The 53,276-nt window shown below is 42.7% G+C and overlaps 1 long non-coding RNA gene across 3 annotated transcripts; it reads left to right on the forward strand.

The window, feature by feature from the left end:
* Positions 1-7,484: 7,484 nt before the first annotated feature.
* LOC148145156 (uncharacterized) lies at positions 7,485-24,635 on the forward strand. Of its 3 annotated transcripts, XR_015751009.1 has the most exons (5): positions 7,485-7,594; positions 8,429-8,616; positions 9,321-9,378; positions 19,568-19,744; positions 23,534-24,635. It is a non-coding gene; the product is annotated as an uncharacterized LOC148145156 (long non-coding RNA). The 3 variants fall into 3 exon arrangements; XR_015751007.1 differs by lacking the exon at positions 9,321-9,378; XR_015751008.1 differs by lacking the exons at positions 7,485-7,594; positions 9,321-9,378 and adding an exon at positions 7,974-8,091.
* The last annotated feature ends 28,641 nt before the right edge of the window (positions 24,636-53,276 follow it).

The raw sequence follows: 53,276 nt of genomic DNA on the forward strand, positions 1-53,276 counted from the left end.
ATGATCCAAAAATATGCATCTTTCTCCCATACACCAGTTCCTCAGCCACGCATTCATCGGCTCTGTCCTCCTATTCCCACCCTCACTAGCACGTAGTAATCCAGATATTACTACTCTCGAGGGTCTCCTTTTTAAATTCCTGCATAACTCTCTTACCTTTCCTGGAGTTAACCCATCTCTGTGACTGTATCTACAACATTTCTCCCTTCCTATAACTGCCATCCATCACATCCCCATGCTCTTGTAAATTCCTCATTGCATCTAACTTTCTGTCCAACCAATCCATTCAATATGATAGGATTCGCAACCAATGGCATTTATTGCAGATATAATCCTCAGTAACACACATACTCTTCCTGAACTCCCACATCTGACAAGAAGAGCATATCACTATATTAAAGGCCATTTTTGCTTCTTTCAATCTACAGACCCAGAAAATAGCACTGTCTTATTCCTCTACAAAACACTGCTCCAGGCTAATTTATGGCTTATATTTTTAAGTTTAATCAAGAGACGTATCTCAAGAAAACATATAATCAAGAAAGATCCCACTCTACTCACTACTGCAGACTTACTGTAAGGCTACACTTAAAAATATTCACTTATCTATTTCTGTTCTGTGACTTCTCCCAAACAGGTTTCTCCAAGATCAGTTGTGAATTTCACTGTTTGTTAACTTTCCCAGGCGCACTCAGATGTCCAGCGATACATGAATTCAAACAGCAAAGGCAGTAACTGTTCAGGTTTACTGCTGTGTCAGTTAGCAGTGTAGGTTTCTTTCTCTTTCTCTCTCTCTCTCTCTCTCCTGCACTTACTTAACCATGTGCTGCCTTTGTCTATACCTCTCCCTTTTAAAAGTGTTGTTGTTTTGATGATTTTTCTCTCCAAAGTTCCAAAACAATGCAAAGGCATATAAAACGGTAATTGCTGCTCCTGGAATTTGAGGAAATCACCTCCAACACCTAAAATACCTCAAAAAGAAGCAGCCTGTTACAGCCAAAAAGTTTTCCCGTCCTCCATCTTGGATTACCCAGAATCCTCAGTAGCTGAATGTAAAATCATAGAATCCCTACAGTGTGGAAGCAGGCCATTTGGCTCATTGAGTCCACACTGACCCTTTAAAGTGCATCCCACCCAGACCAACCCCCTACCCTATTCCTGTAACCCTGCATTTCTCATGGCTAGTCCACCTAACCTATATATCCCTGGATGCTATGGGGCAATTTAGCATGGCCTATCCACCTAAACTGCATATCTTTGGACTGTGGGAGGAAACGAGGAGAATGTGCAAACTCCACACAGGCAATTGTCCAAGGCTGGAATCCCTAGTGCTGTGAGGTTGCAGTGCTAGCCACTGTGCTGCCCATACATCAATACCTTTGGAGTGAAGGGGGACTGGGAAACATTTGAACAGTGGAAAAGTACCCAAGTTTATGTTAATGTCTTTACAGTGGGGGAGGTTAGGAGGGTGGAGACATTTGAAGGAATAACCTGACACTGTTTCTCCCTGACATATTTAGCCCCCCAGTCACATTTCATGCCTGAGTGAATTTGAGATTAAAATGACTGGAGCAGGGATCAATCAGGCATGCCAAGACTGCTTCAGCAGCTTCTCACCAGTAACCTGACCTTGGATACCTCTTACTTAGATTAATCTCATTTCTTTGGCCTATCCCTGGTATCTACATTATGCTTCGATAGCTTTGTGTACCTGCTGCAAGGTAAGACCAGGAACTGTGAACTCACCCTCACAGGCTGTTTAGCAGCCTGTATCAAAAAGGCTGACGTTAGCACAGACTTACCTACAGTATCCACTTCAAAGAAACCAGACAAATTAAAGGAAAATACAATCCAAATAATGTTTGCTTTTATTTCAGAGAAGATGTAAAGGTGACAGAGACAGTCCTTAGGCAGTTCATTTCAATTGTACAAGGGACGAGAGATGAGCCTTTCATTTGAAAGAGAAACTCTGATAAGGGAGGGTGATTTATAATGACAGGGAAGAATTGCATTTGTCTAGTGTTAAAAAGAGACAGAAGATAATTAAGATGCCAGTGCTTTGAGCTTTGATATTCTTTCTTCAAAGGGTCTGAACAACAAATAGTTCATTAACCCATGTCAACTGTTGCCAAACACTTCACATTCATTGAGTCGGATTCTCACCATCAAGCAGATCGCTTGAGTCAGGTCATTTGTTGTTTCAGTATACCTGCCTCGGAGAAAAGTTTGGTGCAGTTCCCCTTCCCAGGGGCTGCTACAGGGCCTACTGCATCTTGGTGGAGTAAGAGGGGCTGCTGAGTGACAAGGTGGGCTAAGAGACAAAGTTACTAAGTCCACCTCAGCTCTCTGGGATTTTACAACCTCCTCACCATTGTCTCATGAATAACTGGTCTTTTATCACTCACCTCACACACCCTTTCAAATCTCCACCCAATCTCCAAGCCTCATCCATGCTAGTTCAAGCAAAACCATGTTACTCACCCACCATAACAGCTCATGCTCTTCATGCCAGCCTATGACCCACCAATGCAGCATTGCCCTCTTACTCTCAATGCCAACCCCTTCCCCAACCACTCCCAATGGCTGTACATACTCTCTGTGCAAACCCATTCCTTCACCCACTACCAAAGCTCTTTATAAAGCCATGTTGACTATCCCTAATCAGTCTTTGCCTTTCCAAATACATGTACATCCTGTCCCTCAGGATTCCCTCCAACAACTTGCTCACCACCGACGTCAGGCTCACTGGTCTATAGTTCCCTGGCTTGTCCTTACCACCATTCTTAAATAGTGGCACCACATTAGCCAACCTCCAGACTTCCAGCACCTCACCTGTGACTATCAATTATACAAATAGCTTAGCAAGAGGCCCAGCAATCACTTCCATAGCTTCCCACAGAGTGCCAGGCTACACCTGGGGATTTATCCATCTTTATGTGTTTCAAGACATCTAGCAATTCCTCCTCTGTAATATGGACATTTTTCAAGATGTCACCATCTATTTCCCTACATTCTGTATCTTTCATATCCTTTTCTACAGTAAATACTGATGCAAAATATTCATTTAGTATCTCCCCCATTTTCTGCGGCTCCACACAAAGGCCACCTTGCTGATCTTTGAGGGGCCCTATTCTCCCCCTAATTACCCTTTTGTCCTTAATGTATTTGTAAAAACCCTTTGGATTCTCCTTAACTCTATTTGCCAAAGTTATCTCATGTCCCCTTTTTGCCTGTATTTGGAAAGGCAAGTAATGATTAGGGATAGTCAACATGGCTTTGTGTGTGGGAAATCATGTCTCACAAACTTGATTAAGTTTTTGAAGAAGTAACAAAGAGGATGGATGAGGGCAGCGTGGTAGATATGATCTATATGGGCTCCAGTAAGACGTTTGACAAGGTTCCCCATGGGAGACTGGTTAGCAAGGTTAGATCTCATGGAATACAAGGAGAACTAGCCATTTGGATACAGAACTGGCTCAAAAGGTAGATGACAGAGGGTGGTGGTGGAGGGTTGTTTTTCAGACTGGAGGCCTGTGACCAGTGGAGTGCCACAAGGATCGGTGCTGGGTCCACTACTTTTCATCATTTATATCAATGATTTGGACGTGAGCATAAGAGATATAGTTAGTAAGTTTGCAGATGACACCAAATTGAAATGGGATGACCGGAAATGGGGCTGGGATTTCTCGATCTCAGTCCCATCTTCTACATTTGAAGATTTGTGGAGTTCCCACAACCCCATTTATAGCTGGTTCTCACACTGTGCCTGGTTCAACTCAACTAAACAGGTAACACTTATTCTCTGGATCATTCCAAGAGCAATGCCTTGAACAATCGGCGTTTAAAATTAAACCAAGCTTTCACTCTGTCAACCACACTTCACTGTTATCCAGTTTGGCTGTTCTTGATACTGTCACAAAGTCATAGAGATGTACAGCACATAAACAAACCCTTTGGTCCAATTCAGGTCCATTCGAATCTGACCTAGTCCCATTTTCCAGCACTTAGCCCATATCCCTCAAAATCCTTTCTATTTATACACCCATCCAGATCCATTTAAATGTTGTAATTGTACAAGCTTCCACCACTTTCTCTGGCAGCTGGTTCCATACATACACCAGCCTCTGTGTGAAAAGGTTATTCCACAGGTCCCTTTTAAATCTCTCCCTTGTCACCTTAAATCTGTGCGGTCTAGTCTTAGACTCTTCCAACACAGGGAAAAAAGACCTTGGCTATTTACCCTATCTATGCCCCTTATGATTTTATAAACTTCTAAACCCCTCAGCCTTCGATGCTCCAGGGAAAATAATGCCAGCCTATTCCTGCATTTTGTGTTTTGATTTCAGATTTCCAACATTCAGGGAATTGTGCTTTTACATGAGATGCTTTATATACTGCTCGCTAAAAATGCAGGAGAGGCTCAACAGGTCTGATGGCATCTGTGGAAAAAGAAACCAAGTTAAAGGTTGAAGTCTGGTTTGACTGTTGTTAGGAACTGAATGCAATGAGAAAACAGTGTTTTTTATGCTGTTGACAGAGGGGAGGAGGGGCGAGAGGAACAAATGGTGAGGGAGCCCAAAGCAAAAGGCAAAGGGAGTAACAGTGGCAATATAGGAAAGATTCAGATCCAGAAATGGTGTTAAAAAAAATGTGAAAAGGAGAAAATGAGTCCAAAGAGAGCAAGTGCATCAAATCACAAGGAAGACATGGCCGACTGGGGATGGACTGGGTATAATCAAAATGGAGAACGGGGGGACAGGTGTTTGGTGGCGGTATCCTTCTGGGGGATGGCCAACCACACCTTTCCTTTCCTCCTGTTCTCCATTTTGGTGCAGTGGTAATGGCCACACCCAGCGGGATCCAATCACCAAACACATCCTAGAGGGATGGGGTACATCTTGCAGTATGGCACACCAAGACATCAGTTGAACCCTCACAACACATGCTTTTCGCTAGGAGTCTCATTTGTTTTGATTTCAGATTTCCAACATCCAGGGTATTGTGTTTTATTTGAGTCGCATGTATATACTGCTTGCTAAGTGACCTGGCAGAAGCATGCAAATGACTCAAGGCCCAGAGCTTCAAAGTGAGAGCCTGAAGGAGTGTGGGAATTGGTCAGAGAGCAGGCATACAACGCAGTGCTGACCTGTTGCCGATGGAGGGTACAATGTACCATGCACGGTCATTGTTCTGAGGACAGAGAGCGGTGATGGCCAGGAAAAGCTGTCATTGAGCTGCAGCAGTAGGCACCTGCTCAGTTGTAGACATTGGGAACTGACACTGTCTGGTTCTCAAGAATGTGAGGAGAATTGATGAAAAATATCATAGAAATAAAGCAAGTTAGGTTGATAACGAGATGCAAATATATGAAAATAAGGTAGTGAGTAGCGAGATCCCCGAGTTAATGGAATAAATTGGAAAACTCAAGATTCTGACTTTTTAAATGCTTGTAGTATGGTCCCGCCTTTTCGATATTGCCTATGGGGAAGGGAGATTATCACCTGATTTCTAGGGTGGCACAATGGTTCAGTGGTCAGCCTTGCTGCCTCACAGCACCAGGGATCCGGGTTCGATTCCAGCCTCGGGCGAAGGTCTGTGTGGAGTTTGCACATTCTCCCCATGTCTGTGTGGGTTTCCTCCAGGTTCTCTTGATTCCTCCCACAATCCAAAGGTGTGCAGGTTAGGTGAATTGGCAATGCTAAATCGCCCATAGTGTTCAGGGCTGTGAAGATTAGGTGCATTAGTCGGGATAAATATAGTATAATAGGATCAGGGAATGGTTCTGGGTGGGTTACTCTTCGGAGGGTTGGTGTGGACATGTTGGGCTGAATGGCATGTTTCCATCCTGTAGGGATTCTATGATTCTATATCAGTGTAACTGGGAACTAGTTGCCAACATGCAACTAACTGCTTCTTGTTCGGTGCAGGAGTTAGACCAGGAAGTGACTTTCCTCAATCACGCCAGGTGCCAACCCTGAAAGAGGATCGTGGCAGCAAACCCATCACATAGTGAGGCATAGCACGTAAGGCATTGTTCACACCCCAGGACCTCCTGAACTGCTTTCCAATAAAGGTAGTCCATTCGGAATGGCATTGAATTGTAATATAGGGAATGCAACAAGCTCCAACAAAGGCTATGATGGGAAAACAGGTCCTTGGTTCAATATTTCATCTGAAAGGCACCATCTCTGCCAGCTCAGTACTCCATCGGTAATTGTTCTGGAGTCAGCCTGGATGTGTTCCAGTCAGAGCCAGACCTGAACCCACAATCTTCTGACTCTGCTGTAATCACAGTTGATACTGAAAGATTTTATGTCCGTTTTCTCTGCAGGATGAAAGAGTATCTCCAGGTTATTTTAGCACACGGAATTCTCCAGTAGCTAAAACACCCACAGCATAGCTGAGGGCTAAGCTGGACAACTCAGATTGACCTGTGGGAGCAGTGTTAGATTTTACTCCTGCAAAGCCACTGTCATGAATGAGCAGCGAGGAAGATCATTGAGATGGCAAAGACATCGTGGGTCAGTGAGCTGGCCGGCAGTGAGAACATTCCGATCTTCTGCTCCAAGTGAGCAGATAATTGACTCATTACAGGCTCCCAGCAATACCTCAGCATGGCCCCTTCCTTTCCACTTTTCAACTGAATACACACAGAGAGATCTCACAGTGTTCAAAGGATGAAGGACTGTCATTATGTAGAGAAAGCAGCCTCAGTAAAAGCTGTGAGGTTTACCACGAGTATGTTACAGAAGGCTACTTTCCTTTTAAAAACTCTTTGGTGCTTTTATTAAAGTCTCACCCCTCCCCTCACTGTGGAACAGAGGTCATTCCTTCTCACAACATTCTGGGTTCCAGTCTTTGTGGAGTCCAGTGAGTGAGACTGTTATTTTTAAACTAATTACTTTCACCACTGCACACATCTCAAATGTACATTTTGGTTTGAATTTTTTGGAACATTTTTGTGGTCGATTTATTAAAATACTGCGATAAAAAGCTGATTGAGGCAAGAAGAATATGTCCAGCCAGAGTAGGCAACCCCTGATTTCCCCCATTTGCAACCCAGGAATGGTAAAGGGCAGCTGTCACATCCTGTGCTGTCTAACTGAAGTGCAGTCTGATCTTCTGACCTTGTGTGAAAGTTTGTGGGGACATAGTCAGCTGACAGGTTTTAATCTTGTGTAGGAATGGAATATGTTAATTCTCAGATTGAAAAGGATATTTTATTTCCCCTCTTCTCAATTGATGAATACTGCTTAATGTGGTAGGTACAAATCTCTCTTTTGCCATAACGTGCTATTTGGATTGTTAGACCAACGTTATTTTTGTGGTTCAAGTATTGGTGCCTGCTCAATTTTTGTGTGTTATTTTGAGTACCAAGACTTAAATAGGAGTATTCAGGCAAATCTAAAGACTGCCAATTGTGGGCCCTTAAACTGATGCAGTGTAAACACTAATCAAATGAAGTCATGCAGGCAGTTTACAGTTAAAAGAAAGGTCACTTAACTGCATGGCTTAGAGATAAAGCTGATTATATGACTGAACAACAGAGATAATGGTGAACAACTCATTAACAGGAAAAGTAACCACATTAAAGGTAGGCATGCTTTGAATATGCGTCTGTGGCTCACAAATTAACTTGTTCTTACTTTTTTGCCAATTTTTCCGCTGACTCTTTATATATTGTATATGCAGTACTCACCTTTAGATACCATATCCAAGTTTAGTCATTAACATCAATTTGACAACATTTAGACAGCACGTTTAAACACAACTGAGTCTCAATCTTATTATGAACGGATTAAAAACAAGTAATACCTATTTAGCGTCTGTTTTAAAATCACATTAAACAAACCCAACAAAGATGGCAGCTATAATCACATGACTGGATTTAGCAGTATCCTTCCAGAAGCTTCTCAAAACTCAACATCAGCCAGATAATCAATGTACTCGTGTGTCTCCTGATGGAACTATTATGTTAAAACTGTTGCAGAAGTGATAGTATCCGAGAGAAAAAAAACCCCAAGCAACAGAAATGAAAGTTATCCCTATTCTATAAGAAGATGTGTTAATGACTTCCTATTCAGCCTCAGGGTTGGTCCATGGACAATTATTTATTTGTAGTGCAAGACTTTGTCATGATGGAAACTACTTCACACCTCCCTCACCACCACCACCTCCCCCGGCTTTCCCTGCATCCTCTCTTCCTGTCACCCTCGCCAAGGAAGCTTGGTCACATGATCAGTGCCATTTAACTAAGCAATTTTGAAATAGCTGTTGGTTCAGGGGTAATACAGCAATTACTGGCAATGTCAAAATCCCTAACTCCAAGCTACAAAAGGAAAATAAATCTCTGGACTGTAAAAAGCAGCCAATAATCTGAGACTGTGCTCTCTGTAAATAATCTTTTCATTCTTTTTCCAAATTTTAGCAATATTCCTCAAATCACCTTTGAAGAGAAATATATAGAGAAGAAACTGTCCACGAGTTCTCAACTAGAGGCTGCTTAATCAACTGCCACCACAAAGGAATTACAGATGATAACTCCTGCTTTGGACTTTTGGACTCCATCTTAAAAGCAAATGCATTGATGAACTGATGGTATCCCTCATTTACTTTGTAAGTTGAATAATTTCTATATGTTTTGTCATTTGATCTCTCCCTTGGTATATTTATGAACATCCTGTGTTACAAACTAACTCCCTGCATCTGAGATAAACATTCCAACAGTTTTGTTGTGGTCCTTACAAAGTCAGCTTTTCAAACGTAAGGACTCACTAGTCAATTGGGAGAAGAGCCTTGGCTGACATTTCCTGTCCATGACCAGGACCCTGTTCTATATACACACACACCCCGAAAGCCACTGGATCAGCTACCTCAACCTCTAGGAATCAAATCTGGTGTCTTCCAAAATAATAATAAAAATAACAAACACAAAATCCTGGAAATACTCAGCAGGTATTGTATCTGTCTGGCTCACTAAGTATTTCCAAAGTTTTGTACATCTTTATTTCAGATATCCAAATACCTGTAGTATTTTGCTTTTGTCTGAAATCTTCCAAATTTGCAAACTCTGGTTTTCTCTTTGCATGAATTCAAGTCCACAGTACGGGGGTTAGTTGAAGAGTCCAAACCAAATGACAAAATGGAAATAAAATGCTAATTATTTTTTGATTTGGGGAAACAGATGTTAGAACGGTTGCGGTTCAGAAACCTGTCCTCAGGGAGAAACAGGCAAGTTTTCAGAACTTGATCCAGACCACACCACACTCGCAATTCGGGCCATCTAAGTAATGCTGCTGGGTACCTTCTCGTGTTTGCAGGTCCAGTCGGAGGCCTTCCTACATTAGACAGTGAAGTGTACGTACAGGATGCTTCAAGGTATATATGTCTTAATTCTCAGCAAGTTTTAAAAATGAATTACTTAAAAAAGAGAAGACTTAACCTGATCATCGTTGGGGGATTGTTGATGGTGAGGCAGCTTGAGGGAGATGTCCCTCACCCAGCAGCCTTTGGCCTCATCTCCACTGGGATAAGGTCAGACTGAAGGCCTGCCCCTGAGGTCTGGGCCACACCAGCGCTCATTGCTGCTGGCTCAAGGCAGGGAAGTTACAGTATATACTCGAGTAATAGTCAATCTCATGTAACAGTTGACCTCTTATTTTTGGCCAAATAACCTTGAATTTTCCATTTATCTCGTGTAAAAGTTGACCTAAGTTCTTCATAGATATAAGAACAATGTTCGTGGGTCAGTGTTCCAGCCGTCACATCCCACTCCAACTTTTCAGTCTGCCGGTTGTTTCGCTCCACTCCCGGTCTTCCAGTCCGCTAGCTGTTGGGTTCTGCTCCGGGTTTTCAGAATTAATGTAATTACTGGTTTAGAGACCAATTGGGCTTATGCTAATGATACGGCATGAATGTCAGCCCCTTAAAAGTAGTATCTATGTAATAGTCAACCCCATAAATTTAACCTTAAAAAGTAGTCAAAAACATTCGACCATTACTCAAATATATATGGTACTTTCCATCACATCAGGAAATTAGACACTGACAGGTAGGACCCAGTCAGCTTCCTTACCTTAGGCAAAAGTGAGGACTGCAGATGCTGGAAACCAGAGTTTAGATCAGAGTGGTGCTGGAAAAGCACAGCAGGTCAGGCAGCATCCGAGGAGCAGGAAAATCGACGTTTCGGGCAAAAGCCCTTCATCAGGAATGAAGGCAGGGAACCTCCAGGGTGGAGAGATAAGTTGGTGGCAGGGGAGAAGGTAACAAAGAGTACAATAGGTGAATGGGGGTGGGGATGGAGATGATAGGTCAGAGAGGTGGGTGGAGGAAGGTAGAAAAGAGTACAATAGGTGAATGGGGGTGGGGATAGAGGTGATATGTCAGAGAGGAGGGTGGAGCAGATAGGTGGGAAGAGAGATTGGCAGGTAGGACAGGTCATGAGGACAGTGCTGAGTTTCTTTACCTTGCCTTTCACACTGGGACATTCTGTCAGCACCAAAACAGCCGACACCAGGAACTGGGTTGAGAAACTGGAGTGCTAGTTAGTTCAGATCTGCTTCCATTCCCAACTTTGACAACGCCTGAAAATCCTGCCCATAGGAAAAAACTGCAATTATTTCATGCCATACACAATTTGACAATATCCCAAAGTGTTTGCAGTCAAGGAACACTTAACTATAGTGACTCATTCAGTGATACTGGGGAAAGGCCACAAAAGCCAACCATGTGACTACCACGGTGCTGATGGTCCCCTTTAAATCTTTCTCCTCTCGCCTTAAAAATATGTTCCCTAGCTTTGAACTAGGAAAAAGATCCTGGCTATTCACTTTATCCATGCCCCTCATAATTTTTTATAAGGCCAGCCCTCACCTGCTGTGCTCCAATGAAAATGGTCCCAGCTTATTCAGCCTATTTTTATAACTCAAACCCTCCAGCCTCGGCAACATCCTGATAAATCTTCTCTACACCCTCTTCAATTGAATAATATTCCTCCTATAGCAGGATGAACAGAACATACACATTAGTCTCAGTTTAACCCTTTAGGGTTTATAAGGTGGTCAGAAATACTAATATTTGAGTTTTGCAGCCTTCAGGATTATTTTTGGATAAACACCAGATCTGTGCAACTTTTTCACACAGAGGGTGGTTTGTGTGTGGAATGAACTGTCAAAGGAAGTGGTGGATGCAGGTAGTTACAATATTTAAAAGACATTTGGACAGGTACATGAATGGGAAAGGTTTAGAGGGATATGGGCCAAACACTGGCAAGTGGGACTAGATTAGTATGGGAAACTGGATCAGTGGTGCTGGAAGAGCACAGCAGTTCAGGCAGCATCCTATGGGAAACTGGTCAGAATGGACAAGTTGGACCAAAGAGTCCGTTTCTGTGCTGTATGACTCTATGTTGTCATTATAGGAAACTCAACAGTCAATTTTTGTTCAGTAAGGTCCTCCAAACAGCTTAGAATATTAGCCTGACAGGCTGCTTTTGTGACGTTAATGGAGTGCGGGATAAGTTGATGGAGTGGATTTGGGCCTGTGGCAGAGGACTGGAGGATTGCAAATGTTACATCCCTGTTTTAACATGAAAGTGAGTCATACCTAGAGCTGTAGACCAGTTAGTATAACATCAGTACTGAGGAAACCATAAGGAACAACATTAATTGGTAAAGGAAAAATACTGGCTAATAAATAAATAAATAAATAACCGGCACCCTCCACCAATTCTCAATTTTTTTTCATAAAAGAATCCTTACAGTGTGGAAACAGGCCATTTTGCCCAACAAGTCCACACTGACCCTCTGAAGAGTAACCCACCCAGACCCATTTCCCGACCCTATTACTTTACATTTACCCCTGACTAATGTACCTACCTACACACCCTTAACACTATGGGCAATTTAGCATGGCCAATTCACCTAACCTGCGCATCTTTGGATTGTGGTAGGAAATCCATGCAGAATATGCAAACCCATGGGAGAATGTGCAAACTCCACACAGACAGTTGCCCGAGGCTGGAATTGAAACTGGGTCCCTGGCGCTGTGAGACAGCAGTACTAACCACTGAGCCACTGTTCTGCAACGTTCTTAATGCCCTCCATACCACACCAGGCCTCCACCACTCCTGTGACCTGCTTTAGCCGCTATGCTAACTTCATGTCCACTCATGCTAACTTATGAACATGCCATCTATCTCCATAACATCCTAAACTCCCCTGCCAACATCCAATCATAGAAGTTTGGAGCACAGAAAAAGGTATCCGAGCTCTTCAGGCCTGCACCAAGTCAAAAGCAAGCAGCTAATTATTCTAATCCCATTTTTCAGCAAATTGCCCAAAATGCCAACTGATGCCCTGGCACCCTTTGCTCTTTCCTCTGCTCATTCCTGAAGAAGGGCCTGTGCCCGAAACGTCGAATCTCCTGTTCCCTGGATGCTGCCTGACCTGCTGTGCTGTTCCAGCAATAAAGTTTCAACTTTGCTCTCCAGCATCTGCAGACCTCACTTTCTCCACCCTTTGCTCTTACACCATCCATGCCAACTCACCCAATACCCACATGGGCAGACATCAGAAATGAAGCTGAAATGTTCTAAAATCATGGGATGTATTTTGTAAGGGTCTGAGAAATGTGGGAAATGGTGAAACATGGGGCAGAATCAGACAAGATGCTGGCATTAATGCTGGTGGAGTGGATCTTCTTCCTCAACTGCTAGGCTTTCTTCCATATTGCGGAGACTCCACTGACCCAGGTGGTAACCTTAGACCAGGCTGGTATTTTCTACTGTCATGGTCTCCCCTGTTGGTCCTGGGGTAAAGAGAAATCCCACATCTGCACCACCTGCTTCAGCAGATATCCAGGAGTGTGATGATTTCCTCAGTTTTCCATGTCAGGATCTATTCAGGGCAGCTCCGGTCTGACCCAGCTTGAAGAGCTGCACAATGAGCTTCTAAAGATGGGATAGCAAGGGATGCCATTGAATTCTGGGATTAGATTACTTAGATTACTTACAGGCTCGTCAGCCTAACAAGTCCACACCAACCCTCCAAAGAGCAACCTACCCAGACCCATTCCCCTATGTTTACCCCTTCACCTAACACTACGGGCAATTTAGCATGGCCAATTCACCTAACCTGCACATCTTTGGACTGTGGGAGGAAACCAGAGCACCCGGAGGAAACCCATGCAGACACGGGGAGAATGTGCAAACTCCACACAGACAGTTGCCTGAGGCGGGAATTGAACCCAGGTCTCTGGCGCTGTGAGGCAGCAGTGCTAACCCCTGAGCCACCGTGCCGTCCCATGGCAAATGGTGAGTTGTTCAGGGAATGATCCATGGTAAAACTGAGGTTCGAATCAAACGTGAGAGACATCATAGGGTTGGGGTAAGCAGTTAATGAAGTGAGTTTGGTAAAGTATAGCAAGAAAATCTGGTAAACCTCATGGTATGTGTAGCTATTGTAACAAAGTCAGCCAGGTGCATTTCATAGAATAAGAGTTCCCTGATCGGACTAGGTTAACAGCCCCAATCAGGGAGCCCTGGCTGACAGATATAAACAGGAGTGTCAGAGGTTCTGTTCACTCTGAGGGCTGGCTCTGAGGGAGCTCAATCAGTGTCAAGAACTCTCCACGTGTATGTAAAGGGTGATGTGGAGACAGGATACTGGCCTCTGTGGAGTTATTTCAGTGTGAATCCCACAATTGGATTTAGCCAAAACAAAGTAAGATGCAGCCCAATGTTTTAAACATTCATTACAGACTTCATTATGTTTAAAAAAATTCTCTAATACACGAAAGCCCATTCAATATATTTAAATCCCCTCAAGTACATAATGCTTTATAAAAACCAATGTCTCTATTTGTAATCCCACATTGACTACTGCTAATCCATAAATAACTTATTTCAGCTGTCAAGTAAGTTATGAATTAACAGCCTTCTGCTGTGATGATAGGTTGTGGAACACAATCAAGCATTAATAATGCTGTTATGGTAGTACTTGGAGTTATATCAACAAGAACAGGTCAGAATGCACAGGGATGATAGGTACACTGCACTTTTGCAAACTAGGACACAAGCACCAGCGTTTTGGACATTGACGGAAAGCAGAACTAGAGAAATCAACCTGGACTACATTAAAATAATCAGCAGGATGTAACAAAGAATGGTGAGGGTTTTTGCAATAGGAGAACTGAGACAGGGTGGAAATGGATGACATTATGAAGATGAAAATAGGCGATCTTAGCGATGATCTTGCTAAGTGGATGAAAGTACATCTCAGGGTAATGACAGTATGACATTATGAACCACCTGGCTCAACCTCAGACAGAGAGAAGGATAGAGTCGATGAATACAACGCTTTCAGTCTTCTCAATATTTCATTGGAATTATTGGTATTCCAAGTATTGGATTCAACTACTCAATCTTGTTTACATATTAAAATCTTGTATAAACTTGCCTGGAAATTTAAATTCAATTAAGATGTCCATGAAATTACTTAATTGGGGTAAAAGCTCATCTGGTTTGCCAACGTTCTTCAGTGAAGAAAATCGGACATGCTAACTCATCTGACCAATATCTGACTCCAGCTCTACAGTAATAGCACTGATTCTACACTGCCCTCTGAAATTGCCTAGCAATCCAACCATTTATATTAAACTAACTCACTTATTTCAAAACACCTTATTACAAATACTGCAACAGAAGTTTTCAACGAAGAGCTTATGCCCGAAACGATCGATTCTCCTGCTCCTTTGATACTGCCTGACCTGCTGCACTTTTCCAGCAACACATTTTTAAGCTCTCACAGACACAGGCAGGCAGTTTCATTTGTCCATTTTTAAGGGTGAATTCATGTAAATAATTTGGTGTAATAACATTGTCATGGTCATTTCACAAGGATTTATGACTTTGGTAAAAGTTTGTAATTTCCACAAAACTTCCAGTGGAGTAAAAACAGGGTCCGTTTAAACTCAGTTCCAATGGCCCTGCTGAGTTTGACTTTCCCACACGAGTGTCACATCCCACCCCAATTGTACCTGCCCCTTCCCAACCACACCTCTACAAACGGTTTCTCTCGGACATGGAGTTGGGACGTGTGAATCTGGAGCCTGATCCCCATTTTGGATAAACAGTGTAGTCTCCAGAACTCCAGGAAGTTCTTTGCAAATGCCTCTATTGGTAGATGTGATGCCAGTGTTTAGAATTGAGCTGTACAGACGAGGAAAGTCGCAGGTTCAATCTCTAATCATTGCTGAATCAGCTGATCAAATATCTGGTTTATGATAATTGTTCTGATAACTTCTAGGTGGTGACGTGAATGAAAAACAACCAGATTTCTTGCACCTAATTTCTATCTGGTGGAGTCTTCGAAAGTTCCCAAACGTGTTTTGGTTGCAGAATGAATCGGGGTTAGGTCAGGAAGGACAAGCCTCTTTAAAAAAGGATGGAAATTGGGTTTGAAAGGAGAAGCACCTTTTGTGGTTACACATTAAGCATGAGAACAAATTTTTACTTATAAGGCGCCTTTATATAGAAGTTACCTCCATCACCTCACAGGAGCATTCTAAAATGGAGTATGAGTCACATAAGGGTATTTAGGGGTAGATGACCATTAGTTTGCTCAAACAGGTAGATTTTGAACAATGTTGTCCAGAAAGAGAGAAGAGTAGAGAGGTTTAGGGAGAGAAATTCCAGAGCTTAGACCTAGGCAGCTGAAGGCACAACCACCAATATCGGGTGTTTAAATCTCAGGTTGTTCAAGAGGCCAGGTTTGGCGGAGTGCCGATATTTGAGAAGTTTGAGGAACTGCAGGGGATTACAGAAGTATGGGGTGGCAAAATGGAGAGGGCTTTGTAAACAAGGAGGAGAAATTTAAAAATTGTGGCATTTCTTAACTGGATAATGTAGGTCAGAGCAAGCTTGGGGATGGTAAGTGCTCTGTGATTGTGAGCAATGATACAGCCAGCAGAGTTTTGACTGATCACAGAGGGCAACATTAGTGTAACCGCTCTGGAGCACATTAAAATAATCAAGTTTAAATATATCAAAGGGTTTCAGCAATAGAAGAGTGAGATACACCCAGTGGAATTGGGTGATGTGATGAAGGTAGGGATGGATGGTGGTGTTCGGGATGAATGTTTGGGGTAAACTACAAATTGTCTGGTTCAACATTAGACAGGTGTCAGGGCGAAAAACAGGGCTAATGGTGAGGGAGCACCATTTCAATCTTAAACTAAAGACAATGGCCTAGATATTTTGATGATCAGTGAGTTGTTGGATCTGCAGAGACTGGAACTTTTCATTGGGATCATGTGGAAACTGCTCACACAACTGATTCCATGACTATTGCCTGACAGATAGAAAATTCTGATGGACAATTGGTCAGCCTCTGGAACCCTCTAACAGAGTTGATTAAAAAGTAAGAAAATTCCATGAGATCTCCTCACTTAGTTACCCAGAAGCTAGTGGATTAGAAAATGTAGTCCAGCTCCTGGCTGACCATTTAGCTGACAGCCCAATCCACCACTGCCCCTACCCTGAACTACACTGTCCCCAAACCTTTACACTCTCCTGGACTACTGACAACTGCCCTCTGACTCGACTCTTCCCTGTCCAAACCCCATTCTCATCTAATGCCCATCAGAACCTGCCAAGCCAATCCCCATGAAAAATCCCCATTGCCTCTCTGCCACTATTGGCCTGATCACCCTGGACCCAATATCCCTTACCAGCCACCCTGACCGGACAACCCAACACACCAACAGATCCAACACCCCTTTCCTCTGGCCTGACCCAACCTCCACCTCCCCCTCTGCAGCCTTCCCCACCCTGTCCACCCAGCACTCAATTTCTCTCCAACCACCAGCTTGACATCACAGTCCAGCACACACTCTCCTAATTCAACTTCCAGGATCCCTGGTTTCTGCCCAGCTGACTCCATGGTTGATAATGTTGACGCTTCGGGAGCAGTGTTCGAGGTGTGGCATCAGGGTGGGGGGCGGTGGTGGTGGGGAGCCATTTTTGTGGGGTCAGGGAGGGGTGGGAACTTTGCTGCACTTAATTAATGTCAGGATGAGGGAGTGGGTTGTCACTGTCATAGGGTTGGTGAGGGAGGAGTTGTCACTTTGGGAACTGGAGGTGAGGAAGAGATAATCACCGTCAGAGGGTGGTAAGGGATGGTCACTATTGATGGGGGGATGAGAAAGCGGTGATCACTGTTGGGAAGAAGGTGAGAGATGGTCACTGTTGGGGTGAGGTGTAAGGCAGAGATGATCACTGTTGGTAGGTTGGGGGTGGAGGGGGTTTATAGTGAGGTTGATGTTCACACTGAACAAAGAAATAAACACATGCAGTCTTTGGACATTTAAACTTCACAGATTACAGCACCTACTTCCATGAAAAAGGAAACATCTGTGATTATTTATCCTGCACAATGAGGGAAATGTTAGAGTTTGGATACAGTCATGTTTCTGAAGGAACTGGGAGTGGGATTGCTAGAAAGAACAGTAACCTCAGTCCTGATGTGATAATCTAAATGCTGCATAGCAATCTGACTGTAGTCGCCGCTCCTGGGAATATCTGAGGGAATGCTTTCAGCTTTACAATGTTTAGTTGGACTTACAAGTGGGTTCAAGTATTGTTCACATTGTGAAGTCTTGTATTTTCATGTCCATGTGTGTGAGTGGAATTACTACAGCCTATGATACCAAACTGGAAAGTCTGAAAGAGTATAGAAAGGTGAACACAGAAATTTGATTTGTCTTGACTGTAACTATTTGTCCAAGCCCGGTCTATCTATGATTAACATGTACACTCGTGTTTCGTATCGATGTATAATAAAGTGTTATTTTCAAGTCTAAGCTTAAAGAGAGTTGTTGACTTTGCCTTCTCCTTGACCAGTCTGTCTTGAACTCAAACCACATGATAATAGAAGGTAGAGGCAAAGGGATTCACTGTCATTTGGAGGAGGGACTTTGTCTGTCCAAGGCATCTTGACCTCACATTGACTTGTGTGGCAATCTCTCATGGTCTTCCAGAAGATCTAGTGTGGTGCTTTGAAGTGATAGGGGCCACGAGAAGGGCTAGTCTTCATCCTCCTGTGTAAAAATGCAAGATATTTGAATTTATTCTAGTAAAAATAGCCGGAAATGTTAACCCTTCAGACCTCACCACCACCATCTTATGGCCTAGTAAGATCAGTTTGGCCATAATGGCTGCCAGATGGCCAAGGAGAAAGACTTGGCTGTAGCCATCCGCCGTGGTGACTTTGCGTTTTCCTCAACCAGTCTGTAACAAACCCAAACTCAGTGCGGCATTATACATTACAGAAGAAGAATTTTTACGGGGAGTGCCTGAACGGTGGACTTCAGAGGACTGGCAAAGCCCTGAAGTCAAAAATCACAAACATATCATGTTGGGTTCATCTCTGTCTGGAGATAATGCAATCCCTTTTGTTGAATTGGAAGTATCTTCTTTTTAAGCAGATAAAGTTGTTGCCATACTTTTTGCTTCTTTTAGCCAGTGTTGTTAATGAACTTGCTGTGGCACTGGCAGGAAGGACCCTCTACTATGTAGTCTTTATTATATTTTCAATTCAGGAAATAAGTTCAGGAAATAAATGAGCCGGAGAGGAAAAATAATCCTGCATATGTTAGAATATACACTCATGTCTACCCTTGTGCTGGCCCCCAGCTATATATTGTTACTGAACAAGGACACTGCCCTGGTCAGGATCCGCAAAAACAATTAGAACCAGAGTCTGGTTGAATCAAATTATTGCTCATGTCTGACCCCCCCAATAAAATACAGGAAAACTGAAAGTTTATTTTTAAATGTGCTGAGAATCTATAATGCAGGGCACCGTCAAACTTTAAAAAAAAGAGTCAAGGGAGGGGCTAGAACTGTGCTGTTCAAACAATTAAAAACCTCCACGAGCTGCTATGCTACTGCTTAATGGTTTGATTTCTAAATGTCTCTGATAAAGTGTCCCTTCTTATAAGTATGTTAACAGGAACAGGCATAGCACATTCATGGAGGGCGGAAGACTTGTTTACTGTTAAAACAAACCCAGTCTTCAACTCGCACTCTGCAGGTCACCAGTGGGTCATAAGCTAAGAAACAAAAGACAGCCTTGCATTGTTATAATACTTCTCATGTACACTAGCCATCCCAAAGCAGTTAGAGGCGATGGCTGCTGTTGCAAGGTAGAAACTGCAGCAGCAAATTTGCACAGCACGTTCCTACAAAGAACAGCGTGATAAAGATCAGAAAATATTGTTTATTTTGTGATGATGTCTGAGGGATAAATATTGGCTGGAAAACCAGGGATAACTCCCCTGTTTCTTTTCAAAATAGCATTACAATATCTTTCAAGTTGACCCAAAAAAGACAGACAGAGCCCAGGAGCTGTTAACTGAACAGTGATGAACTTTGTCCTAATTTTATTTTTTTTATTATGTATGACTTCTGTCCTTGATGTAGATGTCGTGGTGGGGGCGACATGTAAAACATTTCACTGTATTTTTTATGTATAAGTACATTTGACAATAAATTTCTCTTCTACTTTAGATGGGGCTTGGTTTACTATCTCACCTCAAGGTTGGACCTCTGACAGTGCAGCTTTCCGACAGCTGTGCACTTGATGTTCTCTATGCTAGTGATTCAGAGGCAAAAGAGCTACCAATTGATCCACTGCTGATATACTGGAGGCTAAACAGCTGTACACACTGTAGCAAGCCCTCAAAAGTAAGGAAGACTTGTGCCATGAAGACACTACACTAAGATGAGAAATGCAGCTAATTGTCTGTGGTTCAGGGAGAGAGAAATCAGTCAGCTCACCAACAATTTATTGTGGTGAATGGATCACTGTACTGCTCTTCCCCTCAGCTCTCATAACTGGGCGGCACGGTGGCACAGTGGTTAGCACAGCTGCCTCACAGCGCCAGAGACCCGGGTTCAATTCCCCCTCAGGCGACTGACTGTGTGGAGTTTGCACGTTCGACCCGGGTTCAATTCCCCCTCAGGCGACTGACTGTGTGGAGTTTGCACGTTCTCCCCGTGTCTGCATGGGTTTCCTCCGGGTGCTCCGGTTTTCTCCCACCATCCAAAGATGTGCAGGGTCAGGTGATCAGGTGAATTGGCCATACTAAATTGCCTGTAGTGTTAGGTAAGGGGTAAATGTAGGGGTATGGGTGGGTTTCGCTTCGGCGGGGCGGTGTGGACTTGTTGGGCCGAAGGGCCTGTTTCCACACTGTAATCTAATCAAATCTAAACTGTTCTGGAACCTCCAAACATCTCTGCTCTTGTTCCCCTCCCTCAGGATCTCTGCTTTCTGTACTGTCAGTGCAGTGGAGACAGCTCAGGGATCAGAAATTTGATTCGATTTATTATTGTCACATGTACCTCGGCACAGTAAAAAGTTTTGCTTTGCATGCAGTACGGGCAGATCATACCCTACAAAGTGCATTAGAGTAAGAGAACAGAGTGAGGAATGCAATGTTACAGCTATAGATAATGTGCCCAAAGAACGAGATCAACATTAAATTTAAAATTTGTTCAGTCTATTCAGACGTTTAGCAACACTGAGGAAGAAGCTGTTCCTGAATCTGTTGGATTTTGCTTTTGCATCTTCTGTATGGTGGATGAGGTTGGAAGAGATTATAGTTGGGGTGGGAGGGATCTTTGATAATGTTGGCTGCCTTTACGTGGCAGTGGAAAGTGTAGATATTTAATTTGATTGAGGCAGGTTCGACCAAACTATTCAAGACAATTTTAGATTGCTATCTGAATGGAAAGAATGTACTGGGAAAAGGCAGGGGAATGGCACTATGCCAAAAAGCTCATGTGCAGAGTTGATGCAAAAATTGTGGATTAAACAGCCTCTTACTGCAGGTTAACAATTCTGTGGTTGTGTGAAAGCTGTTGTGTCCTGAATTGGCCTCAGACCCCACCCCTCCAACCGTAACAAGGACAGAACGCCCCTGGTGCTCACCTTCCACCCTACAAACCTTCGCATAAACCAAATCATCCGCCGACATTTCCGCCACCTCCAAAAAGACCCCACCACCAGGGATATATTTCCCTCCCCACCCCTTTCCGCCTTCTGCAAAGACCGTTCCCTCCGTGACTACCTGGTCAGGTTCACGCCCCCCTACGACCCACCCTCCCATCCTGGCACTTTCCCCTGCCACTGCAGGAACTGTAAAATCTGTGCCCACACCTCCTCCCTCACCTCCATCCAAGGCCCTAAAGGAGCCTTCCACATCCATCAAAGTTTTACCTACACATCCACTAATATCATTTATTGTATCCGTTGCTCCTGATGCGGTCTCCTCTACATTGGGGAGACTGGGCGCCTCCGAGCAGAGGGCTTTAGGGAACATCTCTGAGACACCCGCACCAATCAACCAAACCGCCCCGTGGCCCAACATTTCAACTCCCCCTCCCACTCTGCCGAGGATATGGAGGTCCTGGGCCTCCTTCACCGCCGCTCAATCACCACCAGACGCCTGGAGGAAGAACGCCTCACCTTCCACCTCGGAACACTTCACCCCCAGGACATCAATGTGGACTTCAACAGCTTCCTCATTTCCCCTTCCCCCACCTCATCCTAGTTTCAAACTTCCAGCTCAGCACTGTCCCCTTGACTTGTCCGGACTTGTCCAACCTGCCTAGCTCCTTTTCCACCTATCCACTCCCTGACCTATCACCTTCATCTCCTGCCCCACTCACCCATTGTATTCTATGCTACTCTCTCCCCACTCCCACCCTCCCCTAGCTTATCTCTCCACGCTTCAGGCTCTCTGTCTTTATTCCTGATGAAGGACTTTTGCCCGAAATGTTGATTTCGCTGCTTGTTGGATGCTGCCTGAATTGCTGTGCTCTTCCAGCACCACTGATCCAGAATCTGGTTTCCAGCATCTGCAGTTATTGTTTTTACCTTATTCAACATGTAACTCATTCAATGGTGTTACTTTCACTGAATCGCCCATTTCCCACAACCTGGGGGTTGCCATTGACCTGAAACAGAACTGGACTAGTCATACAAGTACTGTGGCTACAAACACAGGTCAAAAGACAAAGAATTCTGAAGTGACTAACTCACTTTTGACTTTCCAAAGCCAGTCCACCATCTGAAAAGCTCATGTTAGGAGTGTGATGACATACTCCACACTTTCCTGGATGACTGCAGTTGTAATAATACTCAAGAAGCTTGACACCATTCAGGATAAAGCAGCCCACTTGATTGGTATCACATCCTCAAACACTGACCTACTCCGCACTGATGTTTAGTAGCAACATGTAACATCCAGAAGGTGCACTGCAGAAATTCACCACGGCTTCCTAAACCTCACCTCTACTGTCTAGAAGCACAGATACAAGGAAAAACCACCATCTGAAAGTTCCCCTATAAGCACTCACCATCCTGACTTGGAAGTATTCCTTCACTGTCAGTATGCGATAAACCTGGAACCCCTTCCCTAAAAGGCGTTGTGGGGAGATCTACATCTAATAGACTGCAGCGGTTCAAAAAGGTAATTCACCATGACCTTCTCAAGGTCAACTAGGGATAGGCAATAATTACTGGTCCAGCCAGTGACACCCATAACCCATGAATGAATAAATAAAATCTTTAGACCTACAGTAATGTGGTTAACTCTTAATTGCCCTCTGACACAGCCTAGCTCATCATTTCAAATGTTAGGCTACACATGTTACCCTTGTCGGCAATACCCACATAACATTAAAGTATCAAGAAATAAACTTAGTTGGGAAAATAGGGACAAACAGAGAGATTTAAATAGTCCAATTTAACATAACAAATCCAAAAGGAAATTGTATGGAAACGAACTTGGATGGTTACAGTGTTGAGCAGGGGCATGACACTGAGTGGGTTGCTCTGCGAGGAGCTAACATAGATTCATGGGCTGAATGGCTTACTTTGTGGAGATGAGAGGACCTTTAAGGTCGGTACAATGCCCATTGACATTGGTAAACGTAGGCATGAATGTATGTTTAAAACTCATTACTGTCGAGCTTACTGGAACAGACCTGTCAAAGATATCGAGACAGCCTTGCAGAGGGAACTTTTCAGCTGTCATGCATTTCAAATTCCTGTCCTTTAATTCTTTGAAAAAGATATTTGGATTGTTAAAAAAAAATGATGGAATGAAATCGCAAACAGTCAGCTGACAGAACTGAAAGATTCCCTTCCTGGCTTACAGCTGCATGAGTGATTTCAGAAATATCCTTTATCACACTAAATTTCCTGCTATTTCACTGTTTGATTGACAGATCCATGTGGTTATAAACTTAAACATGGGATGATAAATTCTCATGTTTTTTTACCATAAGGGAACACTGCACTTGAATTAAATTTATATTGATAACAACACCAGCCACAGCTCCTGATCATTTGATAGCCTTTGCATTGTGAATGCAAACCATTACAAAGGAAATATTTAACCCTGTCAATCACAATGCTTATGGGTGCACTTATTCTGATCTTACTGAGATGCTTTATTTTCCTTTCAGATCCTTAGAAGGTGCAGACTGTGGAGGAACATCAAGCAGAGAGTGATGGGGAAGATCCCTTCGTTTGCAGTCACCAGCTCAGATGCTGTATGTCAATGACAGGATAGGTTTGAGTTGGCACCAAGAACCAATGTTCTCAACGCAGAGCAGGTGACTGCACAGTATACCCAGCTGTTGGGCCAAGGGTGAGGATACAACACAGAACTCAGATGTGTACAGCCCACAGAAGAACATAAGCAAAATGGAATGCTTGTTATGTTGAGAAGCCAACCAGTAAACCTTTAGATATTGTCAAGGAAGATGGAAGGGTCCAGCACCAGTCTGGCTCGGAACTTGGATCCCATCTTTTCTAGCCTGAAAATGATGACTAACTGCATTAACACATCGGATTTGACTCTACATTGGTTTGAATGCTGTATCAATGCAGCTTCTGGTAGCTGATGTCACAGCTTCTTAAACCCACAAGCAGCAGACAGCCAATGTGTGAGTGTTGCAGTAGAAACTCAACCACCTAAGCTCAGTCTGATGCCCTCATGACCGTGGACTACCAGGACAAGAGCGACCCAACAAGCTGTTCTCCAACAACCTACTAGGATTGCTGCAGCATCACACCGGAGAGTGGACCTTGGCTCCATGGAGTATAATCTTTTGTCAAAATGACAGAATTTGACCCCCTCCTCTTTGCCATTACATAGTGTCCATTCTGTGTCTATGTTTGAGATTCTGTAGTTCACAATGGGGCCTTCACAGGCCAGAGCTGCTGGAGGTCACCCTGCAAGAGTGTGTGATTGAAAGTTAGCCTCCTTCTACCAGTCAGACTGAGTAGCGGGGTCAGAGTAGACTAACATCAGTGGAGAATAGTGAGTGAGTGAGTAAGTAAATATATGTGATGTTTTATACCTTCCACGGGTATTTCTTTCAATCTTAACAAATTTGTCATTAAAGGTATTTCATTTCTCTTTGAAGGTTGTTGAATCCCGGTTTCTAATGGTATTCAAGTGAAACACATTTTTGCCTTCTTCTCAGTTGGGTAGTTCCAGTATTCCACTGTACTTAACATTTCTTTTATGCTGGAGTGTGACGTTGGCGTTTATCTGTCCACCTCTTTCTTTCAGGGATTAAGCTTTCGTTTTAACCTTTTTTTGTTATCGGGTTTTATATTTGTCATCCAGTTGTCCCCTTCCAGGCATGTCCTCATCTTAAAAGTAGATTTTTCTGGCTCTTTCTGCCAGCTGTGATGATGTCTTTAATGCTTGAGTCCTCCATGAATCTTTAACGTTAGATGTTTTTAATATCTATATGTGTCCTACCGAAGTAGTCATGGTTACATCTCCAAACCTAAATTTAAAACCAGATGATATTATGACAGGCTGGTTTTTACTGCATTCACATTGTATGCCAATGAAGGTTGCACCCTGGATTCATCAGCCATGAGTCACTAGGCAGCTGCTGTAAACCAGCTGAGTTTGGTGTAATTGCTCAAATATAGTTGACCGAATGGACTACCACAGAATATCCTGAATATTGCCAGGGCACTGGGGGGGGGGTATTGATCTGGATAAGTGACTGCCTGTGGCACACACCAACCAGAAGTTAAGTGGAATCCCTCCTGGTTCCAGTAGAGGGCAGAGTTGACATTCAATGATTTGGAGGAGCCGATGTTGGACAGGGATGGACAAAGTTAAAAATCATACAACACCAGGTTATAGTCCAACAGGTTTAATTGGAAGCACTAGCTTTTGGAGCGCCGCTCCTTCGATCACCTGATGAAGGAGCAGCGCTCCGAAAGCTAGTGCTTCCAAATAAACCTGTTGGACTATAACCTGTCTTGTCTGATTTTTAACTTTGAATATTCAATAGCACCCAGCACCACAGGGAAATCAAGTGAAGTTGCAGGTTCACTCCCTCCTGCAGCTCACTGGTAAAGAAGAATGAAATAGAGGTAGCTTTCCGAGAAGAGAGTTTCAATGGCGATTCCTTTGGAATGATAGACAGCAAACTGAATTGTTGCAAATAGCTCCAGTTCAAGCTTGAAAGAGTTACTTCAACACTCAAAGCTTACAGTTTCCAACTGCTGATGCGTGTCACTATTCTGAAACTGTACTGTAATTAGATAAACTAAAATAAAGAACTGCAGATGCTGGAAACCTGAAACAAAGAAACAAACAGGACAGGCAACATCTGTGGAGAGAAAACAGAGTTCAAGTTTCAAGTCCAGTGACCCTTCTTCAGAAAGAGCCTGACACCAGAAGTTCATTACCACAGTCAGTGACACTGCCATTGGCTGTGACACTCCTTCCCAGCTCTGCTTGATTGCAGTGTGACCTAAGCAAGTGGTTGGCTTCATGGATGACACCCTTACTGCAGCACTGATATTCCACACACTGTTTCCGACTGAGCTACAGATAGGAGAATTGCTCCATTAATACAATAGGTCTCTCCTGCTGAGTTGGTCTTCCAATCTCTTCTCTACTCCATGTGCCCTCCGTTCATTCTCCAAATCATATTGTGCACCTGGAGGAAAGGATGACTAATGCATCTATGTCTGTCGGAAATTGAGTTGTGCAGGTGCTTGAAGCCAATCTCCTTTTGCACCTCAAAATCTGCTTGTAGAATTTTTCAGCCACAAATAATTATTGAAAGCATTGAACACTTGCAGAGGCAAAGCTACAGTCTGGACACTACAGTTGCACTTTTTTCTACTAAACCTACCTTCAGCTTTGTAAGGTTCAGAGAGGATTGATGTCCAATCTGGCTGCACTAGTTTAGGAAACCTGGAACGCATGCAGGAATGGGGCCAAAAGGGTTTGTTTTCATGCTGTATGACTAACGTTAAATCACAGAAAACAGCCTAAACCTACTGCACGCTCAGTTGTTCACAGCATCCATTCCAACACATCATTGCTATGAAACGGCCACACACCTTGAAGACAATTTGAAGCCCTGAGAAAGCCACAGCTGTGGTCATGTCCATGTATCTTTCAGAGAGAGTATCTCACACTGCTGGCCACCACTAATCCGTTATGAGGCAGGATGTGATGTTTTGTCCCATGACTCTTTAGCAGTCCTTTAGGTTAGATGGTTGACAGTCTCCCAAGTGACATTGACCCAGATATTACAATGGCTGGAGGGTTGTTGGAACAGCGCAAACTGGAGTTGGCCAAGACATGGGGACAGTGCTGAGCTGGAAGTTTGAAACTAGGATGAGGTGGGGGACCCGACTCCCACAGCTACCTGGACCACACCTTGTCCGGACTTGTCCGACCTGCCTAGCTCCTTTTCCACCTATCCACTCCACCCTCTCCTCCCTGACCTATCACCTTCATCTCCTCCCCCACTCACCCATTGTACTCTATGCTACTCTCTCCCCACCCCCACCCTCCTCTATCTTATCTCTCCACGCTTCAGGCTCACTGCCTTTATTCCTGATGAAGGGCTTTTGCCCGAAACGCCGATTTCGCTGCTCGTTGGATGCTGCCTGAACTGCTGTGCTCTTCCAGCACCACTGATCCAGAATCTGGTTTCCAGCATCTGCAGTTATTGTTTTTACTTGGAAGAACAGCATCTCATTTTCGACTTGGGGACCCTACAACTTTCAGGATTCAATATCGAGTTCAATAATTTTAGGATCGGAACACTTTTCCCAGTGTCCTTTACCCACTCTCACACCCCAGGCCCTGTCATGACATGGACTACTTTCAGCATAGCTAATCCATTTTTACCTGCTCATTGTCTCCATTATCAGCTTTTTCTTCCCCCAGGCTTGCCAGTATCCATCCCTCTGTCTCCCTATCTCCACCTATCTGCTCACTTCTTCCCAAAACCCCCACCCCGCCAACCAACATCCCCCATCTTCAGCATATGTACCAACTTTTCCTAGTTACTACCAGTTCTGAAAAAGAGTCACTGAACTCAAGACATTACCTCTGCTTTCTCCCCACAGATGCTGCCTGATCTGCGGAGTTTCTCCAGCAGTTTGATTCTGTTCCTGCCCTGACACTACCCCAATCTGAATTGACACTCCACTCCACCAGTCTGACCTCCCCCAGACACAGCATCCCCTCCTCCCTCACCAGTCCGACAACCCTCCCCCAAAACTGACACTCTTTCCCCTCCATCCCCACTGACCTGATCGGCCTGGATCTGACAACCCTCTTAACCCACCCTCAGCACTCAATTACCAGGCACCCAGGCATCCTCCCCACCTGTCAGCCCTCCTCATCCACCTCTCATACGAGCAACCTCACCCAATTGTCTCACTGCCCCTTACCTGGCACCATGACATTACACTTACCTGACTTGCTTACCTTTTCCCTCGAAATGTCTGAGTATCTGGCTGTGCTACTGGACATTAAATCACAGAGTCCAACACATTGACTGCTGCAGAAGGGAGAATGGTTTCCACTAAGGCTTTATTCACTGCTGAATGCATGGATTCCTGATGGGTTTGCGGCAGGAGGTCGCTGTCCAGGACTCTCCAGTGCATAATTTATCCAAAGGAAAATGGATCACTTTTTTATCCGACGAGGGGCAGAAAAAAGGATTTCTGATCTGATCAGAAATCTGGAATATTTGTTTGTAAGTAGTCTTATGTGCGGATAACCGTGTTATTGTTTCAGCAACCTTTGTCATATTTTTAGTACGTTACAACAAATTGAAGGATGCAACAATAGCATTTTAAAAAATGGTTTAAACTGCCCTATTCCAAATAACTAATTGTTTGTGAAGTAAACGCATAAAATTCAATATTTACACATGTACACGTTGTAGGGATAAAGTTAAAAATCACAACACCAGGTTATAGTCCAACAGGTTTATTTGGAAATACTAGCTTTGGGAGTAAAGCTAGTGATTCCAAATAAAGCTGTTCGACTATAACCTAGTGTTGTGTGATTTTTAACTATATCCACCCCATTCCAACACCAGCTCCTCCACACGATGTTAAGGATAGTTATAATAATGGGCTATTTCCCTTCAAAGAAATCACAGTTGTGTTAAAAAAAACAGTAAATTCATGGAAAGAAAGTTTTCTTTCTCAGTCAGCCTGCTTTATACCACTTGCAAATCTTTCATTATGTAATATCTCCCTCAGGCAGTGAATAAACCTGATCCTTCTGCTTCTCTCTGGCATCAGGAGCCCAAAATACCTCTGTTCTCTTTTATTCGGTTCTCGAATTTCTAATCGTCCCCCAGCATCCACAGCCTTCTGGAGGGAAGGAGTTTTGGATTATCCCAAACTTTATGCGTTTCCTAATTTCATTCATGTTTTAAATTTGAAAACTATCTCCTGTTAGCAGGTTTGGGGCTGGAGGGGATATTACATTTCCCAGGTGACCTAAACTACCTGCAATTTTACTTGGAACAGACAAGGCCTAAAGTGGAAATTGATGGTGTAGCTGACAATGAAGGAGGTTAACTAAGATTTGAAAGATCACTTGGACCAATGGGCTGAGGAGAGGCAGGTGAAATTTAATTTGAATAAATGTGAGGTGTTGTATTTTGGTAAAACAACAAGGGCGGGACTTATACAAGACGGGTGGGTTTGAGTTATAAACAGGCTGGACAAATTGGGACTTTTTTCACTGGAGAGTAGAAGGTTGAGAGGTGACTTTACGTAGAGGTTTGTAAAATCATGAGGGGCATAGATAAAGTGAATAGCCAAGGTCTTTTCGCGAGGGTGGGGGAATTCAAAACTAGGCAGCATATTTTTAGTGTGAGAGAAAGATGTAAAAGGGACTTGAGGGGCAACATTTTCTACACAGAGCAGGGCACACACGTGGAATGAACTGCCAGAGGAAGTGACGGATGCAAGCACATTTACAACATTTAAAAGACATTTGGATAGGTACAGGAATAGGAAAGGTTTACAGGATACGGGCCAAATGCCAGCAAATGGGACTAGTTTAGTTTGGGATTATGGTCAGTATGGATGAGTTGGGCTGAAGGGTTGTGCTGTATGACTCTATCACGCTGTCTTCACTGCAGTTGGGGCCTTTAAGAGGCCAATGAACAACCTTTTTAAGGGCTCCTTCCTTCCTGACCTCAACCTTGAAGCTGGCAGGAGGAGTTTAATGGCAGGGGGTGAACCACAATCCTGTCCTGTGACTGGGGAGGAAGGGCTGGACCACCTACTTTGAACTGTCCCTTTTCCACATAGGGCACCCTTCCGCAAGATCTGCTCCCCCATTTCCACCCTGGCCTCTCATCAAGACCTCCAACTCCCATTCCAATTCCCTCCCCGATGTCTCCTTGGTACCTAACTGGTTCTGGGACTTGGAATCTGACCATTACTTGTGGTACTAGTCCTAGCCACTACTGGGACTGCAGAGTCTGACCAGACAATCAGACCAGGTGACAGCTCTCTGAGCGGAGATTTCTAGCTGAGTGAGGTGCTACCTCAATGTAAATAGCCGTGAGGTTTCCATGATCCTCCCAGAAAGTCCCACTCCTTGTTCTGGATTCCTTCAGGAGAGGAATCCTTAATATCCATATCGAATCCTTTTAATAGTTTACAAATCATAGTTAGATCAGCCCTCGATCTTCCACATTTAGGATTACAAGCCAACTTTATGCAAGCTGCCCTCATATTTGAGCACTCAAGTCTTTGGTTAGTGGATCTGTGCTGCAAGCACTCCCAGAGGCCAGCCCATCTTTCTAGCCACGTGCTGCCCAAGGGACAGCTGTACTTTGTGGCACATACTGAGGCAGCAATTGTCAAGGGTGTAGAGCAAATATAATGAGGTATAAACATTAGATACATTTATGTTCAAAAATCTACACAATGGAGCCACCTATCACAATCTTTCGCCTCCCAGGAAATAAACTGCTAATTAAATCACTTTTTATCTTTTGCACACCCCAAAAAAAATCCATCAATTTAAACTCGGCTACTGAAACAATAAACATGCGCACCTCTTTCCTGTTACAATAACAGATGCTCAGAATTCCAACATGATCCATTCCTCGAGCTGTTATCAGAGAAATCAATATTTTCTTGTGCTGGGCATGATCTGAAAAGATATGTCTTGACAAAGCTGACAACAGCAGTAACATGAAAACCATCTGTGGCCAGTCCGAGATTTTTTACACCGTAGCTGACTTTAAAGGAAATGGTTGATAATGTTAATTTTATACTGTACTGGCTAACTTGGCCAGGTTTCTCAAAGTTCTGCAAAGAGAGAGAGAGAGAGAGAGAGCGCTTCTTGGAAACAGATGATCTAAACTCAAAGCACTTCTGAGGAGAATAATTATAGTCATTAAACCTTTTCCAACTGAACTCCAACTAGAATAATCTGAGGAGGCATTGGGGAAACATCCATCACATTTGTCTGGAAATAGATTGTGTTCCATGTGTAAGCACTGACCTTTTGTTAAAGCCCCTGAGCTACTTATGATGTTGCTTGTTGCTTCATAAACAATGAACAAAGACCAAACACATTACCTTTTGTCATGTTCATGCCTTGATAACAGCACCATCTTGAAGCATCAGCAGACCCCTAAGTTATTAACACATCTCTCTTTCAGATGTTCATTAATCCATTCTGTCCTCACCTCTAATGTCAAATTTCCAGCCATATTGTTCATTCTTGTTTCGCTTTATTTAGAGTTGAGGTTTGTTTCATGACCTTTTGATTTATAAGAACATAAAACTGTGACACCCAGTTGTCCCTTCCTTCTCCCTGACCCAACTGCACCCGTTCAGCTTCTATAAGCTCCTCTAGTCCTCTCTCTTTCTCGAGGAGTGCACTTTAATTACCCCATGAACCTATTAGTATTGTGACCTTCCCTGTTAATTTATTCCACAGGTCTACCATTCCATGATCATCAAGTTAAGCCATTGTGTGTGAGGCACTTTGTAATCTCTGAAGAATTAGCCATATAACAGCCAGCTGCTTCCCTTCTGCATTTTGATTAGAAATGCTTCCCCTCACACTCTTTCGTATTTTCTCATCAGTAGCAATATTTCATTAGTGCTTCAGCAAAATGCAGTGAGTGGTGGTCAGTTAACTAAGACAAATTATGTGTGTAAAAGCGTTCTTAGTCACTTGCAGGTTCCAGGCTCGATTGAGAGGAAATTCAGCAAATCTTCCCCATTCTGACCACACTTCTGTGCAGGAATTTCCCCCTGGGGTTTAGGGCCCCACTATCACACTCACAGGTGTTTCCCATGCCCAGGCTGTGCTAAGAAGAGTCATTCTAATTGTCTACAAGTTGACCATTTTAAAAAAATTTGCTCATAAGATGTAGGCTTTGCAGACAAGACCAGTATTTATTACCCATCCCTAACTGGCCAGTTAAGAGTCAACCACGTTGCTGGTGGGTCTGGAGTCACATGTAGGCCAAACTGGGTACGGGTGGCAGATTTTCTTCCTTTAGAAACATTAGGGAATAAGATGGGTTTTTACATCAATTGACAGTGGTCACATCATCACCATTAGATGAGCTTTTAAATTCCAGATTGTTATTGAATTCAATTTCACCAAGTGTCATGGTGGGATGCAAACCCCCAAGCCTGGGGTTCTGGATAACTAGTCCAACAATAATATCATTACACTAAAGGTGCACTGTCCAATGAAAGATGGGGATAGAGCCTCAATGCTGGAAGGTCACTAGGAGACTCCAGCCTGGAAACATCGGCAGGATTTCTTTCCAGATAAGTGAGTGAATGGTTGAGCATTTAGTGTAATTTGTACTCTACAGAGAACAACACAGTAAAATACAATGAAATGCTTCAATTGTCTTCTCAGTCTGGAATTATTTTGAATATTTTAAGAATAAGAATAATAAAAAGATATGGCTGAAAGAGAGTCCATCTTCATTCCACTGCCTCGGCCATGGTTTCTGAGACGGCTGACCATTGACACTTGTACTGCTACCCCTCCGGTGAGGGACAGGATGCTGGAGAAACACCGAGGTAGGTCTGGCAGCATCTGTGGGGACTGAAACAGAGTTAACATTTTAAATCCAATACGACAGTTTCAGAACCTGAAGAGAGGAGGAAATGAGACAAACTTCACACTGTTGGAAAAAAAGCAGCAAGGACAAGTGGAACACAAGCGAAGGTCAAGGAAAGGTTAGAGAGTGACGTAGACAAGAGATCAAAGTTGTTGTGGAACAAAAGGCAAAGTAAGTGGTAATTGTTGTAGAGAATTAACAAAGCATCAGTTCCCAGTAGGTGTTAATAGCAGAATAAAGCTCAGCTTTGACTGAAAGTAAAAGCATGGATATAAGATACAAACACTGGGGAAATACATATTAAAATAGAGGACAGAGTTTGTGAGGAATAGAATCATAGAATCCTTACAGTGTGAAAGCAGGCCATGTAGCCCATGGAGGCGAAGGTGAGGACTGCAGATGCTGGAAATTAGAGTCGAGAGTGTGGTGCTGAAAAAGCACAGCAGGTCAGGCAGCATCCGAGGAGCAGGAGAATCGATGTTTCAGGTGAAAGCCCTTCATCAGGAATTGAGTTCACACTGAACCTCCAAAGAGAATCTCAAGCAGACCCATTGCTGAGGCAGCAGTGCTAACCACTGAGCCACCATGTCACCCCTCAATGGTTCAACTCAGTGTTGAGAACTCTGCAAAGTAATCATCAATAAACGAGATGCAGTTCTTCCAGGTTGTGTTGGACTTCACTGGAACACTTCAGAAGGCCAGGGACAGAACTATTTGCATGACAGCAAGATGGTGTATTGACAATAGCAAATGACTGGAAGTTTGAAGCTACATTTGTAGACTGACCTGAAGTTTCCACAAAGTGGTTTATGTTTGGTCTCCCAAGGATTGGAGAATTCAATGAGCCAGTGGTCTATCTTCAGTAATTGCAGGGGAAACAGCCATGAAGGGGGCGGTGGGGGGGGGGGGGGGGGGGGGGGGCGGCTGAGATGTTGGTGATGATAAAGGAGTAGACCAGGATGTCATGAAGGGAACAGTCCTCCTCTCATGAGAGGGGAAGGGTAATCTGTTTGATGGTGGCATCATGCTGTAGGCGATGGAAATGTCAGAGAATAATCTTTTGAATACAGAGGCTGGTGGCTGGAAAGTGACTTGTTCTTAGAGAGAAGGGAAGGGAGGAGGGCAAATGTACATGAAATAGGTTGGACAAAGTTGAAAGCTCTTACACTGGTCAGGGGAATACTCGGTTCAGAGAAAGGAAGACATGTTGGAAGGTAACATAATTGGAACAGATGTGCTGGAGATGAAGAAATTAGGAGAAAGGAATATTACAAGACATTGAAGTGTGGTTGAGGGAGCTGTCAGGGTCAATGAATTGGTAATGAATATTAGCAGATAAACTATCCCTGGAAATACAGACAGAGAAGTCAAGAAATGGAAGGGAAGAATCAGAGACAGACAGGTGAAGGTGAGGGAATGATGGTAATTGGAGGCAAAATTGATTAATATTTCCATTTCTGGGCAAGAACAGGAGGTAGCACCAATACAGACATCAATCTACCAGCAAGTGATTTAAGAAGGAAGGCCCAAGTAGGACTGGAGCAAGGAATTTCCGTAAACCCCACAAAAAGACAGACATAACTAAGGTTCATGTGGATACCTAAAGCCACACCATTTATTTGGAGGAAGTGAGATAAGTGAAAGGACAAATGAAGAATGAACTCTGTCAGGAAGAGGAGGCCCAGTTGTGGATGGGATCCTTATGTCTCTGTTTAAAGAAGCATAGAGCCCTCAAAACCATTCGAGTTGGGATTGGAGAGGTAGAGGAATTGAACATCCATAGTGAGGTTGAGGCAGTTAGGGCCAGGAAATGGAAATTTCTCAAATGGTATACGGCATCAGATGAATCATGAATATAAGTGCCAAGAGACCGGACAAGGGGAGAAAGAAATAGAGTCAAGCGAGAAAGAAGTAAGTTCAGTGAGGCAGGAAACGACTGGAATCGTGGGTCTGCCAGGGTGGTCCACTTTTGTGGATTTTGGGAAGAAGGTAAAAACAGACTGAGTGGGATTTGGGCAGGAAAAACGATGTCAGCATCAGCCTTGTCAACAGGTTTGATAACAAACTTAGAGTTAGACCTGAGAGAACAGAGTGCAGCAAGTTCAAAGGCAACAGGTTACAGTAGGTGAGGGGAGAGAGAAATGAAGGTAGCTGCTATCATGTCGATAGTTCTCGGTGAAGAGATCAAGCATGGGTAGGAGACTAGAGGAAGGGGTTCAGGTGGAGGACCCAGGGTGAAATGTCCATGGAGAGGGGATACGACTTCTGCCCAAATAAGTCAGCACAGATGTGAAGACAATGGAAGAGAAGTTCAATGTTGTGCCTCAGCTAAAATTAATTGACATGGGGACATAAGGGGATAAAACAAAGTCCTTTTCTAAGCACAAATCATGTAGCAACAGACAATGTAAGGTCAGAGGCTATGACGTGAGATGGAATTGCAAAATGAATGGGACGAGATTGAAGGCGAAGGAAGGAAGGATCTGGAAGGGCTTTGTTACCTCTAGGTTACCGGAGCTTAAATCTCAATGGAAAGATCAATAGCAAGTAAGAAGCCAAAGGGTAATGCGGTCAATGAGGGTTGAAAGAGTTAATGTCTGAGACAGTGTGAATAACACCCCCCACTGTGATAATGTAAGTCATGAGAGAGAGAGATTTTAGAATGGAATCAGTTTTACGTTTGTAAAGGAGGATCTTTATCGAATGGGCCAATGGTACAAGGAGTGGCAAATCAAGTTTAGTTTAGATAAATGTGAGGTGCTGCATTTTGGAAAGGCAAATTAGGGCAGGACTTATACACTTAATGGTAAGGTCCTGGGGAGTGTTGCTGAACAAAGAGACCTCAGAATGCAGGTTCATTGTTCCTTGAAAGTGGAGTCTCAGATAGATAGAATAGCGAAGAAGGCATTTGGTCAGAGCAGTGAGTATAGGAGTTGGGAGGTCATATTGCAGCTGTACAGGACATTGGTTCAGCCACTTTTGGAATACTGTGTTCAATTCTGGTCTCCCTGCTATAGAAAGAATATTGTGAAACCTGAAAGGGGTCAGAAAGGATTTACAAGGATGTTGCCATGGTTGGAGGATTTGAGGTATAAGGAAAGGCTGAATAGGCTGGGGCTGTTTTCCCTGGAGCATCGGAGGCTGAGGGGCAACCTTGTAGAGGTTTATAAAATCATGAGGGGCATGGATTGAGTAAATAGACAAAGTCTTTTCCCTGCATCGAAGGAGTCCAGAACTGGAGGGCAAAGGTTTAGGGTGAGAGGGGAAAGATTTAAAAGAGACCTAAGAGGCAACTTTTTCATTCAAAGGGTGGTGTGTGTATGGAATGAGGTGCCGGAGGAAGTGGTGGAGGCTGGTACAATTGCAACATTTAAAAGACATCTGGATGAGTGTACGAAAAGGAAGGGTTTAGAGGGATGTGGGTCAAATGCTAGCAAATGACACTAGATTAGGTTGGGATATCTGGTCGGCATGGACGAGTTGGATGGAAGGGTCTGTTTCTGTACTGTACATCTCTATGACTCTAAAGCTATATATAGTTCATTAAGATGTTCTAAACTACTTATTGCAAAATCTAATCAAAGACCTGGTAGCTAGCTAGATTAACTAAACATTCAACGTTGTGAGCAATGGTGGTTGCTGCCATAGAACATGGTGCCAGCTGTGAAGGACGCAGAAAACTTTGAAAAGCAAATTTAAGGATTAAATGAAAAGCATGTCGGACCCACAAAACAAATGTGGTGCTAAAAGCACAGATTTGGGAAGAGTCTGGGATGAGGGAGTGGAGATACTTTTAAATTAATGTATTTTCAATGGTGTTGCATGGATTAAAAAATACATATCTAGCCTAACAGAGAGAAAGAATCACAACTGAAGTCAGCAAGAGGCGAAGCAGCATGGGAAATCTTCTAATACTGGTGTATTGAACACAACAAGTAAATTATTGAGAAAGCGTAGTAAATCCTACGTTTATGCTATCAGTGAGGTAGGTACTGAACGAAAATGAGGATGTCACAGATGGGAAAATGAAAAGTGTGCACCAATGTGTTGGAGCCCTTAATATGAGAATGAAGGAAAGAACCACAGGGTGAGATGTTCCAACTTATAACCTAGATGTAAGACTGACTTTGCAGATTTGCTAGCAGGCATACAACTCAAATTCTATTTCCAGTGACGGCTGAAAAGCCAAATTGAGAATGCGGCCTAGAGTTAGGCTAAAGCATTTGAGAGTAAGCACCCAAATATTAACAGTACACCACTTTACCTGACAGCTCACAATGCTGTGCCTGGTTGAACAATGTTAGGGTTGATCGAGAAAGGAATGTTGGTCAAAGCACTCGTGTTGTGAGCTTGCCCTTTACAAATCATAAAAATGAAATGAAATGGCTTTTATCATAAGTTTTTTATTGGAGGTGATATTTATTAGGGATAGTTGGCCTGCCATTGATTTATTGCCTGCACGTTTAGAGTGAGTCTTAACAGCAATTTGGAAATGACAAATGTTTTTCTTGTCCCAGGTGTGTGTGAGTGGAAATGCATCCGTCCAAAAGACTACGTCATTCTTTGCTTCACTCAGAAAACAATCCTGGTTCAGACAGATGTAATCCTTAGCAATTCCATTCATTATAAAGCTAAGCTTCAAAATGTTCAGTAAGACATCCGCTCCACCTCTATCCTACCCTTACTCTCACTGAGGTTTCAGATAGCTTGTTCGGCAGCTTAGATTTTCAAATTGTTGATGCATGCTTGAAATTGTTTGTACTATAATTAGATCAAATAAAACAAAGAAATGTAGAGGCTGGAAATATGAAACAAGAACCAAAATTGCTGGAGAAACTCAGCAGTATGTGCAGAGAGAAATTGGAGTCAATGTTTTATGGGCAGCACGGTGGCTCAGTTAGCACTGCTGTCTCACAGCGCCAGGGACCCAGGTTCGATTCTCAGCCTTGGGTGACTGTCTGTGTGGAGTTTGCACATTTTCCACGTGTCTGCGTGGGTTTCCTCTGGGTGCTCTGGTTTCCTCCCACAGTCCAAAGATGTGCAGGTTAGTTGGATTGGCCATGCTAAATTGCCCATAGTGTAGGGTACACTAGTCAGAGGGAAATGGCTTTGGGTAGGTTACTCTTCGGGGGGTTGGTGTGGACTTGTTGGGCTGAAGAGTCTGTTTCCACACTATAGGGAATCTAATCTAATCTAATGTCATCAGAGTGATATTTTTTCAGAACTAGCAGTACCCAGAAGATAGTATGTACTCTGAAGACAGATTGTGGGGGGAGGGAGGGGGAGGAGTGAGCAAATAGGTAGCAATGGAGCCCATATAGAGAGAATGACAGGCAGAGAAACAAAGGGATGGATGATAGGGAGCAAGAAACATAGGTCGCCTGTTTTGAAAGCATCCCATCTAATGAAAAGACCTGGGGTGTAAGGGTTACTAAAGGACACGAAAGAAGGTGCTCAGGCCCCAAAATGACTAAACTTAATTTTGAGTCCTGAAGGCTTCCTGGTCCCCAAGTGGAAAATGAGATGGTGTTCTTCCAGCTTGCAATGAGCATTGCTGCAGCATTGTAGAAAGCCTGAGACAGAAATATTGTCTTCAGCATATATACCAACCTTTTCCTAGTAGCTACTAGCTCTAAAGAAGGGTCACTGGACTTGAAACATTAACTCTGCTTCTCTCTCGACAGAAGCTGCCAGACTTGATGAGTTTCCCGAGCTGTTTTGTTTTTGTATACTGCAATTAGACTGGGACTGATCAGAGGCTTGTCTTCCTTTCCAGCCTCTTGAACTCCAACCTCAGCCTGAGCTAGAATCCCATTTCCCTATCCCCAACCACTCTGCTTACTCACAATCCCTGTCCTTGTCAACGTTCAGCAAGTCCCTGTCACTCAAGACAATGAATTCAAACTCATTCCTCTTGGTCATGGCTTCATTCCTGATTTGGCCCTTCCTTATCTCTGCACCTTTCTTCAGCTTGACATCCAATGTTCTTTTGCCCACCATTCATTGACTTTTCTACAAAACCCCTTCCATGTCAATCCTCCAACAGTAAGAGATCTTGCATCACCTTGTTATGCTCTCTCTAGATCCCTCCCTTGATTTCTCCACATTCTTTTAATGGTCTTTGTGAAAGTGTTTGTGTCCACCATTTCAAATACTTACTCTTGCTTTGTATTTGTTCTATCAAACAGCACCTTTTCCTCTTGTTGCTCCCCTTGAAGTGCATTCCCCTGTTGTCACTCTCCATTGTATTATCAGGAGTTACATCTAATGTGATATGCTAATGAGACACTAATTATCATCAAAGGAAGTGATGTCAAGTCCCCTGATCTTGCTCTATCGTGTAGCCTTATGGCATGATGAAGCCACAGTAAGATGTATTCACCATCAGATATGGTGGTCTCTTAAATAAAGCCAATGTTTTCCTTGCCTCAGCAGACCATGTAAATATTTTCAGCAATGAGTCCAAGAATATTCAAAATGTCAGGCATGGCAGATGGAAAACAACTTCTCAGGTTGAGTAAGAAAGACAGTGAAGGTGGAGGCATGGCTAACACCATGTCCCAGAAATGGATCAAGACTTTCGGTGGTAGTAAAGGGGAATGGGGAAAATGGACAGGAAAGGAAATTTATCAATCCTCAGCTAAGGTTTGAACCTCACTCCGCACCAAACAAAAAGCAATGAGTTACAACAATATTTGAGCAGCTGGATTATGGGAACAGATGGGGTTTGTAGTCAATAACTAAAACAAATCAAGGCAGCACATTGACTAATGAGACTAATACACAGTGAGACCTCTCCAAGGTTTCTGTTTACCAGACAGTAAAATAAAATAGCTTCAATTTAATAAGCTGCTAATGGGCCTCATATACAGTGCTCCTCCATGGTAGGTACTGCAGTTGCCATGGTGACCATGCTCAAACCAAAGCAATCAGGTTTCCTATTAAACAGTAAAGTATTTCCATCATCTATCTGCCTAGCTGCTCAAACAAGGAATCAAACATTACACATTGAATGGCCATTAAAACATTTGCCATGTTGACATTTTTAAAAGGGGTGACGAATTAGCTGTTTCAGTCACTAAGTGACTAAAGTAGTACCTGGCGAGAAGTATTTTGTCACTCACATATCACAGTCAGACATAACTTGTTATAAGACAACAGAGTGGCAAACTTGCATTTATGTAGCACCCATAATGTCATAAAATGGGTCAATTCACTTGACAATAACATCATCAAACTAAATTTATTAAAGATTTGCAGAAGGAGAAAGGGTAGATAACTAAAATATCAGATGTAGGTGTAAAGTCATGTCTTTAGGGAGGAGAGTGAGGCAGAAGCTTAGAGAAAGAACGACTGCCAATGGTGGATTAGTCAAAATAGAACACACATGGGGCCAGAATTGGAGGTGTGCAGGGATCCCAGAGGGTTGTTCGGTTGAAGGAAGCCACAAACCTGGCAGCATGTGAGGCCATCTCTATGACTCTGTGACTAAATGATTCCTGCTTGCTTTGTATTAACACTGACATTGTCACTGGCAAATAGAGCCATAAAGTAATAGTACAGCTCGGAAACAGGCCCTTCGGTTCAACCCGTCCATACCGATCAGATATCCCATACCAATCTAGTCCCACCTGCCAGCACCTGGCCCATATCCCTCCAAACCCTTCCTATTCATATACCCATCCAGATGCCTTTTAAACGTTGTAATTGTACCAGCCTCCATCTCTGGCAGTTCATTCCATACATGTACCACCTTCTGAGTGAAAATGTTACCCTTTAGGTCTCTATTATATCTTTCCCCTCTCACCCTAAACCTATGCCCTCTAGTTCTGGACTCCCCCACCCCAGGGAAAAGACTTTGTCTATTTATCCTATCCATGCCCCTCATGATTTTATAAACCTCTATAAGTTCACCCCTCAGCCTCTGACACTCCAGGGAAAACAGCCCCAGCCTGTTCAGCCTCTCCCTGTAGCTCAGATCCTCCAACCCTGGCAATATCCTTGTAAATCTTTTCTGAATCCTTTCAAGTTTCACAACAAATGTTCCCTTTCTATCTTCTATCCCTTCCCTTGCAAACAGAATCCTTAACCGTTGTTCCAGAGTTCTGAAATGTTTGTTTCGCAGCCAAATCTTTATGGGAGACTGCTCCTATTGATCATTCTTCTCCAAACTCTTGGAAATTGACAAGTGTGAATCATCTTTCCACTCTTTAATTAGCCCATAATGTCTTTTCTGCACCTCTTAACAGCTCTAGGATGAAGGTTTTAGCATGGAATAATCTTTAGCGATACCATTCCCTCCATGAGGTCTGGAGACCAAAAGTTTTGAACCTGCTGATTGACTATCTGTGTATTCTCTGCAGCACCTCTAAGGGCCTGCCTATTTAGCAGTGGCAGAGGCTAAACCATTAGTGAGCCTTCGTAAGAGGAGACACATGACTTAAGAAAAAAAAATTTAATTCAATGATTAAAAAGAAACATTTCATCAAAGAAATACTGAAATAACTGTGGATGATGTGAATCAGAAACAAATGAGAATTTGCTGGACAAGCCCCAGCAGGTCTGGAGAGAAACTAAATTAACATTTTGGGTCTAGTGACCCTTCCTTCAAGCTTTTCATCTTGCATTCATCAGGACAACTCACAATAAATCAAGGAGAAGGTCTTCATTTGTACTCCATGAGAGGAAAATGTTGATTAGTTGGCAAATGGACCCTAGAGATGTTGACACGGAGAATGCACCAATTAATGATGAATGACAGTTAACTTACAGACTTTGATTAAATTTTAAACCAGGCAGGTTGACTCTGATTGGTAAGACTATTTCCCAGAGAAATGAACTAAGTGGCTATTAACTATTTTGTTGAATTGAAATAGGCACAATGCGTGTACATGCTCTTTCTGTCAGCAATGAATAAGGTGCTGTGTATTGATATATGTAACTTTTGGCCCACATCAATATGCCACACTGCAACTCTGACCAACAATCCGAAATTGATTGTCAGCATAATTCTTTGCAACCTCAGGATTGTCCAGCAAATGTTGTTCATTCACAGAATCTCATCTAAAATAGGGCAAGGTGTTGTGAGTTACAATCATACACAAGCAATCTGCACTTACAGAACTTGCAATGTCATGTTTAACATTAAATGTGATTCTACAATGAGACAACATCTATGAGTTAATATTGAATGTGCAAAGAAATACATTGATAACCAATTTAGGAACTGTCAGTCAGTGGTGCACTTGTTTGTACTGGAAAATACTCCAGGAAAGGTTTCACCGATGTCTTATACAACCTTAACATAACGTCCCAACTCTATAGTTAGAGGTCTGTGCAATGAATGCAAGTGTGTAAGCACCTTCTTAACCACCCTATCTATAATGACGCAAACTTCAAAGAATTATGTACATGAACTCCATTTCTCTCTAGGGTTCTACCAACACTACTCAGGGCCCAACTTTTAATTGTATAAGTCCTGTCCTTGTTTGTTTTATCGAAATGCAATACCTCCTTTATAACTAATACCTCCTGCTTTGTTCAAGCAAGTTATGGTTGTTAACATTGTTGCCCAGTGACCTTTGATTGCGCTTAATTATGTTATTGAGAAGAGAGGTCAAGCTGAACATAATTTAAAGGGCAGAGTAAGACAGGTGCTTAGGGTTTGGAATTTTGTGTTATCATATTTCTTTCTGCTGAAAGAATTGTTACAAAGATATATTTCCCTCCATACTTTTGGCAATTGCTTGCTTACTGATGTGAGTGTTCCTTTCGGAAATGATTGGAAACTATGGAGGACCTGTGTAGAATCAGCAGAAACGTTATGAAAAGTCCTAGCTAGCCACTGCAGACCCACATCCTCAGACAAAGATGAACACAGTTTCTTATTATGGCAGTGGGGCAAGGAACAAGTTGTTTTAAGGAAGGATGTAGAGTGACTACTGAGTCTAGGTTGTTGATAAGATTATCTTTTTATTTAATAGTCTGCTAAATATTTACAATCTTAAGCTGAACATAAAGTTGTGTCGAGGTCAATCTGTCTCCAGAGTCTATTGTCATGTGAATTCTAGCATCACTACTGATGCAAGTTGACCAGTTACATATTTAAGTGTTAATCTTTTACGCTACACATACTCCAGTTTTGCTGATTGGACTTTTAGAAATCATTTCTCTTTATTTTGGTTGGCAACTGCATTGTCTCTTGTCCCTCCTGCAATTTCAAAGCTGTCAATGGATTGGGATGTCTTTTGAGTTTACTGATATGCTTTCAGGATTGATGTACTTTGATTATGATGCTTTCCCTTCAATTGTCACATCCCCTTGAAAATTCACCACTAACGGTGTTTTACCATGCATTGTCTAAGCTTTTATTGTAAATGTTTATGCAAACAATCTTCACCATGAGAGCTGAGTGTTATTACATGCTATCATTCTGGCAAGATCTGCATCTGTTCTGAACTGGTGTATGTCATCACCTCATTTGAGTTTCATGTGGTCCATTTTTAGCTCACATGGTAAATGTGCTCACACTATGTTCCAGTCAGCTCTATTTCAATGTAGTTGTCAATCCATTTAAAATAGCAGCTGAGTGACAATATCAAAGGTGACACGGACAGGAATAGCACACAGAGGAAAATGAAACCTTTAGAGAACTGAAAAGAGGAACCTGGAAATAATTTTCAATTTTCATGTGAGGCTGGACTGCTAGTCAATGCCTGCCCAAAAAAGACACCACAGAATGATATTCTTCCAGACCTAATAAGTTGTACCCACTTGCATACTATTCAGTGACATTTACTGGAAAGCAGAATGGGAAAATCTTGGATGGCTGCTCTTGCCATGCCTAGGGACAGTGAACTAGTTTTACTGTCCCAACCTGTGAGATTGTACCTTGGCAAGAATCAACACCTTCAGAACAGCAGAGAAAGGGGAAGGAGAAAGAACTAATTGTTCCATCTTATATCTTTGAAGTAGTGTTGGCAGAATTCATGTACATGTTCTTGATTTTCAGCCTCAGTACAAAGTGCCTGGATTATTCCACAGACTCCAGTAGACCTTCATTGTGAAACTAAAGCCCAGATCTTCCAGTATTCATATATCAGAGACCATAACTATGACCCAAGACACATATTGGAATTGTAAGGAAGTCCTGACACACTGATTCCAAATAAATTGCCAAGGAAATTTGAACAACCAATAGGCATCTTCCCTGGTTGCAGGAACTCTGCAAAAACATGCAAATCTGAATCAAAGACATCAACAATTCTGATTTACTTACCTGGATAGTTACCCAGGAATTATTAAACATAAATCTCCACTTATAACTCCAGGGTAACTATACAACTGCATTCCCACAACATTCCCCTCCCCACTGAGTTTCCATTCAATTCTCCAAAATACCTTTCCCCTTCTCTGCCAAACCTCAGACTATCCTTGAGCACAGACTTGCCCCACCCCCATCGTCCAACCCTTCAGTTGACTTTTATCCCATAACTTCCACATCTTGAGCTAACCAGTCTGAAAATGACAATGTCACCCAACTCTGACCATCCACCTCACCCAGCTGCCATTTCCTCACCCACCCTACCCACGAACACATCCATTCATACCTTCTTTAACTAGCACATTGAAAAGCTCTTTAGTTGTCACAAAACCACTTAAACGTATTGTGGAACACATCGCAGAATATAGCAGCAGTGGTTAAGTGGTCTAACATGCAGAGAGTGGTAATGATCTGGAATGCACTGGTGGAGGCAGATTCTATAATTGAGGCACTTGAAAGGGAATTAGAATGTTATTTGAAAAGGAAGATGTGTAGGGTTACCAGGAGAAAACAGGGGAATGGCACTAAATGAATTACCCATCTGGAGAGCTGATGGTCTCCTTCTGTGCTGTAACCATTCAGTGATTCTGGAAAAGGACACAACTGAGCCACTGATGATCCTGTGCCATGAGAAAGCAACAATTTAATTTCATGCTCACTCTGCATTTCAGAGGAAGCTGGCAACAGAACACCCAGGCAGACATGGGGAGTGTGTCTATGGGCTGAGTGCTGGTGATTGCTACTGTCAGAAGATTAGGGACATTAATCTTTCAGATAGGGGAGATGCAATTTTATCTTTGATTAGTTTACAAAGACCTAAACATTCTCAGTAAATAAAGAATGAAACTCTGTAATTATGTGATGCTTTTGATTTAGGTAGGATGTGAACAGTGAAATCACTTCATGTTACTCTCAGCCTGTACTGCTCCAGTGTGGAAGTCTAAATTGCATTTACACTAAAGCATTGTACCACATGAGCTTATCCAGGTGTTGGTTCATAATCTTCCAAACACGTAATTGCATGGGGTGGCATTGTGCCATTGTAGTGATCACTGCTGCGTCACAGTGCCAGGTACCTGGGTACAATTTCATCCTCGTGCGACTGTGTGGAGTTTTTTTGATTCTCCCTGTATCTATGTGGGTTACCTCAGGGTGCTCTGGTTTCCTCTCACAGTACAAAGATGTGCAGGTTTTATGGATTGGCCATACTAAATTGCCAGTTGTGTCCAGGGATGTGCAGGCTAGGTAGATTAGCCATGGGAAATGCAGGGTTACAAGGGAAGGTTAGGGTAGGGGTTGTGTCTGGGTGGGATGCTCTTCGGAGGTTTGCTGTGGACTCAATGGGCCAAATGGCCTGCTTCCACACTGTGCAAATTCCATGATTCTAAATGACACATGCCCATAATTAACACAATAGTCATCAGAAACTTGTGGCAGCGAAGTGGCTCCCAGCAAACTGATAAGGTGGCCACTGTTAACAAATACAGCCTCTTTCACGTGATCTTCCATTCACACATTAATTACCCTTTAAACTTGCTGCAGAAAATTGATTAGCCTTTTAACTTTCTATTGACCAATAATGTCCAGAAAGTAAACAATTAATAGTATGAAGTCTCTTTTGCTCAGGTTTTCAATTCTTCCTGGAGACTTCAAAATTATCAAATTTTAAACTAAAAAAATGCTTTATGCATCTCCTTTCTGTCTCTTTCTCTCCCTGAATCTAGTATCTCTTTTCCTCAGTTTAATCTTCCTCTCTGTACCTGACTTAATGGAGAATTCACCCAGTCTAGTTTACCCTCCTTCCTTGTTCACCAAGGTTTCCAGTACACTATTGCCCTCACTCCCCTGTTATCAGTTTACCCTTTTAGCAACTCTATGGGAGAAAAATGTAAAAATCTAAAGCAAACAGATCGAATTAATGAGTTCCACTTCAGCAGAATCTGGGCTATTCAGATTGGTACTAAAATATTTTAGTAAACTTTCAAAATTGAACAGATTGCAGGCAGGAGAAAGAAAATTGAGAGATGTGGTAGTGGTAGAGAGATGCATCCTCCTCTGAGGGCAAGCGGCATGTTGTCTTGAGGCACTCCCTGTATAGCTATTGGAAACTCATTCATGTTAAACTTTGAGTTACAAACCTGCACTGAGTTGCCTGTCCTCATTCACATAAGCTGGAGGTGGAGGAACAGATCTGAGATTGGAATTCAAGCATTAGCCCAGGGTTCCAGCTCTGCATTAATTTCAATGGGTAGACAGAAACAGCATTCTGCACTCATTAGTCACATCCACCGTGAAAACAAATTTAGGAAATACTGAAAAACCCCAACTCAATGAGAAGGAAACTCCTTCAAAAGATTCCGAGCTGACGGCATTGAATTTTATCTCCCGGTGTGGGAAACAGAAGGTTGTTTCGAGATCAATACCAGTAACAGGGCTGGAACCCAGCACACTGGCTGGCTCAAGTCATTTAAGGTCTCATCTGCTTCCACTTTTGGCTTCAGAGGTACTCCAAAAATAAAATCAGCCCATTATCTCTTTGCTTTAATTTAATTCCAGAACTCAAAATGGTGACTTTGGAAAATAAAACGAGCAATGTTATTTTTGTGGCCCTGTTGCTGTCGGATTGGTTGAAAATTTCCTAAAAGTATGTGACTGGTTTGTGCAATTTGCTTGCACCTAATTGGTTATTTTCCTGACTCTCGCTGTTTAGATCGGCTCTGTTCAATGGAAACTGCTGATTAACAATGAATAGGGCAAATGCAATACTGCTTTAGCTATCAACATTAATTTTACTGTAAGTTACATACAGCACTCTTCCCAATCCTAAAAAATTGCTTTTTTTGCTTCTCATTCCTCTATTTTATCGCAATAGGAATTGAATGCAAGAGTTTTACTTCAGTTATACAGGGCATTGGTGAGACCGCATCGAGAATACTGAATACAATATTGGATCGCTGTACTTAAAGAAGGATATTAATATGTTGGAAGCAGTTCAGAGAAGGTTTACAAGACTAGACTCATACCTGGAATGAGTGGATTGCCTTATGAGGAAAGGCTCGGCCTGTGTTCTCTTGAGTTTAGAAGAATCAGAGGTGATTTAATTGAATCATATTAACAGTCTGAGGGGACTCAATTTGATTTGTCACGTGCATCTTGTTACAAAATACAGTGAAGAGTGTTGCATGGCAAATTTTAAAGTTTACTAAAATATTTTACTGCCAAGTTTGAATAGCCCAGATTCTGCCAAAATAAGACCCATTAGTTTGATCTGTTTGCTTAGATTTTTAATTTTTTCTTCCACAGAGTTAGAATTCCTACTGTGTGGAAGCAGGCCATTCAGCCCTTTGAGTCCACACCAATTCTCTGAAGAGCATCCCACCCTCTAACCCTGCAGTTCCCCCATGGCTAATCCACCTAGCCAGTATATCTCTGCACACTAAGGGCAATTTAGCGTGGCTAATCCACCTGCGGAAGGAAAACACAGCACCCGGAGGAAGCCTACACAGACACAGGGAGAATGTGCAAACTCCACATAGACAGTCACCCGAGATTGGTACTGAATCCAGGTTCCTGGCACTGTGAGGCAGCAATGCTAACCACTGAGTTACTGTGCTGCCCTTTGTTAAAAGGACAAACTGGTAACAGGGGAGTCAGGGCAATAGTGCACTGGAGACCTTGGTGAACAAGGAAGGAGAGTAAACTAGACTCGGTGAATTCTACGTCAAGTGTTGAATTGACAGAGTGGCTATCGAAAGGTTGGTTTCTCTTGTGGGACAATCTCGAAGAGGGTCATAGTTCAAAACAAGGGGGTGCCCATTTAAGACAGAGTTGAGGAAACTTTTATCCTCAGGGGGTTGTGAATCTTTAGAATTCCCTTTCTCAAAAGGCAGTGATGTAGAATCTTCCAACATTTTTAAGGCAGATGTAGCTCGATTTCTGATTATCAAGGGGCTGAAAGACTATCGGGAGTAATCTCTGCCTATGCAGAAATGTACGGTTGATGTTAAAATCATATCAACCATGATCATGTTGAATGATGGAGCAGGCTGGAACACCAAGAGGTCTATTTTTGTTACTTTTCCCTATATTCGGCCATTTGTTTTCTCAAGAAAATTTAAAAAGGTTAGGTTTCACATACATAACTGTATGACGATAAGTATTTACATCATACTTCCAACGATCATGTTTATTATTCATATTTTATTTATGACTTGGAAATATAATCATTCACATCTGGATTCTCAATGCATCACATATTGCTAATGATTAACATAATGGATAACACTGGCCTTTATCTGAGCAATATTAACAGGTAGTGGTTAATTTTTCTTTATTCATTCATGGGATGAGGGTGTCACAGGCTAAACAGCATTTATTGCCCATCTTGCCCAGAAGACTGTTAAGAGTCAACCACATTGCTGTGAGTGTGAAGTCACATGTAGACCAGACGAGGTAAAGATGGCAGTTTCCTTCCTTAAAGGACAGTAGTGAACCAGATGGGCCTTTCCAACAATCGACAATGGCTTCATGGTCATCATTCGACCCTCAATTCCAGATTTTTAAAACTGAATTCAAATTCCACCACCTGCCATGACAGGATTCAACTCCAAGTCCCCAAAACATTACCTGAGTCGTTGGATTAATAGTCCAGCAATAATACCATTAGGCCATAACCTCCTAAATCAGGCTATCAGGAAAGCATTGTGGATTATATGTGATGGTCTATGAACATATTTAATCCATCATTTTAACATTTTGAAGACTTCCAAATGTGTCAGCACATCAAAATTAGTACTTTTCTGATTATTTATGATTCTTTAACTACAATTATTAAAGGCATTCAGTTAAAATCAATTACATTTAATAAATTCAAAGGTATCCAATAATGATAATACTATTCAACAATGATCAATAGAATCCAATAATTAACACTGACATCCAATAACTCTTGCTGGCATTCACAAACTGTCAGAGATAATCAAGATTTGTAAGAGGATTTGTAACTTTACACTAAATATTGCCACTGCGCATTTGCAAAAGGAGCTATATTGTAGCGATGCCAGATCACAGGGAGCTGGAACCTGGGTCTCTAGGGCTCCAGGGAAGGTGTCCCTTCTTAACATTGTCTACATACTCCAGGTTCAATAAAGCCTATTGCAGTTCACTCTTAAGAAGTAGACCTCACAGTATTAGAATGACTATCAGTAACATTCAATAATTGTCAATAAAATTCACTATGATATTCAGTGTCAGTGATGTTGAATAAGTGCTAGGGGTATTTACTACCAAAGGTATTACATAACGATTGGTGACATTCAATAACCATTCATGATCTTGAATGCCTACAACAACTTATATCTAAAAACACCTATAATATAATAAAAGATTCCAAGGCTGTTGACTTGAATATTATAAAGCAAAATTGCACAGGGATCCTCATAAGAAAATATGAGGGCAGAAGGCCAAAAAGATTGGTCAAAGTGATATGTTTAAATGAACATCATAAAGAAGCAAAGTAAGAGAGATGGAGATGTTATAGAATCATAAAATCCCTGCTGTGTGGAAACAGGCCCTTCAGCCCAATAAGTCCACATCGACCCTCTGAAGAGTAATGCAGACCCATTCTCCTACTTTATTACTCTACATTTACCCCTGACTAATGCACCAACATGGTGGCTCAGTGGTTAGCACTGCTGCCTCACAGCACCAGGGACCCGGGTTCGATTGCAGCCTCAGTCGACTGTGTGGAGTTTGCGCATTCTCCCCATGTCTGTGTGGGTTTGCTCTGGTTTCCTCCCACAATCCAAAGATGTGCAGGTCAGGTGAATTGCTCGCATGGGGATTCCAGAGCTTAGCACCCAGAAAGGTGAAGGTAGTGAAAAATAGAGATTTTATATCTGGGCATGCACAAGACAACAGGATTAGTTGAGTGCACTTACCACTGACATTTATGGGGTAGGAAGAAATTCAAATGATAGAGAGGGGCAAGGAAATAGAGGGATTTGATATAATATAATTGTTACTATCATTCAATAATTGTTAATAGAATTCAATGTCTGCTATTCAATACCTATTCTTTAAGCCATTGTTGATGAATCATCTTGGACAGTGATGCAAAACAGGTTGTATGACAGTAAATGCCTGTTGACTCATTAACCAAGGCAAATTTCTCCTCTACTAAATTCTGAAATATGTGGGAATGTTATAGAAAAGTGCAATGTTTAACTCCAAGAAGGTTAGAAGGATGAAACATCAGTGGTAAGAAGCATAGACTGGGAAAGTCTTTGATCTCTGATGATCAGTAGTTTCAGTGATCCTCAGAAAGGCAATATTAATTTCATGGGGCAATGGGGAGTGCCTATGCAACTCTGCCAGCATGGGTCAGCAAGCTTAGAGAAGTAAAGAAAAGGCTTTCCAAAAGAACAATTTGCAGGTTTTAATTCCAGTGGTTTCTTTCAATAGGCACTGACTTGTCCTTGACCCAAGCATTTTCCCTCCACCATAAGATCAGAAGTGGGGATGTTTGTTGATGCCTGCACAATGTTCAGCAATATTTACAAATCTTCAGATACTGAAGTAGTCCGTGCCCAAATGTTGCAAGACCTGGACCATATCTAGGTTTGGCTGACAAATGGTAAGTAACATTCATGCAACACCAGAGCTATATGATGACCATTTTCAGATAGAGAGAATCTAACTATTGCCCCTTGTTATTCAATTACCATCACCGAATCCCGCACTATCAACATCCTGGGGGTTACCATTGACTAGGAATTGAATTGGACTAGCCATATATGGCTGCAAGAACAGGTCAGAGGTTGAGAAATCTGGAATGAATAACTCACTTCCTGACTTCCTAAAACCTGTCCACCATCTCCAAGGCATAGGTCAGGAGTATGATGGATGGGTGTAGCTCCAAGAACACTCAAGAAGATTGACACCATCCGGGAGAAAGCAGCCCTCTTGATTGGCAATACATCCATAAGCATTCAGTCTCTCTACTTCCTGACACTTTTGAGCAGTAGATACATGAAATCTATCTGCAGAACTTAACCAAGGCAAATGGCAAATGGAGTTTAATGTTGATAAGTGTGAGGTGATGCATTTTAGATATCTAATAAGGGAATGATATACACAATGAATGGCAGGTCCTTAGGGAGTACTGAGGAGTAAAGGGATCTTGGTGTATAAGTTTGTTGACTTCTGAACATGTCAGAACAGGTAACAGGGTGGTATAGAAGGTATACAGGATGCTTGTCTTCATTAACCGGGAGCGAATAGGAGCAAGGAAGTTGCTCTTCCCAATTTACCAGCGGATCAAAGTCAGACTGTAGCCTGAGACCATACTCCTAACTATCAACAACACCACTATTTTTCTGTTATCTGTATACAATGTACCTTCCACATTCATATTCAATTATTAATGCACATAACAAATAGCAAGAGTCCCAGTATTAATCCCTATGACACACTGCTAGTCACAAAAGCATCCTTTCACCATCACCCTTTGTCTTCTATTTGTAAGCTAATTTTAGATTCAGTTTGCCAATTTGCTTTGGATCACGTGGGCTCTTAGCTTTTGGACCAGTCTTTTATACGGGACCTTGTCAAAACCTTACTGAAGTCATTGTAAACCATATTACACTACCCTCATCAATATATTTAGACACCTTTTCAAAAATGTCAATTAAATTAGCCACATAGGATCTCCCTCCAACAAATCCATGCTGACTATCCCTGTCTTTCCAAGTATTGATTAATTCTGTCCTTCAGAATTTTTCAAATAATTTCCCTACCACTGACATCAGTCTAACTGATCTTTAATTACTTGGCCTGTCCCTGCTGCCCTTCTTGAACAAAGGAACCACTTTCGCTAACCTTCAGCCGACTGGCATTTCACCTGTGGCCAGTGAAGTATTTAATATTTCTGTCAGTAATCTCCTCCCTTGCCTCCCATAACAGCCTGAGATACATCTCATCAGGCCCTAGGGACCTATGCACCTCAATGTCTGCTTAAACACATAATATCGCCTTGTTATTAATCTTAACATGTTCTACAACTTCACCAGCTGAAATCCTGGCTGCAATGCTTTCTCTTTTGTGAATATGGATGAGAAATCATCATCCTCTCGCTCCACACAAACTGCTCTTTTGGTGTCTAATAGGCCCCACTCTTTCCCAGATAATCTTAATACATTTACTTATAAAAAGCCTTGGGATTTTCCTTGATCCTACCTCCCAAAGATATTTCGTGGTCCCTCTTTGCCCTCCTGATTTCTTTTTTAAGCAACCTTTTACCCTCTCTACACTCCTGAAGGGTCTCCCCTCTTTTTAATGCATTGCACCTGACAAACGCTTCCTTGATTTCCTTTATCAAACTTTTTGAGAGCCTGGGTTCTCTGGACTTGCTTTCCTTGCCCTCACTCTGGGAGGAACATGTTGACCCTGACTACTCACGATACTAATTTTAAAAGACTCCCACTTAACAGATATAGACTTAGCTGCAAGTGGCTGCTCCCAGTCTATGAATGTTAGATCCTGTCTAATGAATTTGACATCAGCCTTCCTCCAGTTTAGACACTTACTTCTGCACTATCCTTATCCCTTTCCATCACGACTTTGAAGCTTACAGACTTGAGGTCACCATCCACAAAATGCTCACCCGTTGCAACTTCACCACTTGAGTGGCTTCATTCTCTTCCATTAGGTCTCGCATTGCCTCACTTCAGTAGGACTATCTACATACTGGCACAAAAAAGTCTCCTGGATGCACTCTAAAATTCCATCCCCTACAAAGTTGAAATCCCCTTCAACTGTAGCCCTGTTTCTTTCACTCTGTGATTTGCCGACATATCCACACCTCCACCTCCCTCTGATGGTTGGGACGCCTGTAGTAGAATCCTAGAAAAGTATTTGCCCCTTTTTTATTTCTAACCTCTGCCCAGATGGCCTCATTTGAAGACCCTTCGAGGACATCCTTCCTCAATTAGAGTCATAGAGTCATAGAGATGTCCAGCATGGAAACATACCCTTCGGTCCAACCGATCCATGCTGACCAGATATCCCAACACAATCGAGTCCCAACTGCCAGCAGCCGGCCCATATCCCTCCAAACCCTTCCTATTCATATACCCATCCAAATGCCTCTTAAATGTTGCAATTGTACCAGCCTCCAACACATCCTCTGGCAGCTCATTCCATACACGTACCACCCTCTGTGCGAAAAAGTTGCCCCTTAGGTCTCTTTTATATCTTTCCCCTCTCACTCTAAACCTATGCCCTCTAGTTCTGGACTCCCCGACTCCAGGGAAAAGACTTTGTCTACTTATCTTACCAATGCCCCTCATAATTTTGTAAACCTCTATAAGGTCACCCTTCAGCCTCCGACGTTCCAAGGAAAACAGCTCCAGCCTGTTCAGCCTCTCCCTATAACTCAGATCCTCCAACCCTGGCAACATCCTTGTA

The sequence above is a fragment of the Chiloscyllium plagiosum genome, unplaced genomic scaffold (assembly GCF_037043375.1).
Source record: "Chiloscyllium plagiosum isolate Xiang-an unplaced genomic scaffold, Cpla_swu_hap1 HiC_scaffold_26, whole genome shotgun sequence".
Taxonomy (NCBI): domain Eukaryota; kingdom Metazoa; phylum Chordata; class Chondrichthyes; order Orectolobiformes; family Hemiscylliidae; genus Chiloscyllium; species Chiloscyllium plagiosum.